We start from the raw sequence: 67,747 nt of genomic DNA, 5'->3' as shown, positions 1-67,747 counted from the left end.
ACAGATTGGCGCGCTCCAGCGACGGCGGGAAAACCGCGCGCGAAAAGGCGGCAGCCCGCGCGCCATTTTTGCGGCGCCGCGTCCCGCGCGCCCATAAAAGGCAGCGCGCTGCCGCTTCCTCGCCTCAACCTCTGCCTCTCGCGCCGCGTTCTCTCTCCCTCTGTCTCTCGCGCCGCCGCCCCATCGCGCTCTCTCTGCCTCTCGCGCCGCCGCCACGCCACCGTTCTGCGTCGGGCTACCGCGGCGTCCGCCTGCGCCCCAACGGCGGGTTCTACGCCGAGATACGCTCCGGCGATCTCCGGCTGAGCCTCGGAACCTACGACACGGCGCACGAGGCCGCCCGCGCGTTCGACGCGACGACGTGGCGCCTAGGCAGGCCGCGCCTCCAAACGAATTTCCCGGACGTCCACACGCTTCAGCAGGCGTTAGACCTGGCCCCGCCGCCTCGTCTAAACTCCGCACAAGACCGTGCGGAGCACACTGCGCTGCAGCGCCGCCTCCTCGTCGCCCAGGAGGACGAGCGGGTCATGGCGGAGTGGCGCCGACGCCACCCGGAGGACGTCGCCTACGAGCAGGAATATTGGGAACGGCGCCGCAAGGAGGATACGCGCCGGCGCCGCGAGGAGCGGTTGGACAGGCGTCGTCGGAAGGCATTGGCGTGTGCGCAGGCCGACCTCGTCAATGCAGGCGGGAGGTCCTTCTTCACTGAAGAAGATGAGCGTTGGTTTGACATCTGGCTGTCAACCTCTGACGACACCAACGACGATGATGATGGTGCAGATGACTGGAGCGACTAGGAGTTTTTTTGTTTTCGAACTATCTAGCACCGAACTATCTATCTATGTTTTCGAACTACCTATCTAGTTGCAATATATGTAAAATAACTTTATATCGTTTTTATTTAATGGAATCTACTTTAAAAAATGTTATGCACGCGCTGCATTTTTGGGCACTGCTGGAGCGGCGCGCGCGCGCTGCATTATAGCGCGGCTGTTGGAGCCAGCGCCTATCCCTGCGCTAAACCAGCCGGCGCGCGCGCTGTAAATACATTTTTTGAGCGCGGCGCGAAGGGCGGCTGTTGGAGATGCTCTAAGGCTCCATGTTTGGAAAACTTGAAAACTGCAGAGCATTTCATTTTTGATATTTTTCTATGCACATGTAGTTTATGATGTAGCCTTCAATATTAATTACCTCATGTGTTGGCAGCACAAATCCGGTGTCTTTACTGTGAGTACAAGGGGACTAGAATTGTGCATCCAGGCGGGATAGACTTCCATGGGCGTGAGTCAAAGACCCCTGTAATGGTGACTATGTTCCTCCATGGAAGGCACCATACTACAGCAACTCGCAAATCATCAACAGTAGGCGCTACTTGGCAGAGCACGTTTATGGCGGGCAGAAAGAAGATTGCCTCTACGATGACTTGGGTGAGCACAAGAGTGTGGAGCTGGGGTCCATGAGTATCCGACAAATATTTCTTGAAATCTAGAGTTCTGTTAAATCTGCACAAGAGTGAGTATGATGTGTAGTTCTGTGACTATGCAGGGCAAGTTAAGTTTATGTTGTCTTGGAGGTAAGGATAGTGCTCGTGAAATCTAACAAGTGGTTGTTGTACTATTAGAGTATCCTATGATTTCTGTTAGTAATGGTATTTGAAAGATGTTTGTTACTGATGCTATTCGAATGTGGGAACTGCAGTTTAAACTGAAGTATGTAACTGCTTCGGTTAGCAATCACTTGGTGTGCTGCGTCTTTTTTGGTGCTCCCCAGATATGCACTGTTGAGCCTGGTGCACTTTGGTTGTATTATTTGATTTGCGGTGTGTTTTATCCTTTCATGATCTAGTTTCTGTTATTGCTCTAGCTATTTTTATTCTTGCATAGTAATATAAAAACCGGATTGAATTCTCCAATTGCGATAATCCAACTTTGGTGTACAACTACTGGGGATATCGGATGGTACTTGCAGAATAATTGGTCATGACTTTACAAAGTCAATCCTTTTCCACATTGTCAGAATGATAGATTAAGTAAAGATGAGCAAGCGAGGGAAATATAGAGAAATGGAATTTTTTTTATGTGTGTGCGTTCATGGGTGTGTGTATACGTGTGTATATGAGCGTTTGTGTTTGTACTGTGTTTAAAAGATAATTAAGTAAAAATTAGGTATAGAAAAATGACATATTCCCTCCGTTCCAAAATAAGTGTCTTAAACTTAGTACAACTTTGTATTAACTCTAGTATAAAGTTGAGACAGTTATTTTGGGACAGAGGGAGTACGTGTTGGTCATTTTTTTAAACAACATACATATGTGGTTCATTGAAAAGATGGTCCGTGTCTGCAAGGATGAATCCTGTCGTCGTATTCTACATCTACAGATAAAGAAAATAAGGATGATGCGTGTAGGGTCAGGAGACCATGTACAAAAGAGAAAAACAAAACGGAAAGCGGAACAAAGCGATCGCAAAACCAACCTGCGTGCAGCTCGATCGCAAAACTAAGATTGAAGGAGAAGAAAAGCGATGGTGGTGAGGAACAAGTTGGGCTCCATCTTCTCCCGCATCTCCCTACTCTGCAGGAATCGACGGTTCTTCTCCAAGTACGGCGGCCATGTGAGCACAGGGCCATCGCCACCGCCACCACAGATCAGCCGCCGCCGCAGGCCGGAGGCCACTCCGTGGCACAATGACCGGAAGCTCGCCCCAGTGATGGCCCTCGCCGTGATCGCGGGGTGTCTCACGTACGGGGAGACAGTGCCCTACAGTGGCCGCACCAACCTGGCGGTGCTCTCCCACAAAGAGGCGCGGCGGCGGGATGAAGCTGATTTCGCCAAGTTCAAGAGGGACAACGCCTCAAAGATCGTCGACCCGTGCAACCCCCTCACCGTCCACGTCCGCCGCATCGCCGACTTGATCATCCGTGCCGCGCACCATGGTCTCGCCATCAGGGAACTGCAGGCCTCCAAGCACGCACGGACGTCGAGGCAGCATCTCACCAACAACGGGCTACACTGGATGGAAGGGCTGGAGTGGGAGGTGGTCGTCCTCAGAGACTGGGACGACAATGCCATGTGCTTCCCGGGCGCAGGCAAGATCGTAGTTAACACCCAATTGCTCCGCAACTTCCGGACCGATGCCGAGATCGCCGTAACGCTCGCACATGAGGTAACTTGCTACATATACCTCTTGCTGTTCCTACAATTAATTTCAGAGGCAAACAAAGTGCTAGCCTGGTTTGGTTTGCCGATAAAGTGCTAGATCGGTATGGGTGAAAAAAGTATCCTGGGATGTCTAACTTTTTTTGGTTTAGAAATACATCATTTCATATTTTTCTTTTATCCATAGATGGTATTAACCCATAGACAATAATCTGTTTACAAACCAATGTTATATACTACTCTTTCCGTTCGTAAATATAAGTCTTTTTAAAGGTTTCATTAAAAAACTACATACGAATGTATGTAGACATACTTTAGAATATAGATTCATTCATTTCGCTTCATATGTGGTCTCCTAGTGAAATCTCTTAAAAGACTTATATTTAAGAATAGAGAAAGTAATAGCCAGTTTTTTCATGTTAAATGGATTTCTTTTTTCAAAACAACATCGGCCTACTCATTATGGTGATGCACACAACAACTCTTATAAATTATTAAGCGGGTTACAGAGCGAGGGCAAACAGGGTTGAAGCATTACAAGATATGCATCCGCAGCAACACCTTTAAAAAGAAGAAGCTCCCTTGCGCCACCGTCGTCGTGTCCAACCGAAGACAGTAAAAATAAGGATTTTCATCTTAATTGCCGAAACCAACCACGAAAGGCTTAGTAAGTCAGCAAAGAGACAATACCTTCAACAAGGTAACAACACAAGTTCGTCGCTGTCAAGCGTAGAAAATCAAGGCCAGAACTGAAGTTTTCACCCCGGACATAATGCAGTGTTTCAATCATCATCTTGAAAATGGATCTTCCACAAGTCACGCCAGCTTGTACTTCAGGGGATCGATCAGATCTTTTGTATGTTGTGCTGTTTTTGCATGCATGCTAATGTTCCAGGCATACATTAATTGTTGTCGTCCTTATTTTATATAGGTTGGGCACGTTATTGGAAGGCACTCGTCCGGGATATTCTACTGGTTATATCCAATCTTGGAAGAGATGCCCCTTATGTTCCTCCTAGTATTGCCCTTCACGTTGCCCTTCAAAAGAAGGTTAATTATCCTTGATCTCAATGACATTTTCGTAAGGAAATCATTCCTGTCCTAATTCGAAATTTAAAGTGTGTGATGTACATACAATTTTATGTTGTGAAATTCACAGGAGCACTTAGGCACGTACTCAGCTAGTCATACAATTGCTTCCCGATCTAGAAAGTAGAAACTCGGTTGCCTCTCTACATGTGTTTAGTCCTTAATAATATGTTTAAGAGGGATCCATTCATGCGGCTTTTTGATAGAGACTGCATGCTACACCAATCCACGATCCATTCCTTTTTCCTTTCACTTCCAAATTTGAAACTAATATATTTTCTAACTGAAAGGTCATTTTATTCATTTGCATATTCATGCTCCTTGCAATGGATACCTTGCAACAATACAACTCTTGAATATGTTTTGACAAGTCTTAGTTTATTTACCTTGTTTTAAATATTGAAACTTGATAATCGCAATAAATATTTTGCCAAGTTTTACCAAAATCTCCCAAGTTGCATATAACTCGGTTCGGATAAGAATATGAAGTTTTTGTTAAGGGTTTAGGGTTTAGGGATTAGGGATTAATGTTTAGGTTTTAGGGCTTGTAAGTGTTAGTATGTGGAACATGGTGTATTTATCCTTCATTTTTAGCAAGTTTTTATTGTTGAAACAGTGTGAAGTTTAAAAACCTTTCAAAAATATATTCAATAGTGGCCTTGTTTCAGATCTCATCATAAGGAATATGAAGCTGCAAATGAAACATGAATTTAATGTTTCGTTCAAAATATGTAAGAAATTGAAATTCTAAGGTCAAAAAATTAACATGGGAGTTGACGAGTTGTGGGGGGTGGAGCATGCAGTCCCAGTGAAAAGTTGCATGCAAGGATGTAATTAAACGCTGAACATGTGCATGGACCAAAGAAGTTTGCAAATCATGAAGAAATCATGAGGTCCGCAACGTTGCCCTGGAACTGCGTGTCATGACATATGTGTGCCACAAGTTCTCTCCCCGCTCACTGCTCATGGTATGTGTTACGTACTTATATATGCATGTTTTGTGTAGGCATGAGTTAGAAGCCGATCACATTGGAATGTTGCTGCTTGCTGCTGCTGGAGTTGATCCGACCATAGCCGTTGTGGTCAGGAAGAAAAAAGCAGAGCTGAGAGAAGAAGACTCAACACTGACGAAATTCCTTTCTTACTTCAGTACTCACCCTTCTAGTAAGAAAAGATGGATGTATCTCTCGCAGCCCAGGGTGATGGACGAGGCGTTGGATTTATATAGACAAGTAGTCACTCATGCAGAAGGTTGATTAACTAATCATTACATCTTAACGATATATAGACTGATTGTAAGTGGATAGAGACTGATCATATACAGCTTTTAACTTTTCGATCATGCATCTGTTTCTTTTTTCAGAGAATATACAGGGATAGTGAAAAAATATTAATTTTAAGTCACGGGTTTGTATGGTGCCTGGTTTTCTGAAAACTTCATCTACGCTGCAAACTCCCTGAACCACTAACACAAAAGAAAGGTCGAGACAATGGTCCTCAAACAAGATTTTCTGAAAGCCTTCGTTCGATATCTTCTCCTAATCATGCGCCATCGCAGTTTTCCACCGCACACTTTTTCATGGATAGAAATATGTCTTAACCTATGTAACATTCTTCAGTGTATGTCCGCACGGAGGACGCAGCAATAGAATGGCGGCTAGGAAGCTGAGAAAGTCGATCGCCATTTGGGAGGAAACTGCAGAAGAATTAGGTGGATGGCTTATATATTTTTGTGTAGAATAGGCTGTTACCCGGGAACTGTGGATCCTCTAGCCACCTTATCGGTGCATTTAGAAAACAAATCAAGCTTCCTGGAAACCTCTACGTGCAAACCACCAAAACAGACCCTACAACGTAGTACTTATGTTTATGTTCTGGGCTATATCTCTCTCTAGGCTAATTATCTACCACGTCGAACGGGACGCGATCGCGATCGGATCTTGCCCCGGACGTCGAACAACAAATTTTGGTTTTCTTGAATTTCTCATATATCTGCGTAGGCATTTGTTGCCTTGGATGTTTCCTATCACTGATGAGCCACATGCCCTTGTGTGCGACATTTTTGCCTTAGGATCGGTAGTGGTGGGTTTTTTCGGGTCTCTTTCCCCTAAAGAAAATCAAGCCCTGGTAAACCTCCAAGCGAGTGAATTGCAAAAAACCACCACATTTCGGGCATGTGTTGCAGAAAACCACGAAGCCACTAATCATTTGCAAAAAACATCATGTATTCAGTAAATTTCTTGCAGTATGCACTGATTGGTCAATTTAGCCCGTTTGATCGTTTTCTGACAAATGGGACCCGGTTGTAAGGAGCTGACTCAACAAACAATTAACACATACAAACTTTCCATTGAGGGGATCAGTCCGGCTCACCTCTGCTTACTATATCTTCCAATGGTCTCTTTTCTTTCAGCTAACGCACCCTAAAGAAGGACAGTGAGGCGATGGCGAACAATCTCAGCAAGATCAAGCAGCTTCATGATGTCCATAGACGTGCCCATTTGTGGATAGGGTGGTGATTTTGCTATTCTGTATCTTCCTTTTTAGCGCTCCATAGGAGCCGCGAGATGTACCCTTGCTTTTACCTTTCTTTATAATTTGTAAACATACATAACCTTGTTCCCTGTTAACGTTGGTGGATTTATTAATTTATAAATCAGGGCGCCCCTTGTAGTCCTCTAAAAAAAAGACTCAAGGCTGCGTACCAATTTGTGCTCGCAAGCAATAAGCTACGCAGGCAAAGAACACGACAGGAATTCCTACTGCCAACAACAATTCTGTAAGAAAATCATGCTTATTTGCACCCATGACTCCATAGTATACAATTCTGACAATTGTTGGAAAATTAGAGCACTAACAATGTATAAATATGTACCGGTAGCTCGAATAGTGCTCGACATCGATCAACTATATAAATATGTATCGGTGGTGATTTTGCGGCTTGGAATTGAAAGACAACTTATTTGAGTATATAAAACAGTTTCAGTTGTTAGCGATCTGTATATGGAGAAAAAACTATTAGCTGGACACCACGGTGTGATGTACAAATCCTTAATTAACTGCACAAGCAGAAAGTAAAAGTAAAAAACACAAAATTACGCATTGGCAGGAATGATAATTTTTTTATCCTTGGCCAATACCAGCTACTTGTTTGTAGAGATCTAATGCCTCTTCTATGACCTCAGGTTGCAACAAAAGCTCTAGTCTTTTCCTATCGGAAGGATGAATACATAAGTAAGATTCTAGGTTCTTCCATTTTGTGGTCAAATCTCCTTCCATCTTGGCAGACATGTAGCAATCCAAAAGGGCTGTACGCGGGTCGTATCCGGCTGCAGCGAGTAGTAGCATTCCAATGTGATCCGCCTCTGTCTCGTGCCTACACAGCATATGCGTACATATATAGGTAACACAAACACATCTACATCTTCATATTAAATATTTGCAACAATAAGAGGGTGTTTGGTTAGGCCATAATTTCACAAAAAGACGCTTTGTTTAGTTATATGTATTAATCTAATATGAAAATTTTGCAGCAACAAGAGCGTGCTTGCTTAGGTCATTGATTGACTAAGAAAAATACATTATTTAGGTAAGCAATTTATCGAACCGACGGTTGGATCGCGTGTGCGTACCTTCGTAAGGTGGGCAACATGATCATGGACAAACAGGGCATTTGTTTGATGATCTTTAACCACCAATTGCTGTAAATTATCGATGATGTGGCCCTTTGGATAACATGCCCAACCTATAGAGAGGGTAATCGATTAATGCTAAGGTTATGTCAACTTGTTGTTAATTAATTAATTGCAATAAATATGCTGCATCTACTCAAAAATACTTCTACTATATGTTTCCTTTATCGAAGGATCAGTAAATGTAAATTCAGTTAATAAGTGCGCGATGGAACCTCATGTGCAATGGAAACGGCAATCTCAGCATCAGTCTTGCAATACTCTAGCGTATAAGTGCTGACAATGATTTTGCCTGCGCCAGGAAAGGATTTTGCAGTTGCTGGAAGATCCTTGATGACCATCACCTCCCAATTGAGCCCGTCCATCCAATTTAACCCCCCATGGTGCATCGACGTCCGTGCCATGGCCTGCTGCTTGAGGGCGAAGGCAACATGGGCGGCGGTGATGACGGCATGGGCAATGCGACGAACCCGGATGGTGTCGGGGTGGTCTGGCTCGAGGATGTGGGATGCATTCTTGTTCTTGAACTCTTCGAACCTGGCCTCATCGATCTCGCGCGCCTCGTTTGGGGAGAAGACGACCAAACGGGCGCGGCCGGTGAACGGCACGGTCTCACGGTACCTGAGGTTCACTGCGATCGTCGCACTGCCAATGAATAGGGTTATCGCTCCAGCGACCTTCATTGGGTTGTGGTACCACGGGGAGGGAACCCTGGCGACGGCGACGGCGGCGGCAGAGGCCGTGGATGCGTTCCTGCTGGGTTTAATGTGCCGAGACAAGAAACGTCCGCGGACCTTTTCCGTGAGGTGCTGTAGGGATGTGGCGCAGTGTTGGTGGTAGCACCAGTAGACGGCGGGTGACGGCGGGTGACGGCAACTCCGGCAGTGTAAGAGGAGGCGGGAGAGGACGACGAAGGACTTGTTCCTCGACATCCTCTTCTTCTTTGGGACTCTTAAGTCGTATGATGCTATCGTAACCTAATCCACATGCATCTTCTGTAGGGAACGTTAGATGCGTCGTAACCTAACGCATGCGACTCTTAAGTCGCTCTGTTTTACGGCCAATTGCATGGCGAGTTAGATGGGCTTTAATTCTCAGTTAGGGCTAACGTTGATCGAGCTTGATGGGCTATCATTAGCTGGGCTGCACGTCCCAGATTCCCTTTCTACCTGGCGATTCGAAGTCAGGCAACCCCTTCCCTTCGTCTCCCTCTAGATCCACAGGCTTTTCTCTTATTTTTTCCCTTCAATTTGTTTCAGGAAACCCTAGTTTGATTTCCCTCATAAATTTCTTGACAGTTGATAGAGGAGTTTCATCATAGTACCTCTCCCAAGTTTTTCTTTTTCCATGCAGGATTGGCTCACTAATTCCCTGCGATGTTAGGTGAGAGTACCTCTCCCAAGCCAGTTACTCCAATCTCATCAGGATTTCATTTATAATGCCATGAAACTAGCACAGAGCAGTTTGGAAGCTCCACATCTGCTTATAATTCATCTTGAAAAGATTCAGAGACTGCTCTACTAGTTGAGCCCATCATCTCTTCAAAACTATGACAAATATTGCTCTTGAGAGCCAGTCAACACTATACATCATGGAAAAGAATACAGAAATTTAAGAATAAGCAAGCAATTAAAATTCAAAAACTGCAAGTTACCTATATAATATACACCATATCGGAGCAAAGAGGGAAACCCTCGAGCCAAGAAATATATGAGCCAAGAAATATATTGATTGAAACTAACTCTTGGAGCTTTAGCCAAGAAATATATGCTTGGAGCAGAACATTGATCTTTGTGTTGGGCTACTCCAAGCTCTCACTAGTAGAAAACAGGTCTTTGGTCCAGGCGTGAAATCTCATTAATCCCGGTTCACTCACGAACCGAGACCCATGGGGGCATCGGTCTCGGTTCGTGATGCCAGGGCGCCGGCCGGGCCTCGTGGACCATTGGTCCCGGTTCATCTGACCCCTTTCGTCCCGGTTGCAGACACGAACCAGGACCAATGGGCCTCGCTTCCGGCCCACAACCATTGGTCGATAAGGCCATCGATGTCTTTATTTACACTCTTCTTTATGCCTCAATCCTCAAAGAGCTTGTCCTCTTCTTCAGGAGGAGGGAGCCAAACACCTCGTGGCTAACCGCGTGACCATTCTACTTCACCTTCCCTCATCTGCTTACATTTCCTCACCCACTTATGTCATGATAAAAGATTCGGAAGGTGTGAGGGGTATTTCTGGTAGTAGAAGGAGGGCACCATGAGGTGTTACAGATTTAACAAATGCACGTGGGTATGCATTTGTGCTCAGTTTTAACACATGTACTACGTGGTACAACTCCATCGAACCGAGTCCCACACGGCATTGTCAACCAAAATCAATCAAATGTGCTGCATCGAATGGCCTATTTGTGTTCTTTTATTCTTTTTTGGGTGCTGCCATTACTCCATGAGTTCGTACACTTGAAAATTTCCTGGTGTACTTTGGCGGGACCAACAGAGGTATATATAAGTGAAGAAGATGACTAGAAAGATGAAACTGGATGGAAAAGCTAACTCCATAGTCTAGTGGATTTTTTAGTTTCCTAACTGCATCTGTTGGACCATAGCATAATGTTTTCGTAACAACACTTGACCACTGTAGGCAGAGCCTCAAGTTGGTCGAGAAAAATCATTTGATTGGGTTGCTTCCAAATATTTCACATCTTAATAATAGTTACAAATGAACGACGGTTGTCTCTTTTATCTTCTCCCCACATCACATACATGCATAGAATCAAGATTCGACATGGTAAATTTATGCATACTGCAACAACATTTTGCTGCACACATATTTTTTCTTGGTTTTGGACTTCTGGTACAAAATGTAATTCTATGAAATAATCTTGAATAGTGGGGTTGTAGACAAACTAGGTCTTTGCATTACTCTTCATCAGAAGTGATGTTTATGCAGCAGCCTTCGTCTCATTATTATAAGACCCACCCATACTAAGTAAACAATCAACCAGTTGTAGTTATACCCTTGTTCATGTAATCACCCCGCGGAAAGAAATGAATCAAGAACTAGGCATGTCAATTCAAGGGCCTATGTCAATCTAGTTTGATCGTGTTCATGGGTGTTTTCCCTTAGAATCAACTTGTGGCATTTGGGGTGGTGATGGCGATAGCTCTAAGCTGCTACATTTGGTGCTTTCACTTAGCTTTCCTGATGTTTAAAATATCTGGCTAACATAAAGCCGAGCCAGCATTTTGTTTGGATCACTAAGTGTGTGGCCTCGTCTTCTAGCATCATTCATGCAGCAGGCTACGCTTCAGGATGGATTCCATGACATGCGCTCAACTCCTAATCATCCGCTCAACGATAATTTGTCGTAATGCAAATGCAAGAAACATCAGATTTATGCGCCCCTACGGATGCCCTCCATGGAAGGTTACACGCCACAAGTCACTCCTCATTTCCCCGTGCCTCCCATGTCTAGAGAAAGATGGATGGTATCGCAGGAGGATGTCTCAGTTGGGACTAGCATGCTGCATAGGAGGTGTTATAAAACATATATGCTGACAATATATATAGGAGGAGAGATGGAGTGGAAGAAGTTCTGCAATAATATATATGCTGACATCATGTCCTCTCACACATGCATGTATTACAACTCCATCCACCCATGTCCCTCCCACAAGACGCTTAGTTATCTCTCCAGTATGATCCTTGTTATGTTTTTCCTTTTTGTCTCAGAACAGAAATATCACATGGATAATAGCCATATCAAGGAGTAGTTGAATATATAATTAACCTTATTACTGACAAGTTAGACACAATATAAAGTGCAATCTCTGATACAGATTTCTTGTCGCGGATTTAGTATAAACTAGTTGACAAGGATACCAGATTCGCAACAACAAAAAAAGAAAACAAGCAGTGACTGGCCAACCAACCACCCGCAGAAAGAATGTGACAAATTTAATATTTAGGACGGTTATGGCATTTTTTAAGAAATAAAAACATTACAAGATATTTCTTCAAATGTTTAGTGAATAAGACGAATAAGACGAACAAATTTCAAATGTTTGTGGAGGAGGTTTGTAATTGCAAATCGTTGTAGCTTGGAAGTACTCCAAGTAAATTTTTTTTTGAGGGTGTGCCTAGGACTCAGATTGAGACTTTGTGAAGTCTAAATGGACTGACATCACGTGTAGCAGATTTGGCCCGTTTTGTGTTCCGGCAAACCATATTTGGCACTGCAAGGGCCGGTTATGGTGCAATTTTCGTAATCTCCAAAAATGGTGCGGGATGGTGGTCGAACCACTGAACTTTTTTAAATTCAGTGATTGTTTTTCAAATACGGTGAACTTTTTTAAATATTTGATGATTTTTTAAATTTGATGAACTTTTTTACAATTTGATGAACGTTTATGGGGAATCATTTAATTTTCTTTCAAATTCGATGAACGTTTTGAAAATAAAATGATTTCTATTTTCAAAATCTCTGAACATTTTTTCAAAATCGATGAACGTTTTTTCTAAATCGGTATTTTTTTCAAATTCAGTAAACCTTTTTCAAATTCAGCGAACCTTTTTAAAAAATGATGAACTTTTTTCAAACTCGATGAACGAGTTTTCAGAATCATTGAACTAATTTTAAAAATGATGAACTTTTTTGAAGTTCAATGAAATTTGTTTCAAATTGGATGAACTTCTTTTCAAAATTGGATGAACTTTTCTTAAAGAATTGTGGAACATTTTTCAAAATTGATGAACTGTCTTGAAATTGGTGAAACTTTTTTGAATTTTTGACGAATATTTCTAATATTTTGTGAACTAGTTTTCTAAAAAATATCAAAATAGTTGAACTTTTATTGAATAGGGATAAGTTTTTTTGCATGTTTATGAACTCTTTTCCGAAATATGTGATATTTCCTTTTTTTAAAGAAAATCATGTGTGAGTGGCTATGCTAGTTTTTAAAGGTTTAGCGCTGCAGTATGTCGGCTGCACCGGGACGCCCTTGTGGTCAGCTGAAGGCATGTGATGTTGCGTAGATTCTTCACCGAAGTGGAATGTTTTGATTCTTTTAGCGATTTTTTTGCGGTGCCCATTCGTGGGCCTGCCCATTTTGTGTTGTAGCCGGTGCCGATTCTCCTTATCGGTGCCACATGCGCAGACTAGGGACACCCTTGTGTTCCTTCTTAGTAGGGTTCTAATTCCTCTGTTATGGGCTTGAGTTCTGGCCTTTTTTTCGCCTGTTTGTTTTCTTCCTTAAGTTGTTTGTTTGTGCATTTTATTTTGCGCCACAGGCGCCAGTTAACATGCATCTTTGTTAACTGGCGCCTGTGGCGTTCGAACTGGAACGACCCATCTAGGCGTTTGTGACGCTTTTTCCGTAAATTGTATGAACTTATTTGAATATCGATGATCTTTTTTCTAAATTTCATCGAATACTTTTTAAGATTTATCAACTTTTTTTCAGTACAATGAAATTTCTAGAAAATACATGAACTTTATTTAATTATTACGAAATTTGTAAAAAAATATTATACTTTTTAAAAATTTAATGAACTTTTCCTAAATCAGATGAATTTTTTTTCATTTTCAATTAACATTGTTTCAAATTGATTAACGTTTTTCAAAATTGATGAACCTTTTTTAAGGATATGTTTTTTTAAAAAAATGGATGAAACTTTTTTGTTTAAATATGTAAACCTTTTTTTAATTTCATATTGTTTTCTAACAAAGTAAATCAAAAAAGAAAAAAACTGAACAGGACTCTAGTGGGCCGGCCCATTCTAGGAGCGCCGGTACATGTGCATAAGGGTTCCCGTTTGTTTGTTAGTCCTTTTTTTAAGAGAAAATAAAAAACTACACGCAGAACAAAGATAACGAAAAAGCCATTCCCTTGCTTCTTCTTCCTTTGGTCTAAAGGATCTTCATTCAACTTGTTGCATGCACACGTCAGCTGTTTTGTGCGTTTCTGTTTGGTTATAGTTGGGTTCAGTTGGTGAAATCCCACAGACATAACTCTGTTGGTGCGTGTTGTCAATACAATTGAGAAGAGTGTGCTCTGTAAGATCCTCTTAGAAAATCAATTAGCTCGGTTCTTCAGTTATAACCAAAACTGAGTTGCTGTGCTCGGGAACAAGGCGGCTACTTCAAAACATTTAATGAGCACAAGCTACTTCATCTTTGATTAGACGCATCAAAAATTGTCAAGAAAATGGGGAATCCTCCATTTCGGAGCAACCGGAAATTGGGCTACTCTCGAGCAAAAATACACAACATGGGTAGAACAAAATTAATATTTATATTATAATATTCCCACTGTTTTTGTCATAACAAGAAAAATTAAATGTGCTACTAGTTAGCATCATTGTCCCCCTTTTTGGAGCCTTGCATGGGGAGGGAGTCAAATGTGCACAACCTGCACTTGCACGCCGTTCCAACACAATTGGCCTTCCATACACACTCATCATTTGGACTGACAAACGTTCTTGTACTTTTGATTGCATCCATTCTCACAAGAACTGGCCGAACAGGTACCAGAATGTCCAATAGTTGCTTCTGTGCAATGTTGTGTTTTTCCATCTACAAAGCATCACCATGAAAACGAAACACACATCATGAGCATATATAGTCAACTGGTGAAACAATGTTGTTTGTGAACAAGTTGAAAGGTACCTGATACTACTATGATGAAGGCGAGAGTCACGAGTAGTGCTAGAGTGAACCTCATCTTAGCATAAATTTTATGCTGACTAAATAATTTCGCTGCTGGTTGATTGTTTTACCTGTGTAGGACTACCAAATGTAAGGGCAAACCTTTTTATAAAGGATTTGATATCAATGCTCATTACCATATTCTAAAAATAGCACTGAAGTAGAAGACTAATTGCAATTAATTGCAACAGTTATGATATCAATACACATTAGCATGAACTAAAAATAGCACTAAGGTAGGAGATTGGATAAGTCACGCCACTTTGGTGGCAATTAATTGCAATGATCAGAGATACACACACATAGTCACTTTCCGTTAACCATGGACGATCAACCAGCTCCCAACCTCATTGTTCACGTCGAAGGTGTAGCGCAGCTCCCAGCTGTCCTTAGGCCTTGTTCGGTTGCACTGGATTTGAGGGGGGTTAAAGGGGATTGTGAGGGATTACATCCCCTGTAAGTTAAATTTCTCCCCAATCCCCTTCAAACCTCTCCAATCCCTTAGGGCTTGTTTGGTTAATCCACTGTTCAAGTGGATTGAGGTGGATTGAAGGGGAATGGGACGGAATTTGTAGTAGATGGGATTTAATCCTCTTCAATCCATGCCAATCCCTCTCATTTTTGGTGGAACCGAACAAAGCCTTAGGCGGAAATGACCCAGAAATTGAGCCTCTGCTGGCCCGCATCTCGCACGGCGATGTACAGCTCGAAGGGTTGCACATACACCGTCGGCAACAGGCAGCAGCACGCCAGCTTTACCAATTGTGGAGGCGTAACATGCGGCGTGCCTTGCGGGTCACATCGATGACTAGCATCCTATTGAGACTCTGGTAGTGTCCCTGCCGCTCCATCACAAACTATATCTTGTCAATGTTGAGCACTGTCAACGGCCTAAAGAAGTCTGACACAACGTGGTTCAGGAACGCATGCAGATGCGGTCGCGACCTGTTACCACCCCTTACGCCCAAGTAGCTTTGTGGCCACTCTACGCCCCACTGGTAAGAGAGGGAGAAGATCTTGTATAGGTGGGAGGATGGAATGAACCCCAGGGCGTACTTGATGGGGTAGTGGATGTTGGGCGGAGCCGGGATCTTTAGCGTCCCGCCAGTGACAGGATTGCAAGAGAAGACCGGCCAATCCGCTAATAAATCAGTATATAATGTCTCACTAATTATATGCTACAGTAAAATATAGCACGTTAATAGCATATTTTAAAGACCACCCTATGTTGTTATCCTAGTTTGAAAAACCGGCGGTCGGACTGAAAAAAAAAGCGAAACCGACAGCCTCGTCGGGCTTTTAATCTATTAACACTGTTATGCAATCGGATCAAAGAAAACCGGTTGAACCGACCTTTTTTGGAAAACCAGTGGAAAACCGGGTCATTAAACTGGGAAAAACCAGAAAAATATTTTAATAGAAATTGAGGGAAGTGGGATTCGATCCCAAGTCGTGTGAGCAATACACAAGGCCTGCCTACGGCCCTATAACAAACTCAACTATGCTACTTTGTTGTCTACTACATGAAAATAATTTTATTTAACCATTGTTTTACACTATATTAGCACATATATTACTCAATCATTATTATTTTTTTGCTTAAAAAACGACAATCGAACCGGTGAACCGGCGGTCCGATTGGTAAAAACCTGAACCGACAACCTTTCTGGTTTGATTTCCGGTTCGGTTTTTATACTATGGTTGTTATAGCACACAATTTTGTTCATTGATATTTTGGTGATCTATTTGTGTGCTATTGGAGTTTTTGAAGGAGCTTGATACCTACCTCTGGCGATGCACTGAATCTCAGCAAGGGCATGAAGAAGACTCTGGCTTTGACGACGACCTGGTTAACGGAGATTCTGGAGCTGGCGACTCTTTAAATCCAACCTAGAATATATAGACACGTGTATCTACTATAATTGGTTTATATGTATGATGATCGGCAATGGAACTCTTTTTACAACCTCTATCTTGGTGGCATGTATCTATCAATTGTCAATTTATGATTGAAACATGGTATCACTAGTAGAAAACATGCCTTTGGATCAAAGCATTAGTCCCGGTTGGATTTGAACTGAAACTAATGCTGCCAGTAGTCCCGGTTCATGAGGCTAGGCTTTTGTTCCGGTTTATTAGGAACCTCTAGTCCCGGTTAGTGTTATCAACCGGGACTAAAGGGGGTGGTGGCAGGCTGGTGTCAGGCTGGGGCCCTGCGAGCCCCTTTAGTCCCGGTTTGTAACAAAAACCAGGACTAGAGATGGATCTCTTGTCCCGGTTTGTAGCACCAACCGGGACTAAATATATCTCTCTATATAGATGCTTCTTCCAGCCCGAGCTCATTGCTAGATTAGCTCGTTCAATGCTTTATAATTATAGTGATTTGTGGGTTTTAGTTTAAGAATAATTAGGTGACAGTTTATTTGATTCATACGCAATTTGAGATCAAATTAACTTCTTAGTTTGCATATGTGTAGGTGTGGTTTACTTAGTGCCTTCCCGTCCCCGTCCTAACCACCATCGATCCCTGCACCGTCTTGTCGCCGGCACCACCTTGGTGATCCTCTTGTTCTTATACTTTTTTATACAAAAAAAATCTTATTAGTTTGTATGATTTAGATAGTTTTCTTACCCGTATGCTTGTTTGTTATATATAATGCCATGGTCTTGATATCCGTCCCCGTCGGCCCTTGTCCGGTTTATGATTCGGATGTGGTATATTCTCTTTTATAACTTTTTGTTTCATTTCTCGTTTATATGACAATTATGCCCTTCAAGTTGACATTGATATTTTTATCCAGGAGGTATGTGAAGGAGAAATTGCAACCGACCCTCTTGTCGAGAAGTTAAATTTAGTTAAAAAAGAAAATGAGTATTTGAAAGAAAAATTGAAGAAGAGAAGATGAAATTGGAGTTGTATGTTGTGGATGTCGTCGATGATCACAAGATCAAGATGGATGCAATGCGCTTGAAGATTAAAAAGATTAAAAAACATGGACACCCCACCAACAACTAGATGTGGAATCAGTCCACCTACCTGACCATCCTCCTTAGCTCTATTAATTAGAACAACCAGCATATCATCGACCACATTGAAAAGGATGGGAGACATTGTGTCTCCCTGTCTCAATCCTTTTTGCGTCTGGAAATAATGACCTATATCGTCATTAACAAGTCTTCAATCCTTTTTGCTATCTTGCATGTTGGCTTAAGACTCTATTGATTTTTGGCTTGAAGACCAGGAAGTTGTTCAGAACCCGGGAAAGATATTGTCTTTTAGCTATTGTGATCTACCCTATTACATGAAGACTTGTTTGTTGTCCCTACGTGTCTTCCGAGATGATACTTGGATCAACAAAAATACATCGATATAGTGGTGGGTCGTAGAAGGATTTGTTAGCAATAAACATGGGATGGTGTCATTTGATCAGGGAGAGATCTATTTGAACGATCTCATGAATAGGAGCATGAACATATGGATAGAGCTAACCCACAGAGTCAATGTACGCCGATGTCCTCATATGTCATGAATAGGAGCATGACATGGTGCTTGATCTCATCCATAGCTTATCGAGTAAAGTAAATTTTATCACCGTACATGATTTGGAGCATCACAAGAAATGTTTGACAAGCAACAATGCTCGATGATTCTCCCTCCATAAAATAATTATCGACAACACCCCCAATAATGGAACACGTGCGGTCGCTTAATTCTAGCATGTGTCGTGGTAGTAGGATGCCCTCACTTTTGAGGTTTAAAGCAGTACGTGTACTTTTTCTAAAGGAATGTGATTTTTTGGCTGGAGGCTGTCGCCTTGAGCATGTCCGAAATTAGTTGGTTCAATTGAGGTACCTTGGATTGTTTGGCACACCTATTGTTGAGCTCCCAAGAGAAATAGGAGATCTTATATACTTACAGTCGCTAGATGTATGGGGTAAGTGGTATAGAAGAGTTGTCCCCGTTTATTGGTGAGCTAACGAAGTTGATGTGCCTGAGTGCTTGTAATGGTGCAAGAATGATGTCAGATGTAGGGAATATAACATCTCTACAAGAGGTGCGGCTATTCTGAGTGGATAAGATTCCAAACTTCTTCAAAGATTTGCGGAAGCTGTTAGAATAAATCCAAGGCCATCAGTTGATCATCCGAGGATCAAGCAATCACACGAGCACGACGCCGAGATTTGCTAACGAGGTTCACCGATATGGCTACATTTTCATGCCTGACTACGGATGCTCCTCCCCGTGACACCGTTACAATACCGCACCCCAGCCACCCTCTTCCTTTGTGTACAACTCAATTAGTTCATGTTAGTTCATGTACTAACAACTTGTAGTTCATGTTAGTTCGTTTCTAAATTTACTATGCTATCCATTTTATATACAACTCAATTAGTTTGCAGTATTTGTTTATACTAGACAACTTACAACCCTTAGTTAGTGGTGTGAATAGTTTTCCTTTGGGCCGCCTTTTGGCCTTCTAGAGATTCAATAAGCGGTATTGTATGCACACAATGCAAGGCATGGGTGAAATAGTACTGAAGTTCTAAAAGGAAAAGTAGCGAAATCATATAATGAAAAAAATAAAGTAACATGTAAAAATACAAGGAAACACACATGTAAGAGTTTCATATATGTTTCAATAAGATTTCATAATTTGAATTTGATTTGTTATCACAAAAGTGTTCAAAATTGATCTTTTTAAAGATTTAAATACCATGAATACTGATATTAAGACGGCTTGTCAATCGGATATTTGATTCAAAAGACATAATCAGTGAAATTTATATAATCAAACTGAAAAACGTGAGTTGGTGAGATGTAACTCTCCCGTGGGCTGGCTCAAAAGATTGCACACTACCTTTAATTTTGAATACGAAAGATACCCAGTATCCACTTTCCTGTGCGGTCTCTTTGCTAGCTGTCCCACACGTCAGAAAGAATATGTGCAAGAATCAGACAAAGCATAGTACATAATAACACGTATCCTATCTTTTATGGGTCGCAGCTATGTGTGAAGTATCTCTATCATTAACCCTAGTACCATGCCCTAACGTACTCCAAGTACCGGTAGTACTCTACCATTTAATTGCAGCTCATATATATGTAAAAGGAGCTACATATATACATCTTCGCCTCGTCATTCAACATCGATCTTCCTCACGTGGTCCGTCTTTTTTCCTGTCAGTACTCTCCCAACTTTCCAGTTAATTAATATCCGCTACTAAAACTCGATGATCAACTAGCTAGAAATATTTTCTCTTCGAGTGAGAACCATTTGGAACCTGTAGATAGGGTTGGGAGGCAAAGGGAAAGAAAAGGTCAACCATGATTATGAACTGTGTAGATAGGCCATCGCATGAGGCCACCAAGAAACACAAGCAACTTGTTGTCCTCGTACTCCGCGGGCAAGCAGCAAGTGCGCCATGGAATCCTTTGCCACCTTGCAGCAGTGCCCCGTGTGGCTCTCATTGATGGATTACGCATCTAGTGATCCCGCCATGATGCGTCACACCAGCATGGCATGATTGTAGAAGTTAATCATGTCGTTTCTTTAGGATTAGGAAAGAAAGCCAAACCGAGTCCTAGTAGTATTAGGATTTCTAGTCCTAGTCTATTTTCATAGTCCTTTGTGGACGTGTATAAAAGACACCCTAGGGATGTTGATTGTAATACCAGAAAAACGAAAAACAATACAAAGCAAAGGGTCGACACGGGCCTTTAGCCATCAAATCCACCGATCAGTTTTATTCGTGTCGCTAGTTACGCAAGTTCCGTCAAGTAGCCGGCCGAAGCAAGAATCGCGTAGGCACGCCTGTATAGCTGCATACGCACGTTCAAAAGCCAACAATTGGTATCTAGAGCCTCGACGATCTACGATCTACGATGACGGACAACGACGTTGAGTCGGTCAAGTCCGGCAAGGGCGGTGCCAAGGCGAACAAGAACGGCGACAAGGTAAAGAAGGGCATCAAGTCAGCAACCAGTGCTGGAGGAACGAGCGGCGCCAACGTCCAGGCGCATCGCAACATCCCCATCCAGTACCCGATGCTCACCGACGCCAACTACGGAGTGTGGGCGGTGAAGATGAAGATTATTCTCCGAACCCTTCGAGTGTGGTAGGCAATCACGGACGACGACGTCGATAACGAGTCCGACGAAGGTGCCATGGCCGCCATAGCCCAGTCCGTGCCGGATTCCGTGCTAATGACATTGGCGGAGTTCGAGACGGCAAGAGAGGCGTGAAACGCACTCCAGGAGATGAGGATCGGAGAAGATCGTGTCACCAAGGCACGGGCACAAGTGCTGAAGCGCCAATTTCACAAGTTGCAGATGGAGGAAACTGAATCAGTGAACGACTATGCCATGCGTCTTACTACTTTGGTGGGAGAGATCCGCGCGCTTGGTGCAAAGCTCGAAGAGACCGAGATTGTGGAGAAATTTTTCAGTTCAGTGACTGACAAATTCACGTACATCATCGGCACGCTCGAGCAGCTTTACGACATCGACGACATGACCATAACGGAGGCGATCGGACGCCTGCGGACGTGGGAAGAGAATGCTCGTGGCTGTCGAAAAGGCAAAGGAGGAGGTAGTGACCAACTCATGTAGTCGCGCGCAGATTGGGAGGCCCCAAGTAGCAAAGGAAGGCGTGACGGTGGCGAAGGCTCAAGCAACACGAAGGGCGATGGACAAACCGGAAAAGGCAAAGGAAAAGGCAAACCACAAGGTCGTGGTAAGGCGGGCCAATCTAAAGAGCAGAAACCACGGAATTTGGACTTGTCCGAGGTCAAGTGCTATATCTGCAATAAGATGGGTCACTTTGCGAAGGATTGTCCAAAGCCTAACAAGCGGGAGATCAAGGCAAATTTGGCAAAGCAGGAAGACGAAGGTCCAGGTCTTCTGATGGCCGAAGTTTGTGATCTCGCTGAAACGGTGGTTGTGAAACCAAGCCGAAAGGTGCTACTTCATGAGGAAAAAATGACACCAAGGTTATCCGGTGATCAGAACGTGTCGTGGTATCTCGACACGGGTGCCAGTAACCACATGACGGGGTGCAAGGAGAAATTCCTCGAGCTAGAATACGATGTTGAAGGCTCGGTCAAGTTCGGTGATGGTTCAGCTGTGGAGATTTGCGGGCAAGGATCTGTCCTCTTTGAGGGTCTCATAGGCGAACATCGCATACTCACCGGAGTGTACTACATCCCACGGCTGCGCAACAACATCATCTCTATTGGGAAGCTTGACAAGAATGGATGCAAGGTGAATATAGAGAGCGGAGTGATGACGATCTTCGACAACCTCCGAAACGTGCTAGCTCGTGTTAATCGCACACGGAATAGGCTCTATATCCTCAACCGGAGTGTTGGCTTGCCAAGAGTGATGATGATTCGTGGTTATGGCATGCTAGACTTGGACACGTTAACTTCTACGCCTTGAAGAAGATGTCAAAGATGGAGATGGTATCCGGGATGCCAGTTATCGACCATGTTGATCGAGTATGTGACGGGTGCTTGGTTGGAAAACAGCACCGCAGGCCATTCCCTGCTCAGTCTACCTATCGTGCAAGTGATGCACTCGAGCTGCTCCATGGTGATCTATGTGGCCCTATCACCCCGGCAACTCACGCTGGAAAGAAGTATTTCTTCCTTGTGGTAGAGGACTACTCGAGATATATGTGGGTCATTCTCCTACGATCTAAAGATGAGGCGTTTGAAGCGTTCAAGAAGTTGAAGGCTGCAACAGAGATGGAACACAAGCTGAAGGTTCGCGCTCTACGGACAGATCGCGACGGAAAGTTTACGTCGAATGAGTTCAACAACTACTGCGAGAAGATTGGCATAAAGAGGTTCCTCACGGCACCTTACACGCCGCAGCAGAATGGGGTCGTTGAAAGGCGCAATCGAACCGTCGTTGACATGGCAAGGAGTTTACTCAAGAGCAAGAACCTGCCGGGGATTTTTTGGGGAGAAGCTGTCTCGACGGCGGTCTATCTCCTCAACCGGGCTCCAACAAAGACGGTGATCGGCAAGACTCCGTATGAAGCAATTTACGGACGTAAGCCGAATGTGTCTCATCTACGGACATTCGGGTGCGTGGCACATGTGAAGACGGCGGAGCCGCACCTCTCAAAGCTTGCCGATCGTAGCACCAAGATGGTGTTCATCGGATACGAGAGCAGTTCTGGCACCAAGGCATACCGTTTCTACGATCCACAAACCAAGCGTCTACGGATTTCACGCGACGTCGTGTTTGAAGAAAACCGAGCGTGGAATTGGAGCGCCGCAGCCGACGATGCTCAATACAGTAACATATTTGCAGTTGAATTTCCAACTGATGATGATGCAGGGGAGGATGTCCAGGTGGTTGGCAAGACGCCCAACCAAGGTGACCACAATGGTAGTGATCATCATGGTGCCGACACCGACGACGACGCGCATAGGTCGCAAGGAGATAGCGACAACGCCGCGCACGACACAGGCGGAGATCTCGACGACAACATCGACAACGAGGCGCATAGTGACGACGACAATCAAGATGATGGTCACGGTCACGACGACTACGCCGACGACACGGATGTCGATGACACACCAGGGTCTCAGCCGTCTTCCTCAAGTGCATCAACACCGACACAATTTGTGTCGCCTCCTTCGCAAGCCACAACGGACTCCTCAGGGCCTCGTCGCTACAAGACCCTCAAGAAAGTTTACAAGCTCAAGAAGGCACTTTACGGGTAGAAGCAAGCGTCAAGAGCTTGGAACTCAAAGTTAGACCGAAGTCTGGTCTCGCTCGGGTTCAAGAGATGTCCCCTCGAGCACGCAGTCTATACAAAGAACTCCAAAGGCTCAAACCTGCTAGTTGGAGTTTATGTCGACGATCTGATTATCACCGAAGATAGCATACAAGAAATTGAACGTTTCAAGGCGCAAATGAAGAACAAGTTTAGCATGAGTGATCTGGGATTACTCAGCTATTACTTGGGCATCGAAGTGAAGCAAAGCTCCGGGGAGATTTCCCTATGTCAATCGGCTTACGCGGTCAAGTTATTGGACAAGTGTGGCATGTCAGATTGCTACGCGACACAAGTTCCAATGGACCAACGTCACAAGTTGAGCAAGCGTAGCTCAAATTCGCCGGTGGACACCACAATGTATCGAAGCGTTGTGGGTAGCCTAAGATACTTGGTGCATACCCGACCTGACTTGGCTTATTCAGTCGGGATCGTGAGTCGTTTCATGGAGAATCCGACAACCGAACACATGAGCGCGGTCAATCAAATTCTACGCTATGTGAAAGGCACAATTAATCTTGGCTGCACGTACAGAAAGGGAAAGGAAGGATTGATCCTTCGTGGATATTCAGATAGTGACATGGCAGGTGATGTTGATGACCGAAAGAGCACAACGGGCATGGTTTTCTACCTTGGGCCGAATCCGATTAGCTGGAATTCTCAGAAGCAAAAGGTGGTGGCACTGTCTTCATGCGAGGCAGAATACATAGCAGCAAGCACGGCGGCTTGTCAAGCAGTGTGGCTGAGAAGACTCCTAGCTATTCTTGCAAAGCGGGAGGTGCAGAAGGTGTAACTGAAGATCGATAACCAAGCTACAATCTCGTTGTGCAAAAATCCGGTTCATCACGAAAGGAGCAAGCACATAGATACCCGGTTCCACCATATCCGGGAGTGCATTGAAGAAGGGTTGATCGAGGTTCAACATGTGAACACGAAAGACCAACTTGCCGATATTTTCACCAAGTCCCTCGGTCGACAGAAGTTCATCGAGATGAGGAGGAAAGTCGGAGTGCAAAAAGTGAAGTCAAGCAACAAGATTAAGGAGGTGAATGTAGAAGTTAATCATGTTGTTTCTTTAGGATTAGGAAAGAAAGCCAAACCGAGTCCTAGTAGTATTAGGATTCCTAGTCCTAGTCTATTTTCATAGTCTTTTGTGGACGTGTATAAAAGACACCCTAGGGATGTTGATTGTAACACCAGAAAAACGAAAAGCAATACAAAGCAAAGGCTCGACACGGGCCTTTAGCCATCAAATCCATCGATCAGTTTTATTCGTGTCGCTAGTAAAGCAAGTTCCGTCAAGTAGCCGGCCGAAGTAAGAATCGCGTAGGCACGTCTGTACAGCTGCATACGCACGTTTAAAAACCAACAATGATATTGTAGCTGATGATTGCTTCCATGTCGGGCTGCTTCCTCACGAACCCATAGCAGATCAGTGTGGTGCACGTGTAGCTGCAAGGCTGTCAAACAGTCGTGCCCCAAGGGAGGAGAGCATGCTACAGTAGTGGCTCTCATTGATGGATTACGCATCTAGTGATCTAGAAAGGAGAAGGAATTTCTGTTGCTATTCACACCTCAGCCCGACGACCTCACTAAAGTAATCAATGAGATTAGGAAAGGGAGTGGAACAGTGAACACACTTTGCCCACTGTTGTTTACTGTTGGCTAGCCATGTGCACGGCCGGCCGTCCGGCCGGAAGAAGCAGGAAATTTGCTTAACGCAGATGAATCCATGAGGATTTCAGATCAGGAACAATCGGATTTCAAGGAAGGAGAGAAGCAAGGAATTAAATACTTCTCTGTATTTTCAGAGTTGTTTGGAACCACTACATTAAAACAAAAGAAAATTTGCTCTCACTTAACGGTATGTCCATTGTCAATGTTTGCATTATATGTCTATCTGTCACTTTTTTTTTCTGGACAGTTGGATTATGGTGTTGGTCTATATACATCATGTATTGTTGGAATACTATAGCAACTTTATTGGCATGCAACAATTACAAGAAAATTGATGTACTTTGGATTGGAAATATGCCATGGAACTCCCTTGTGGAGGAAAATTATTTTTGTCATGGGACACTCTGTGCAACTTTGATGAGAAGGAGATTTATTGTTATATCTTTGGAATATACTGTTTATGACATACTATTTTGAAAAGGACGAGTGGAAATATTGCTCAATGGTTAAATTAGTGCATTATGGATTTTCACACAATGGTCTATCTTTCTTGTTCTCCATTGGAAGCTGGCAAACCAATTTGTTTATTTGGAAAAGACAACTCCATATGGAGGAAAACCGAGAGTGGGAACACATGCTTGGAATCATGTTATCTATATCATCCAGGAGTTGGCGACATATCTTGGAACGGGATCATGAGGCTTATTGATTCTGTAATTTTAAATTTTAGTGGGAGGACACCTTTTTTGTGAAGGTGGAAGGTAAAAAAAAGGCTTTACATTGTTGTTTACTTGGATATACTTATGGTATTTCTTTTACTCACACTAGAGGTCTGGTTATTTATTTTATCTCAGTCTTCTATGATTACACTTTTCATATTGTTACATTTATCTTTTATTATACAAGTCCGAAGGTTTTGTTGTGCTGGTCACATGTTACACTGATGTGGAAAATCAGTTGATTAAAAAATGTCATACATTTAACAACTGATTGGTGGGGAAAAGTACACTTCAGGAATATATCAATTGAACATGTAAACAACATGGAATTATTCATCTATGTAATATACCACACACTCCACAATTGAGTGGAGGAACTGAATGTCCTTTATATTCCTTTTTAAGGAGCTTTGCATACTGCCATTTTTTGTTATCATTCTTCATCTAGCACAGCCACTATATGTCTTTTAGTCTGGAAGGACATATTCTATCTTGGCAGGAAATTATAAGATACTACAAAGCACACGCCAGGAATTTTTATTGTTATTCTAGTGGATCAACGGATTATTATTTGTAATATGAAAAAGGAAAACTAGCGGAAAGTAGGAACACCATTATTTTTATGATCAAGGGTGGAATTGATAACAATCATACTGGAATATAATCTTGACCCCAAGGAAACTACAAGTGATACTCCCAACACTGACATGCTTAGGATAACTGGGAGGAATTAACTTGGAATATCATCTATGGATAATTGTTATGTTTTTTTGGGGGAAAATCACTCTATATTTGAGAGGAAGTCTCTTAAAAAGGCTCAAAAAATTTCATCAGTGTCAACTACGGATGGTGGCAATGCGGGAAGAAAAAACCTCAATGAGGAATTATATAGTTTGGGAACTTATTGTCATACCAAGAAACCACAAGCCCATTGTTTGTAAGTGTTTTTTGTTCATTTGTGAGGAAATTTGATTCACTCAGATATTATAATGTCACTCTTGTCATTCAATTATTCACACAAAGGGAAATATACTTTGTGGAAAATCTCTCTTCTGGAATTTTGGGAAAGACAAACTAAAAATATAGTTTGCAAATCGAATACATTATTTTATGGTCTTATAACAAGCTTCACGTCAAAGGAATATCAGGACATGTGGTTTTATAAATGAAGCAAGGAGGTTATCTATAAATGTAAGTGTAAAATATTTTGCATTATTATTGTATATGTTAACATTGTCTTGTTGTTTACAATGATAAAATCACACTGATGGAAGTGAAAGCTTGGTCATGTTTGCAACTTTCATATGAAAGGAACATTTGACGCTTCCGATGTTTTGGGAGTGGAACCACGTAGGACAAGTCTTTTGAAATGTTTCTATGGAAAAAAACTTCTTAACGTATTTGAACTCCTGAGGAAAACAACATAATACATGGTGTTGAAATTTACTGTATCTTCATTATACAATCGTACCTTAGCTTTCAGAATTTATGTTGCATTCAAGTAGTGGAAGGAAAGACCAGAAGCTAAGTGAATGTCACACATCATATTAGACTGCGGAAAGTGCATCACATCATGTCACTTGTTAAACACATTGTAGAAACTATTATCATATCTACGATATATGACAAATAAGTCCAGGTACGCATATTCAATTTTATTTTTTGTGGTACTAATATGGTGCAGGTCCACTCACTAAAGTCAGGAATTTATTTCAAACATCATTGCTTATGGAACTTCATTTACTGACTGGATTTGATATTTATGTGTTTTGAAAAACTTTATTCAACTTGGTTATCTTCTATTTCACTTGATGTGGAATTATTCATATTATTTTTATATGTGACTAGAAATAATTGATGTGGAATTTTCACTTGAGGAAACAAAATACTCAAGGCCCTTGTAAAGGTGGAACTGAACTCGAGGAAATAATACTCGAGACGTCGAGGACAACTATGCTGGAATAATTAAGCATAAACTATGGTCTCTAGTGATCTTAGGTGTCACAACAAGGAAACATATTGAAGGGAAGTATCACCCTATATATATTTTCGTGAGTTTTCAACATACTGTTAATATGATTGCCGATCCCTTGACTAAGCCTCTTAGTCACGAGGTATTTGGCAAGCATGTTAAGGCTATGGATTTACGAATATTTGAATGATCGTTTTGGAAAAGTGGGAGATGTTGGAATTATGTGTCCTGAAACTATATTCAAATTTATAGGAATTGCTAATATTCAGAATACCTCATTATGGAATTATATATGTATTTATGCATGGAATTACTTTACATGTTTATCATGGAATTATAACTTGTTGGAACATACTTAAGTTATATGCTTAAAGAAGCTGGTTCATTATTAGTGGAATGCAATATATATAATATTTATATTGGAAAGACTATCCGGGTACAGTGATAATTGGTAGGAGCTAGATCGTATAGTTAGATTATGGTCTTAATTTTGATTTACATAATTTGAGTAATTTACACTCTATTATGTCGTGTTGCTGACAAGCGTGTGCTCCGGAGATATAAACGGGTAGAATCCGTTAACAGACAAATATGATAGTGGTTGTTAATTTGATCTGGAGTCTATCCCGTAAAATTAATTAAAAAGACTAGGAATCCTATCTGTAAAAGAGGTGGACTCTTTGAAAAGACAGTATAAAAAGGTCCCTATTCCCTAGCTTCAGATATGCGAATTGTTAGCGGCACCACGGATAAGCGCAAAGGAATAGGGGATAGACCACAAAGCCTATATTTCTTACAACTCAGAGGTTTCCATAAACTGTGATTTGGTTTCTACCCCGACACCAATAATATGGCTAGAGGATCCACAAATTCCGGTCCTAAAGTCCCATTATAGAAACCAATATAAAAGCCCCCTGACTTTGCAGTTTCGTTGGCCTCAATTTCCTCCTATATGGTTCCAAATACTCCGATGACCTCACCTCCTTAGCCTCCATTCTCTGTTGCATCCTTCGTGTGGACACATTGTATAATGTTGCGACATAAGGCCATTTCTAACCGATCCCTTATCCGTCCGTAACGTAGTAAATTTGAGTTTTTCCTCTTCTAAGTCGCACCTAGTAGATCCCATCTAACCATTAGTGGAGTAAAAAAATTACTCCATCCCTTATTCCACTCCTTATATTTACTCCGCACTACATCTAAGTCAAAATCCCCTCTCCTCTCTTTCTCTTCTCCCTCTTGCTCGTCCGCCCGCGCGTCCCCCGCCCCAATATGCCGCCCCTCTGCTCCTAATTTCATACGTGGTGGTGGGAGTCCCCCGCCGCTTATCCACAGCGCGAATCCACGCCACGACGCTGATAACCCACAAGTATAGGGGATCGCAACAGTTTTCGAGGATAGAGTATTCAACCCAAATTTATTGATTCGACTCAAGGGGAGCCAAAGAATTTAGTCAAGTATTAGCAGCCGAGTTGTCAATTTAACCACACCTGAAATACTTAATATCTGCAACAAAGTATTTTATAACAAAGTAGTATGGAAGTAACGGTAACGGTGACAAACGTGACAGTAGCAGTTTTGTAGTGATTGTAACAATAGCAACGGAAAAGTAACTTAGCAAAGATCAATATGTGGAAGTCTCGTAGGCAATGGATCAGTGATGGATAATTATGTCGGATGACATTCATCATGCAACATTCATAACTTAGGGTGATACAGAACTAGATTCAATTCATCAATGTAATGTACGCATGTATTCCATATATAGTCATATGTGCTTACGGAAAAGAACTTGCATTACATCTTTGCTCCTACCCTCCCGTGGCAGCGGGGTCCTAATAGAAACTAAGGGATATTAAGGCCTCCTTTTAATAAAGAACCGGACCAAAGCATTAGCACTTAGTGAATACATGAACTCCTCAAACTACGGTAATCACCGAAAGGAATCCCAGTTATTGTCACCCTGGAGGATGCGGATCATAACTCGTAATAGGTGTCTACAACTTGGAAGATATGATCAAGAACAAACCGATGATGTTGCTCTCCGTGTTCATAGTTGTCCAGACTGAACAGGAAGAGCATGCAAAACTGACTGGCATCTTTCTAATTTGTACTGCCCTTAGCAATTTAATGAGCTCCTCATCGGAGTCTTGCATTGTATGCATCGTAACTTATACCCAGATGTGAGTTCGTTGTTCTCTATCCGGGACCTTCTGGTTCTGGTACACCTTCTCCACTTTTGCCCACTGCATGTTTCTTGCCTCCTCCAAGATGTTCTCAGTATTGACCCTGAGACCGACCTACCGCAGAAAAACTTGTATACTCCAAGTGAACCACCACGTGGAAGGTCGTCGTCGTTATCTCCTGGAGCTGAATAAAAAAAAAAGTAATAGGAGTGGTATCTGTCCATCAGTCCTGTACAAAAAAAGTACAAAATGGCTCGAGTTTTACCTAACTGTGTTTTTAGTTTGAATGGTGTAAATGTTCAAAAAGTGAAAACATACGTAACTTTGACAGGGATGAATGTTCAAGAAAGAGCAGGAACGAGTTGCCTTGAGAAAACAATAGAAAAAAAACAGCGGAGTTTCAGTTAGGGGTAAATGTTGAAGTTTCTACTAAATTGAGGCATATATAAGCGATCCACAAATATTGGATAACAACAAACCATATAATCAAGAAAGTGTCTTCCTACAAGGAAAAAAATCGTAATCATTGGAATCATGTAATTCAAAGAGGCCTACAGTAACGATAAAAATATACTATCAGTTGATTACAAAAATACCATGTGGGTCTAAATAACAAATTTCTAGTTTAACCAGAGAAGGGGTCCATACGAGTGTTACGCATGGACATGTCAATGAGTTTCAAAACAGAACTTCAAAGAATTATGTAGGTACGTACCGCCTAAATGACACATCATGATTTACGCATGTCTCGCTGCCCCTCTTCTCTAGTGATACGAGCTATCTTGCGCGCACCACCATCATCCAGCTGAAATAGTTAACTTCAATATATAGATATTGATACTATGAAAACCTAGGTTGATTAAGTAAGCACACACACACACACATACCTCTTCGTCGGTGGTCGAAACCTCTCCACCATCACGTAGTACACGCTTGAGTGATTGAATAATTAACCTCGGTAGCTCTTGCTGGTTGTTCTTGTATTTGTGCCTTCGTATTTCAAGGGCGGGACTGTTGGGGTGGATCCTGGCGGCATGCCTCAGTTTTGCCTCCGTTTCCTTCACCTCATCACCATGATAATTCTTACAATTTAGCAAATAGGTGACTTTCTCAAGCAAAGGCATGCTCCGCGATGCCAAGCCAACATCTTCAATTCCAATGCTGGTACCACATACCAATTTATGAAGCATAGGCAACGCTCCTACCCCACACTTGATCTCTATGTTGGTTCTCAAATATCTCAAGTTTTGGAACTCATCGCTTTCTAGAATAGTGTAAGGAGCGCAGTTGTCAACACTTGAGATGTTAAGGCAGCGAAGCGATGGCATACTCCCAAGGATCTGGAGATCCTGTTGTTCCACCACCTGAGCTGTGAAAAACAGGTATGATAGGTGGGGAACACACGAGGAAGCCATCCAAGGCAGCCGTCTTGGTAAAACCATGCCAGATAGTGTCAGCTCACGAAGCTCATAAGGTGCTGGCATCCAATCCTCCCAGTCGCCACCCTGTATATCCACTGAGTCACAATATATCTCCAGAGTTTTGATCCTGCGGAGGCTGCATAAAGACTTCACAAGAGCCCTGTGAGATCTCTCATCCATTTTGTCAAAATGGATCTCGAGCACCCTCAACTCTGTTAGCTTCCCCAAATCTTTGAAGAAGTTTGGAATCTTATCCACCGAGAATAGCCGCAGCTCTTGTAGAGCTGTTAGCTTCCGTACATCTGCCATCATTCTTGTACCCTTAGAAGCACGCAGGCACATCAACTTCGTTAACTCACCGATAGACGGGGACAACTCTTCTATACCACTTTCCCGCACATCTAGCGACTGTAAGTACATAAGCTCTCCTATTTCTCTTGGGATCTCATCGATAGGTGTGCCAAACAAACCAAGGTACCTCAGGTGAACCAGCTTGCCGACATGCTCAAGGTGACAACCTCCATCCAGAAAATCACATTCCTCTAGAACAAGTACACGTAGTACTTTAAACCTCAAAAGTGAGGGCATCCTACTACCACGACACATGCTAGCATTAAACGACCGTATATGTTCCACTTCAATACTGGGGGTGTTGCTGATAATTATTTTATGGAGAGCTAATCTTCGAGCATTGTTGCTTGTCAAACATTTCTTGTGATGCTCCAAATCATGTATTGTGACAAAATTTTCTTTACTCGATAAGCTACGGATGAGATCAAGCACCATGTCATGGACACGACAGCGGCCTACATTGACTCTATGGCTTGGCTCTATCCACATGATCATACTCCTGTTTATGAGATCGTTCAAATAGCTCTCTCCCTCCTCAAATGACCCTATCCCATGTTTATTGCTAACAAATCCTTCTGCAACCCACCGCCATATCAATGTATTTTTGTTGATCCAGTTATCTTCAGGGAAGACACTTAGGTACAACAAACAAGTCTTCAGGTAATAGGGAAGATCATAATAGCTAAAAGACAATATCTTTCTTGTGTTCTGAACAACTTCTTGTTCTTCAAGCCCAAAACCAATAGAGTCATACACCTTAGACCAATCCTCCTTTTCTTTACCAGCAAGCAAGCTAGCTATTGTAATAATGGATAATGGCACACCGCCACATTTTCTTAAAATTTTATTACACACTTGAACAGATTGGTTGTCAAGATTGGTACCTTCCTCACCAAATATTCTGGAAGAGAACAATTTTTTGGAGTTATCATCACTGAGCGGTTTCATGTTGTAAATACCTCCAACTTTTTTGGCAACTTCACAAATACGGGTAGTTGTCATTACTCTACTCCCATGATTATTGTCCGGAAAAGCATATTTAATTATTTCCCATGATTGTACATCCCATATATCATCGATAACAATCAAGTACCTATTTGCATGGGAAGGCAAGATCCTTGAATTAGTAAAACCATATGTAGAATTCTATCCACTAAAACAGGAGGAGCATGCTAACCTCAAGTTCCGAAAAGGAACAACAAACACATAGAAAGAAGTCGTGACTAGAAAGGAGCACTTAAGATGTTAGTTTGGGAAAACAAAAACACATGTAAACCTGACAAGTAATAACAAACGAAGGATTTATTACTCCCTCCGATCCATATTACTTGTCTCTCAAATGGATGCATCTAGCAACGGAATAAATCTAGCTACATTTGTTTGAGTGACAAGTAATATGGATCCGAGGATGTGGCAATTTTGTACTAATTTGTAAGAATAAAATTGACATCACTTTCTCATGTTTGTAAGTTGTATGAGCTATAAGGTCTGCTTTGGGTAGTTTAGTTTCAAAATAGACTATACTAACTGCGATCTTAAATCTAGAATGAAACATGCTATCATTTTCAGATGGCTAGTCTAGATGTTTTTATCATTATACAAATTGAGCGAGCTGACTCCACAATGTCAAACATGTGATAAAGTAATGGATGACATATGAGAGTGCAGTTGGCGGTAAGTAAAGTAAAATATGGTGACTCGCCTACTGTTAGGTATAGGACACATGAAGATGTATTGACTAGCATAAGGTGGAGTAGTGAGTACCTCTTATTAGTAAGGAGTTTTCGCAGGTGGTTGATGAGCTGTCGTACATCCATCATTGATGAAATAGTACACATTTGTACGCCAAGTTCATGAATGATGTCTCCAAGAACTTTTTTCATGTCAGGATTCTGACCCACTAGGACGAAAACACCACAGTCGAATTTCTTGTTAAGCTTGTCATATACCGCTTTGACAAGAGTTGTCTTGCCCAACCCTCCAAATCCAACAATGGAAAAGGTCTTGAGCTTTGATCTCTCGGGCATATGACTGTTCTCGGACAAGCTCTTCATTATGTCGTCAATTGGCTTGTCAATGCCAACAAGATCAGACACCTTGTTATACATTGCTGATAGACGAGGGTCGACTCTGGTTCTGGCGACATTAGCAGCAACATCATGGAGCTTGTACCGATCATACCTCTCCTTCACCTTCCTGACGCGGCTCCCAATGTCTTGGATGTCATTGGCTATTTTGTGGCGGATCTTGAAATCGGTGATCTTGTTGCGCATATTGTTGATGAAGGCCACAAAGATGGTGTGGGGCTTGGCTGGCTCACGCCCCTGGAAGTGCACCATGAAAGAGTCGAGGCTGTCCTCGATGACATAAGATAGCTCTCTAACCTCGTTGGCCCAAAGCTTGACCAGCGGATCAAGCTGGTCCAACGGGACATCAGACACCTTGACGAGGGCAGTTTGCATGCATTCAAGCTCGGCCTTGAGGTCCTTGATCCCCTGCTTCACACTCTTCTTCAGGAGAAACTCCTCTCGGAGCAGCTCGCCCAGCTTGGGGAGGAGGGCACTCATCGCCCCTGTAGCAAACTCCATGATGACACCGGTGAAGTGGATCCTACTAAGTTGACACCGGCCTGCTGGTCTCTGTGTATCTTCACTTTTCTTGATTTTGCACCAATGCCTAATTTTCTGGGAAGCTCTTGCTTGCTTAGCTAGATGCGCCTAGGTTGCTTTGGGCTGAATGTATTTATAGACCACACTCGTTTGCAGGTTGCAACTGTTGTGCAAAGCGCTTCAGTAGATCCGTGCAAAATAATAATCAGGTGCAATGGTGTGTGTACGTGCATATGGGTCAGATCATCGGTGGTCAAGGGCCCAAGGAAACCTGCAGGAAAATCATCCGCAGCCAGGATACTAAAAACAAGATCATCAGCGAAGAAATGGCCACATCAGGAGCTGTGTGGTTGAGTGAACCGGACATTAGAATACTAGCAGACGCAGAGCTGTCGCAGCAAAAAGAAATGGAGGAGAGCATCTGTTGGTTGGTTCAGACGAGTTTGGTCAAGGGTCATGGACGTGGCAATAGTCGTTGCGACAAGGTAGTTGGTATTAGTAATCCCTGGACAACTACGGAGTAGAAAAGGCAGCCAAACACGCGTTTGTTTTAGAGTGAGCAGGCAGAAGGATGATAATTGTAGAGGGACGTTTTTGTTTTAGTTGTATGAACTGGGGACTTTAGAAGATCAGTGATGATGCTCATGGGAATTATATTGAAATCTCCCGAGGAAAAGATAAGTCCGGCCGGGGCATATAGAATACACAAGGTACGTACTTTTGTTGAACTACCCTCCTCTGTCAGCATTGGCTAGCAACAAGCTAGATTGCCAAGAGGAAAAAAAATCCCCTGCAAACCACCAAAATAAATATTAAAACATATCCGAATGACCTCCTAGTTTGACAACATGAACACTAAAGAACATCCCTCTTGAACCATAGGAGGAACACATCTGTACTAGTCGCTGCTTTCTAGTACTTTGTAAAAGCGAGGAATATGAAGCTTATTTTATGTTTATTTGAGCAATTGTCTGGGTTGAAAATTAATTTTACAAGAGCGAATTGTTCTTCTTTGGAAGACCAAATGAGGAACAAGACGCTTATAGACAACTTTTCAGATTTGAGATGGAATCGCTACCATTTAGTTACCTAGGGATCCCAATACACCATAAACGATTGTCGAATAAGGAATGGAAGTGTATAGAAGATAGATTCAAAAAAAGACTATGTTGCTGGAAGGGCAAGATTTTGTCTTATGGGGGCAGGCTTGTTCTGATCAATTTGGTTCTGACTAGACTGCCGATGTTTCTTCTATCCTTCTTTAAAGTACCGGTAGGTGTACGGAAAAGACTAGACTTCTACTGATCTCTGGCAGTGGGAGGAGGCTAAGAACAAATACAGATTGATAGTTTTTATGACCTCATAAGTCATAACTAGATGAATGAGAAAATAATTTTCTACTGTTTTATCATTGGTTATCGTGCGTGCAATTTTACTACTTTTCTTGGTCTGAAAGCCTTATCATCATTTTCTTCTTGAAGGCGGCAATGGCAAGAGCATATTGTGCAGAGGAAGAGGATGAGAAGAAACTGGTGGTTCTCATCCAATCTTTGTGGAACTCTCTTTATGTGCGATTGTGCATTTGTTGGAACCTTTTTCTGTGCACTTGCACTTGCAGAAGTATTCTGTTGTGCACATGTAAAATTATTTTGATGTGTCTTTATTAGGCGTTGAACCTTAATGTGTGGAGTCAGTGGATGATGTATTGTATTTGATGTGATATGCTACTGAAATGAAATATACATTTTATTTACAATCTTTTATTCTGTTGTACTTATTTTTAATGGGCCTATCCTGAGATATGCGTGCTTCTAGCAAAAAAAAATGCTTCAACCCAAACAAATCAGACATTTTCAATAGTAAAATAGGTAATGGGTCAGGCCCATGTAGCTAGATTGGTGGACAGGGATCTGAAAATTATGATGATTCCATTTGGTCACTAGCAATACCACGTCAGCTTGGCCACGTCAGATCCTACGTGGCTCACACAAATGGGTAATGACCAAATCAAAATTTTGGTCGATAGAGACCTGCGACCAAAATTTTAGAAAGGTCATGTTTGTTCATTCTTGACGGCCAACTATTGACGTTGTAAATTTGGTCAAAAAAAGTCAATAAACAACAACAATGACGAATCAGTGACCAATATAGGGAGTCATAATTGACCTTATTTCTTGTAGTGCTAATTAACATATTAGTTAATTAATCAATTAATGCAGACTACAAATATCATCATTTTGTTGGTGTTAATGCATAAAACAGTAGTGAGTTTCTCACTTTTGCTTGCTAAATTTGTGTTAATTCATCATATATTGATTATCAAATGCAATAAAAGTAATTTGTGCTTGCAAATTTTTTGTTAATTCTCACTTTTGCTTGCTAAGTTTTGCCGGAATGTCCGAGTGGCCTATGTTTTGCCAAAATGTTGATTCATTTTTGTTTCGGCATATTTCAGGCGCTCCATATGTCCACTCTTTAGCAAAGGTCATGCCGAAAATTTTCATGAATTTCGACATGACTAGTGCTAGAAACTAGGACATATGGAGTGCTTGGTAATTGCCGGAAAGGGAAATGAATCAACATTCCGACCAAATATAGGTCCCTTTTTATTATTCATGCTTCTGTTTATATATAGATGTTCAATTCTTTTGACATAGTGTCAGAGTTGTTGTTTACGCATTTACAAACATGTTCCATGGATTATAAGTTAAATTACCACATTAAAATAGGAAATGTCTGATGATGAATATTCGGAGTGTGAATAATGCGGAGACTATCGGGGTATGTGCGACACGCCTCACCTGCGAGACGACAAGTTCTTCAGCATGAAGCTTGATGAGACCTTCAAAGTTTGTATGGTACGCAACAATGACAAGTGTTTTTTCGTAATTAAGCATGCATGACTTCTGTTTCTTTGCTTCAATGTGTAATTTTTATTTTATACAATTTGACTAGTTCCTCCCTTGCCATGCAAGAAGATATGTGTTGGAGAGGCTCGGTTTCGAAGACCACGAGAGTATGGAGACGAGGAGCGCTGACCTGAGGTCTATACATGGTCACACATTTGTGATCAAAGTATTTAATTCAATTTTAACACAGAAATTGGGTTCCCAAACTGGGAAGATCGTTGCAAGGCATATGGATTTCAGGAGGGTATGGAAATAACCTTCGATCTTCATCCTGAAGATAATATGCGAGGCAACATCGACATTTTGGTGGTTGTCGATATGCTTCCTGTTTTACCTCCATGTGAGTTCCTCAACCATATTTGTCAAGTAATTTGCATTCTATATTTAAAAATAGTTGGTGTTTATCCATATACTAAATTTGTTAAATTATAATTTACATCTTATTTCGTTTCTTCGAGTGAATTACGGAAATTAATTGACACGACACACTACACGTATGGATCACATCTAACTTGGGAGGAGAAGGATGTTCTTCTCTACTTTCTTGTTTGTGTCCTGGTTTCTAGGGATAACTTCCCGTATAATTTGGGAATTGACCAAAATTATACATTTTACATTCCACTAGTGCATAGGTTGAGGCCGGATGACATTCGCCGAAATATCTTGGTAAGAGGTTTCTAATTAAGTACGCTCTGCTATTGCATAGATGATGTTGATTACATTGCTAACTAGGTTATTATTATGTTCTTCAACAACAACTGCCAAATGATGTGGTGCTTCTGTTGATGCACCCAGAAGGTCATATGAAAATTAAAAGCCCGCTGAGGACTGAGTTCGATGCTCCATACTTGAGTAACCGAAATCAAAAACGCTCGAAATTGAAGCATGGAGAGAAATAAAGAAGGATCGCAAGCCACAAGTTGGAGACCGTTGGATCTCTGTGCTTCATCATGGAGACATAGGTGTTATTCTGTTTTATGAGAGACAAGTTTTTCTGGTTATATTAATTTGGCATGATCGATTAGGATGCATGCATATGATGACTATTATGATGTTTTTTTTTGTTTTACGGGATTTTAACTTGGTATATGATTAAGATGATGATGAGTTGTTAGATGAGTACGTAAGATGATGATGGGTTATATGACATGATACTTTATGTGTACGCTATGATGAGAATAATGCATGTTTATTATGATACGATGAAACTATTGTTTAGAGCATGCACAAATACGTAGAGGGGGCATAAATACAACGGGAATTAAAAATTGAAAGCAGAAATATTAGCAGTAGCGCTGGAATATTAGCAGTAGCGCTGGAATATTAGCAGTAGCGCTTTCTTTATTCCAACGCTACTGATAACGTAGACACTAGTAGCGCTTTCTAACCAGCGCTACTACTAACAGGTCCAACACTACTGATAAGGGTAAAACTACTGTAGCGCATTAGCAGTAGCGCTGGCCCAACGCTAGTGGTAAGGGTAAAACTAGCGCTACTGGTAGCCTTTTTTCTACTAGTGTCATTAATTTGCAGACCCAAAGACCAATGGTGTCTAGGAATTGAAAATTTATAAGTGAAGAACAAGTGTCTGCTCAGCAAGTGACTATACAAGCTTTCTACTGAGACTGAAAGGATGTGGGTATAAATTTTTAGGAAAAAAATACTTACATTCTAAAACATTGGCCCAGGTCACTGCTAGACCTAACGACTCACCTTTTTGTAAGGGGTTAATGAAGATGAAGGTAACCTTCTTTCACCTGGTGAAGTTTATAGTAGGTAACGTACCACAACCAGATTCTAGAAGGACACATGGCTCGGGGATACGCCTCTGGCCTTACAATATCCATCCCTATACACTACTGTACAACATAAGGAAGATTATGTTGCCACAGTATTACATACGGTACCTCTTAATATCCAATTCCGGCGATCTATACTGGGAGGACGTTGGGATTCATGGTTGCACTTGGTCAGACGACTGATGGATGTTCAACTATCTGATCCGTCTGATAAGATTCACTGGAAACTGTCTACCAATGGTATTTTCTCAGTGACGTCAATTGACTCTGGCCTATTTCGAGATCACTACACATTTGGTAGATTGAAGTACCACTTAGAATTAAAATATTCATATGATTTGTAGACAAGGGAGTTGTATTAACCAAGGATAATAAGATAGGTAGGCTGCTCTAGATGTTGCTATTGTGATCAAAATGAAACAATTAGACACCTCTTTCTCCATTGTCCTCTAGCAAAATTATTATGGCGCACGGTTCATATTACTTTCAACATCACTCCACCAACGAATATTAATATGCTATTTGGGACGTGGCTCAATGGAGTCGACGAAATTATAGCGAATCATATTCGGATTGAAATATGTGCATTATTTTGGGCCATATAGAACACTATAAATGACATGATTTTTAATGGCAAGATCTTCAATAACTTTTTGCAGTTTATATACAGGGCCACGTCTTGGATCCGTACGTGGTCGTTACTCAATCATGCGGACTACAGGGATCTTATGATTATTGGGTGCAACCGATGAAAGACGGTCGCACGGGCTATCTTCGATCGATTTGGATGGTTGACTAATAATAGGCTAGGTGTGTAGGCATCGTAGCCTGATTTTGGTCTTGCTGGATGCGGCATTTTTTTTATTTCAATTATGTGTTTTTGTCTAGCTCAGATTATGAGCCCTTCGTGGACATACGAATTTATTTCTATTCTTGATAAATAATACTAGTTGTCAACCCGTGCACATGCACGGCAGCACGGGCTAGCCCCTCTTCGTTACACTTAAGGACAGTCAAGCTTATGTTATAATAATTAAATATATTACATTTGAAAAGTTATTGTGAATGTAAATACACCAAGAAAATTACAAACATATGTACTTGCCAAGTTACAAACTTAAAGTGTTCATGCACCCTTGCCTACTATGATGCTTTCGCCAAGGTAACTATTTCTATTGACTTACTCGCCACATTACAGATTTATGAGCTACAAAATTTGGAGGAACCAAACTTTTTGTTTCAAAATTGTTTTTGTATCACAACAATTTACATGAAAGGAAAGATAGTGAGAGGTGAGAATGTATGGATTCGTTAATCCTCGCTCAAGAACATGCAATTGAAGTATTGTAACGAATATCTGAATTGAAGTTTTATATATCTCAGCAAGTACAAATTTCAAAGGTTGTGTTATTAATACTCCTTATTAATACATCATAGAATAATTTGAGCAAATTTGATTGTAGCAGGTCTGAACATGCAAGGTTAGCATCATCCACCATAGCATCGGAGACCGTACCTTTGTTAGTGTGTAAGTTTCTCATTTTGCAGCACACACACATTGTTTCTATATTCTCTTGTTATTTCTCTTAATAGTTAGGATAGCATCATAACTAAGTTGATGAATTGTTAGGTTTTTGGTAGGTGATGTCTTGTTAGATTTAACCTGGAATAAAAAAAACTGTAAGTTATCGATCTGTTGGCTTTACTTCAAAATCAAATGGAAGCATAGTACATCATTTTCCAAGGAAATAGACTAAGTGCATGCATCCTCATTTTTCAATCAGAGAGTTCTGCTCGGTATTCAGTGCATATAAAAACTTAGTGCTACAATTGACATTTCTCAAGATTATGCTTTCTCATACAGCAAATCGACACCTCATCTCCATAGGAGCTGTGATTTTTTTTACTTTGATCTCTTTCCCCGCTTCGCAAATCAACTTATGTTTGAACCCATCTCCACAGGAGATGTAAAGGCACACAATTTGCTGATGACATCCAAATCGACATAAACTCTGTTTCACATATATATGACAACGACTACTATGTATGCACTTGATACTAACTTTCCGATAAAATAGATATACACATATATCAACACTTACATCCTTTTAACATGAAATACACAAATATCAAATATTGGACAGTTGTTGATTTTAATATGACAACCGACAAAAAAAATCCACATCAATTTTATTGACCTTCTCACCCCGTAGTGTGAAATTAAATTATCTCTTCCTGTATACTCCAAGAGTTCTAGCTATTAGCAACCAACGTATTTGTACACATTTAATTTCTTTTGATATACTTGCTCAATCTGAATCTTAGTATCAAGTTTTACATATATTTCACTTTCCTTTGGTGGGGAATAGAAGATAAATGTGGCAGTGTAAGATCTATACATTAGCAGAAAGCATAATCTGGAGAGATATTAGATAAATATGGCACCAATGAATACTAACCTGGCTGACGTCCTAGCTCCCTCATCTATACACAAATATGAAATATGTACAGAATAGTAGATAAATGTTGCACCAATGAATACTAACCTGGCTGACGTCCTAGCTCCTTGATCAAGTTTCACCACTGTACATATTTATGCATGCATCCATGACGTACGTACATGATGTATATGATATGGCATGGATCTGAGCTGGTAGTTCGCTCCATCAACTTCTTGCATTCCACGCATACTGAGCTACGTGCGATTGGGTTACTCCCGTTTCTCCAGCATCTCTTGTGAGAGATGTAGCCACGGAAACCGTGGCTTGGGCGTTAGACGACATGTGCCTCCCAAGAAAATTGTATATAGTTATTAAGATGTACTCCCTCCGTCTCAAAATAACTGTCTTAAGCTTAGTACAATTTTATACTAGAGCTAATACAAAGTTAAGACAGTTATTTTGGGACTGAGGGAGTACTAATTATAAGGACGTAGTTGTGCCCCTGTCCGATCTCCATAACTAATCCAGAAATTGTACGTCAGAAGATTGAGGGTTTGATCCAAATCATGATTAGGATAAAATTCAAGCACAACCTAATCAGAAGAGAGATGCTGAACAATTTAATCCGGATCCAATTAAAATATTGTATGACATAACGACAACAACAGAATTAATGCAAAATAGTTTAAGTCACGAACCTGATGTAGGTCAGGAAAAGAAATTTGAGACAGCCTCCTGACCACACCAGATCTATGGCTGCGGTTGTTTTTTGGATCCATGGCCCTGTTTGCTTTGCATTAGTTTCGTTTCTGTATGTTATGAAGGAGGGAGATTAGAGAGAGGAAATGACGATGGAACAGTTCCATGGGGATAAGAGGAAAATAGTGGAGAGGAAAGGACGGTGGGCAAGAGATTTGATTTTCCAAGGGGGGGGGGGGGGGGGGGGGGGGGAGAGACATATAAATGTAATACTTTCTATCGCGGGGAGAGAAAAAAGGAAGAGATGGTAGAATACTTTTCATAAAGGGATTAGAATACGTTTTTTTTTTTGGCATCTATTTTGAGACGGAGGAAGTAGTTAGTTAACCAAGTTGATCGAAATTATGCCTCAAATACAACTTCAGCAAAGACAAAGACATATGAATGGTTCTTACTTAGCACATCACGGTATCCTTGGTAAACTGGAATCACAAAAATATAAACTAAAACATCCTGGACTCACTTTCTAGCTTGCATGAACACCGAAACATCCATAAAACAAAATGTAGATAACTCTTGGAGAATGGAAGACAAACACATCTGTAGTAGTCCGAAAGGATCCAAGAACCTAAATTTCGCAAGAGTACTAAATCAAGATTCAGGCTGTTCGTTTGACCAGGTACGAGAGTGATTATATCACTAGTAGGGCTCTAGAGATCAGCAGGGTGACGGAGCGAGCGGTTTGGCATCAGGGAGAGTTTGACACGTACGACCTCCTCCTCGGGAATGCAGGTGCAGGGTCGGTAGGCCTGGCGTGTAGACGCCGCCAAGGCGAGACAAACTCGGTTGGCTGGCCATGTGGCGCCGTCGATATTGCCAGCCAAGGATTTTCTTTTGGGTCGATATTGCCAGCCAAGGGTTTTGTTTTGGATTGATATCTGCTATTCGGGGATGCAGAATCCCAAGTGTTGTAGCTCCCTGCAAGTACGCCAGGAAGAGGTTCAGATGAGGAATGCAGAAAAAGCAGAGTAGGGCATCGACATTCAAAAGCGGAATGGACCTCTTACTGAAGTACATGCATCAGCAGGCAACAAAACTAAACTTCCACTAGGAAAACCATTCATATTTGCAGAACACAACATCAATATATGAAATGTATATCACTTGTCACCAGCTAGAGTAGTACTCCCTCCGTTCCTAAATATAAGATGTATTACTTTTTTATAAAGTCAAACTTCTGAAACTTGACCAAATTTATTGACAAAAATAACAATATCTAGAATACGAAACCATTAGCACTAGATTCACCCTAAAATATATTCTTAGATTATATATATTTGGTATTCTTAATATTTATATATTTTGCTATAATGTTGGTCAAACATAGACAGCGGTTGACTTTTTTAAAACTAATACACCTTATATTTAGGAACAGAGGGAGTACTTCACATGGTTCATCGTTGTTGTTGTATACTTTCTGCGTTCCCTAAATATAAAACTTTTTAAAGATTTTACTATAGACTAGATACAGATGTACATAGACATATTTTGAAGTGTAGATTCACTCATTTTGTTTTGTATGTAGTCCATGATAAAATCTCTGAAAGGTCTTATATTTAGGAACGGAGAGAGTATATCATTACCAGCCATGCATGTAGAGGTAATACTGGCGAAACAAAAGTTGAGTAGTTACACTTATGTCGTGGAATTGTAAATGTTACACTTAATTTCGATCATAAAATTGATGAACATGGCACATTACACTTGAACAAATGCATGGTTGGTTCCTCCTCATTTTCTGGGCTTGGGATCGGCTACGCAATTGTAACTGCTGCCCTTAAACAGCATAGGCGGAGTTCAACCCCGATCCGCAGCCCACACAAACATAGACCAAAATAGAGAAAATTTGAAACAGTGTGAACGTCAGCAGCACCAACAGACCAGCCAAAAGTAAAAACAAAATAATTTTTAACACACACTTTTTTTTTGGTTACTTATCAAGGAACCAAGGGAAAATACAATACATGGTACCAATTTTTTTGTTCATTTTAGCTTTTTTCTTTTCCTTTATCATATTTTTATAATGATTCATGTGTTGATTCAAAGAATTAACCACTAATCCTACAAAACAAAAAAAATCTTATTTTCTTCTCTAATGCTAAAAGATATAACCTTTCTTTCCTCCTTTAACCTTTGCCTTGGTGGACGAGTTAAGCCCAACAACACTTCTTTTTTCTGGGAACAATATTTCCTTTCAACTCAAAAGCGATAGTACAAAGTCATCAAGATCATCCTGGGATCTGCCGTCTTTGTCTTCATCATACTGTAATTCAAAAGAACAAACGACATAGGGATACTTAGACAGATATACACTTGATAGGACATGCTTGATATGGGAATGATCCAAGGTGTGTTAGTGGTATGAAGAGCAATTTGTATCTAACATAAACAATGGGGAGTGATGGCCAAGAAAAATTAACACCAGTGCAATTAAGCAGGCAGTTTCCATCAACTCTGAGTAATCAGTAATAAGTAATGAATACTAAACTGTATCACATTGTAGGGACTTCCAATTTAAAATGAGTATACGTATAACGACTTACATAATTAAACTTATGTAAGATAAACTCAAATCCATTAATTTATCACATTGCAAATGGAACTGCTAATTTTGCTAACTATGAGCAAGCAATTACCCCAGAATTTGGAAATGAACAGTTCGACGAAGATAACAATATTACCAGTTTCTTGCTCTGAGCATTCCTAGCATCCCTTTTAATTTGACTGAGATGCCTAGGAAGAGCCACTGTTGGCGCAGTGGCTGACCTGCCAGGGAAGAAGTACTTGAAAAACTGAAGCAAGTCTGGGTGGTCTTGGAACAGGATTATACATGTATCGTAGGCATCTTGGGTGGACTGGTCATGCATGCGGTAGGTGCTGAGGATAGCCAAGAATGACATGTAGACGTGGTCTTCCTGTTGGAATCGACTCTGTACCAACATACATGAAAATTAGTGTAATATCAATATATTATCCAAGTGTTTGTGTATATATGCACACATGTATGTGAAAATTGAGAGCTGGAGATTGTAGTTGAACTGAAACCTTTATCTTATTGACGAAACTTATTGCCTCCACGAATTCGATGGTGTTGTTCTGTGGCCTGATCTTATAATCCATTGGCATCATGAAATTGAAGCCAAAGAGGAGTTCTGGATATCCATTAAAGAGGGTCTTCACACGGATAATCACATTTTCACTATCGATCCTAAATAAAGCCAGAACATATTTACATGATATTGTGATAAATGAATGTACCATTGCTCGAAAATGACATCAACAAAGAGGAGAGAACACATGAGTAACATACAATAAAACTAACCTGTTGTGCCTGAAACTAAGCATGATCTCGAGGAACTCTTCATACTTAGCTTGCTCCTCTCGGAACGTGTCTTTGACTGTAAGGAGGTAAGCGAAGACATTGTTCGTGTTAGACTTGGTGTAGCTGTATCTTTGTATTTTCAGGGTGGGGCAGTTTTGGTGGATCTTGCTCGCGCGTTGAAGCGCATCCTCCGCTTTTTCCACATCCTCATAGCTGCAATCCCCACAGTTAAGAAGATAGGTGATGGTCTCGAGGAAAGGCATGTTCACCTTCCCGCTGACATCGTCTCCAACGCCACATCCAATGTCATGAACTGGCACCCCGGGCAAAACTCCATCCTCGGCACTACTGCATATCTCGCAGCCAAGAAGATAGGTGATGCAGTCGAGCAAAGGCATGTTCCACACTAAGCCAACGCCCGTACCCACGCTGGCACTGCATACCAATTCATGAAGCATTGGCAGCGCTCCCTCCCCACACATGATCTCTATATTTGTGTTGAGATGTCTCAGGTTCCGGAAGTCGTTACTACAAATAGTATAAGACAGGCAGATGTCCTCAATCCAGATGTACAGGTAGCCTAGCGATGGCAGCATTCCAAGGATTTGCAGATCCCGTGCTTCCACCACCTTTGCTGTGAACATTAGGTAGGAGAGGTGCGGAACACACGAGGACTCCATCCATGAGGGACGCCCACGTAAAATTATGCCACACAACTTCAGCTGACGGAGCTCGGAAGAGGGCACCCACTCATCCAAGCAGTCAAGCTGAACGATACCCTTGGTGTGAGACCAGATCTCCAGAGTCTGGATTTTGGCCAAGTTCTGCAGAGACTCCACTAGAGCTTCCTGCACACACGCGCCCATTTCATCAAAATGGACAACGAGCACCCTCATCTCCGTAAGCTTCCCTAGCTCTGTTGCGAAGCTTAAGGATTTGTCCAATGAGTGTAGTTCAAGCTCTTCCAGGAACAACAACCTTCCTATCCCAGCCATCATTCTTGTTCCCTCGGAAGCACGGAGGCACATAAGTTTACTTAGCTCACCAACTGAAGCTGGAAGCTCTTGTACGCCACTACCTCTTACGTCCAGCGTCTGTACGAACTTGAGATCATGTCCTATTTCTTTTGGGAGCTCGGATATATGTGTCTCCACCAGACCTATGTACCTCAGCTGAACCAACTTCCCAAGATGCTCAAGACCATAATCCTGACCGATAATATCACAGTGATCCAGAGCTAGCACACGTAATACTCTAAATCTCGAAACGGATGGCATCCTACTTCCACAACACAAGCTGGCATGAAATGACCTCACTTGTCCAATTTCCATGCTAATAGGGTTGTGGTCTTCACTTATTTTGTGGAGAGCTAATCTGTGTACACTATTGTTCCCGCTCATTGAACAAATGTTGTGGTGCTCCCTGTCCTGTAATGTGGCAAAGTTCAACTCGCTTGACAAGGAGCGGATGAGATCGAGCACCATATCATGGACACGGCAACCAATAAGGGTGTTTCCTGCAGAGGGCTCTATCAACCGGATCATGCTTCTGTTGGTTAGCTCATCAAAGAATCTTTCTCCTAGCTGAAATAACCCTATACCTTGTGTGACAGGGACAAACCCTTCAGCAATCCACCTCCATATCAGCGATTTTTTTTCAATCCAGCTATCTTCTGGATATACGCTTATATACAATAAGCAGGTCTTCAGGGCAAAAGGTAGATCATAATAGCTAAAAGACAATATCTTTCTTGTGTTCTGAACAACTTTGTTGTCTCCATGTCCAAAACCAATGGAGTCATACACCATAGACCATTCATCCATTGACTTGCCAGCAAGCATGCTAGCCATTGTAATGATAGACAATGGCACGCCACCACATTTCTTTATAATTTTATTGGATACTTCAGTAGATCGATCATCAAGACTTATGCCTTCATCACCAAATATTCTGGTATAAAATAAGATTTTGGAGTCATCAAGAGAAAGTGGCTTTATGTTGTAGACACCACCAATTCTCTTGGCAACATCACAAATACGAGTCGTTGTAATTATTCTACTTTCTGGGTTACCATCAACCAAAGCAAACTTAATCATCTCCCATGTTGGTATATCCCATATGTCATCAATAACAACCAAGTACCTAATTGCAGAAAAGGCAAGAGGCTTGAATTAGCAAGCTAGTCTACTTAGATCATATGGCATGCATTAAAACAAGAAGCATGACGAACATCAAGACCCTAGAAGGAATCAAGTTCAAAAAAATTGAATCAATGTTTTGGGACTTCCACCGGCCTAACTCACCAACACACCACCGCAAAAGAGGCTATACTGTTAGAACCGTAGCCCTCCCTCACTCTCGGCTAGAGGTAGAAGAAGACACAAGACACAAGAAATTCCGGGCCGGCGCACGAACGCCGCCGTGGGCGCACGAACGCCCGAATCTTGTTGATCTTTGCAATGTCTACATTGCGGCAATTCCCGTCTTACAAGCTCTGATCACGACTGGTTTATATCGCTGGGCGACACAACACCCACGTCCACTAAGCTGGCCACTAACACACGCACGCACTCATGCCAACCACACACACACGACCTGGCCGGGCTCTCCACGCACATGACGCGCACAACCGCGCGCAACGCGGGCCTGCCCAACAGCTCGCAACGACCAGCACTGAGCTCCAACGGCTTGGTGTGGTTTATGGCTAACATTTCTCCCCCTAAACCACGACCTGCCGTCGGCGGAGTTGTTGTGGCTTCCATCGTCGTCTTCATGACCGTCGCGCCTCGCCGCTGCGGCCTCCGCCGCGCAGCACCCTCAGTGCGCCATGATCGGCATGCCCTCAGCTCACGCCCATGCCGCGCACTGACGTAGGCAACGCGGCCGCCCGAGCAGCTCGATCTTCTTCCTCCTCGGCGACCGTCGCCGCGCTCCACACGCCCCAGCTCGTGCCCACGTCGCGCTCCAACGCAATCAACACGCCTGGCCGGCGTGCCCAGGACGCGGTCTTGTCGCCTCGCTCCTCCGCTGCATTCGCCACGCCCCGCACTCCCCGGCCGGCGCACCCGTCGCGCTCCGACGCGAACGACGCGGCCGTCTCCAGTGCGGCTACGCGATCACCTCGTCGGCGATCGACCCCGTGCTCCACACGCCCCCAGCTCGCGGCCTTGATCACGCACCAACGCGATCAACGCGTCCGATCCAATGTGCCCAGGAGCTCGGTCTTCTCCTCGCCGAGCCAAGCTGCGCCACCACAGCCTCTGCGCCACCACGCAGGTCCGCCGCGGCCACCGCGCACCTCCATAGGCCGACACACGGCCCGGAGCTCCATCGTGCAGCCGCCGACGAACGCCGTCATCGTCAGCACGCCTCCGGCACGCAAACCACGCCAAGACGAACTGGCTCATGATACCAATTGTTGGAACCGCAGCCCTCCCTCACTCTCGGCTAGAGGTAGAAGAAGACACAAGACACAAGAAATTCCGGGCCGGCGCACGAACGCCGCCGTGGGCGCACGAACGCCCGAATCTTGTTGATCTTTGCAATGTCTACATTGCGGCAATTCCCGTCTTACAAGCTCTGATCACGACTGGTTTATATCGCTGGGCGACACAACACCCACGTCCACTAAGCTGGCCACTAACACACGCACGCACTCATGCCAACCACACACACACGACCTGGCCGGGCTCTCCACGCACATGACGCGCACAACCGCGTGCAACACGGGCCTGCCCAACAGCTCGCAACGACCAACACTGAGCTCCAACGGTTTGGTGTGGTTTACGGCTAACATATACCCGATCGACCCCTCGAAATGGAAATCCCAATCAAGCAACTTTGTGTGCCTCTAAGATGAAATATTACTACCCATTACTCGTTCTGGACCATACGGCAAACAATTCATTTTAGTTGGATTAAATTACTTTGCTTTATATAAATATACATGAATGCACAAAAAATATATCCAAATCTGAATGTATAATATGTGAAAAAATATGTCTGCTCATTGTAATTAAACAAAGGTTTTATTTTCTGTTGACATAACTAACTTAACTCTCAGTTACATGCAGAGGCGAATACGGAGGCGACTACAGAGGCAACGATGGGGACGACTGGAGGGGCGCCAGGAAGGGCGCCCCCTTCGCGCGGCTCGCCCGCGCCTCCCCTACTCTCCACGCTCCGACCAGGGGGAAGGTTCTGGGTTCTCTCCGACGACGGAGAGGAAGGGGAGGACAGGGTGGAAACATCACCAGTGGCATCTCCGACATCCTCGGATGGTCTGGAATTCACAGCGAATCTCTCTCACAACATCTTGAAGGAGTCAACGTTCCGCCGCGCAACGGGAGATTTCCATGGATCACCAAGGCGGCGGAGGAAACCATCGACGGTAGTTAAACCATGGCAGGGACCTTTACCTAAGGTATGTCACAAGTCTATTTCGATTTCAGATTGCATTCATCCATCTGCATGGGAGGTTGTCCAGAAGAAGAAGAACAAACGGAGGTTGCCGGTGGAGGCCGCTCCGGCACCGGTGATCTCGATCCCTGAGATTAGATCGCGCCGTTTGAAATTTTTACTGGGCCCATGTGGGCTGCAAAATGATGAATCAATCGTGAGACTTAACGTGGATGGGTATGAGGCCCATCTAGAGTCTCAAGTTGATTGCGTCCAGGTCATATCGGATCCCGTAACACATACGGCGCCGATTCTTCTCTCTCAGCTCGACTCGGTTAGGGTCTGCCGCCGTAATAAGCCTGGCTTTCCTCGCTTGGGACGCGGCAGGGCACCCTGGATCCCGTCGTTGCTTTGCTCTTCGATGTCGGGCAGAGGAGGGTCCCAGCAGCTGCAGAAACAAACGCTGGGACAGGGAAACTACGCTAGTCAGGGGCGTGGTGATGGTCCTCATGCTATCCGTGGTCGTGGGGGCGGGAGTAACGGCGGAGGGTGTGCTAATCTTCAGACGATCGGAAGGGGCTTTGTTGTCTGCCGGTGGGGAGATGATGGCTATAACGCCTATGGCAATGGGATTCATAGAGGTTCATCTTCGAGCAGCGGCGACCGCGGTGATGGCGCCAACTGGGGCTTCAACGGTCCCCCAGGGCCGTTTGTCGAGGGTGCGTCGGGACCTATCGGCAAGCACCGACAGCCTTACCATAACAATCGCGGGGGATGGGGAGGTGGTCGTCGGCCGCGAGGGCCGAACCTGCCTCGGGTTGATCCGCCCCTAGCCTCTGATGAAGCGAGTAAGGCGCATGACAGGAGCGTGACCGACGCCCCGGTGCTTCCTGCTGTGGCTATGGAGACGGTTTCTGCACTTGCTGCGGTGGACTTGCAAGCCGTGCCCGTGGCTACTACCCGAGTGACTACGACAGACACAACCGGGGACAAGCCAGAAGGGGAGAGAGTCACCAAGTGGGCATGTAAGAAAGAAAAAAATGACTTGTTATAGATGCGGAGAACAGGGACACTTTGTGGTTGAATGCACGACAGAGGTGTGTGACATTTGCTGCAAACCCAAGCATGAGAGTGGCGCGTGCCCAACGCTCTCTTTGCCTAAGCCGGTGGTAACCATGTACGGGGCTTGTTGCCCGGAGCTAATGTTTTTTGAATCACCTAAAGCGTCTACACAAGTTCCGGAGTGTACCAAGACGGGAGTCGTTAACGTGACTCGAGGTACGATGACCATTGAGCAGATTGTACAACGTTTGCGAGGGCTGGTTTCGGCATCTTTTTAATGGAATCCCATCAAGCTTGATGACCAAATGTTCAGGGTCGAGTTTCCTACTAAGGAATATCTTGCCAGGTTGCTTAAGTTTGGGATGAGCTGTGTCCCAAACAGCACTTGTGTCCTTGAGTTTGATGCTTGGACACAGAAAGATCCTGAAGGAATACCGCTATCACAGCTTTGGGTTCGATTTGTTGGTGCTCCTCATCGGGCTATAGATGATTTCTTGGTCACATGGAGCCTTGGGTCGTTGATTGGTAAGACGGAGAAGGTAGACATGCCATTTACCCGAGCACAGGGAATTGCTCGTATCTTTGTATCTGTCATTAGTGTCGAGCATATTCCTGACACTGTCAGATGGACGTATGATGGCAGGGGTTTTGATCTAGATATTGAGCTTGAGGAAAGTGAGCATTTTCACCAGCTAGGTAAGATGGCTGACATGAACACGGACGAGGGTCATGGTGATGAGGGTAACCTAGACAAGAGCACAGAGCCGAGAGAAAGCGCTGATAGAGGCTCTTTATCTGCTAACAAACTGCAAGATAGTGCAACATCAAGGCAGTCTCTTGGTTCCTCTTTTACACATCAGTTGAGATTTGGATCCTTTGGATCTACATCGGCGCCTTCCAAGCTATGGAGTGCAAGGGTTGACAGTGGCGATCCGGCGGAGCATGAGTTGCCGTCAGTATCACCGGTGGATTCTCTGTTATTGGGCAGGCCCAGGGTGGAGGCGCTCGTTCACAACAAGTCTGCCACGGTGTTAGAGACACCTAAGTGTTTAATACCACGTTCTTCACAACCAGGCATTACCATCGGCAGGTAAAGTGCCTCCTAGAGCACCGTTATCTGCTGCAGAAGATAGTGCCACGGTGGCATCGGCAGGAAAACGGATTCCCACAGGAACGTGTGCTGTTACTGGGGAAGGTGCCAGCGGTGCACTGTTATCTGCTGCAGGAGATGGTGCCACGGAGCCAGGGAAGCTGTTTCCCACAGCAAAGTTTGTTGTTGCTGCTGATGGTGCCAGAGGTATGGCGGCTATGCCCAGGGAGACTAGCATTCGTGGGGCTGTTCCTACTTCTCAGGATGGATCTGCCGAGAAAGATCAACCTCCCCTTGGCGCGACTTCTGGCGACGGTACTGTTACTCCAGGTACAGCGCATTTGCAGCCGGCTGTGCTGAGTAGCACCATGTCAGCTAGGTCTCAAGGCGACCAGCTACAGAAGCTGTCTGGGGTACAGGAGGTGTCTGGGGTTGGTATGGAGGCTGCTAATCGTGATACCGGTCTGGTGGGCCTGGAACCATGTGTGATGGGTAATCACAGGATGACGGGGCCGGACCTTGACGAGGTTATTGAGTTTGGGAGGTATACCAGATCCGGCAACGGAGACCAGGCGATCCAGTGTGCGTCTGCAATCCCGGCCTGATGTTGACGAGCTACAGATGAGCCGTGCTATGCGCGCAGCTAAGCTTCACGACATCGAGATCTCTTCAGGTATACCTATTGATACGACTTGTTCTATTTTGCACTTTTCTAAAGATGATATTATTAGAAATGCAAACAACATAGGGATTTCACTCGGTGGTAATGGGAAGGAGATATCCACATCAGTAAATGATTTACTAGACCTAGAGGCAGAGCGGGCAATTGAGATGGTCAGAAACATAGTAGCTGTTAAACCAATGAATGATCATGATATAAATGATTTAGGGTTGGGAGCTTTAGAATGTTTATGTCAGGATGTGCCATCTCCCATTATGCCTCAAGATCCAAATGAATTAATTGAGGAGGGGTATGAGGCCCCTTCACAAACGAATGCTACCATGCATCATTTGACTGGTTATGTGGACTAGTCGGATGTTCAGGATAGATCCAAGAGGACTTGGAAGAGAAAGATTTATCCTGTTTCAGCTGTGCGTCGTAGCGCTAGGTTCAAAATGATTAAGAAATTTTATGATGAACGATGAAAGAAATTTTCTGGAATAGCAGAGGTCTAGCAGACTTGGCTAAAAGAAGATTTATAGCTGAAATTACCATTGAGCAAAAATTAGATTTCATTGCATTAATGGAAACCGGGAGAGATAACTTTATGCCTCAATTCCTTAATACGATATCGGGAGGGGCTGATTTTTATTGGCACTGTCTACCACCAAGGGGAAGATCCGGTGGGATCTTGCTTGGGGTATGGTGTGATACTCTCGAGGTCCGACATGTGGTGTATGGGGACTTTGCTGTTAAGTTTAGAGTTCGATTCAAAGTGGATGATTTCCAATGGGCACTTGTAGCAGTCTATGGTGCTGCCCAGCCTGAGCTTAATAGAGACTTCTTGGCTGACCTTGTCCGAATATGTGGGGATGAGAGGTTGCCAATTTTAGTGGGAGGTGACTTCAATATCATCCGGAGGCGAGATGAGAAAAATAATGATAAATTTTATGGCAGATGGTCATTCATGTTTAATTCTATCATCGAAAGCCTTAACTTACGAGAGATTGAGCTATCAGGGAGAAAATTTACTTGGGCGAATTACTTGCCTAATCCAACTTTTGAGAAGTTGGACAGGGTTCTCACGAGCATGGAGTGGGAACAGAAATTCCCTAACGTCTCGGTTCGCGCATTACCAAGAGCGATCTCTGATCATACGCCTTTGTTTGTAGACTCAGGGGAAGCTACACACATTGGGAATAAGAATCTTTTTTCTTTTGAATTAGGATGGTTTGAAAGAGAGGGGTTTCTAGACATAATTGCCAGAGAATGGAATATGGTTACGGAAGGTGATACCAATGTTGAAAGGTGGCAAAATAAGATAAGGCACCTGCGACAATTCTTACGGGGTTGGGCCAAGCATGAGCGTGGGATTTATCAGAAAGAGAAACAAAGACTTCTCGAAATTATAAATTCGCTGGACATTAAGGCCGAACAATCGCATTTAGATGACAATGAGAGGTCATTTAAAGCGGAGGCTGAATTAAAGCTCAAACAACTACTCAGAGAAGAGGAGTTGAAGTGGGCACTTCGAGCGAAAGTCCGCCATGTCATACAAGGAGATGACAACACTCAATATTTCCATCTCATAGCTAATGGTAAACATAGAAAGAAAAGAATAGTCTAGTTGAAACAAGATCATGGTACAATAGTGGGGCACGAGAATCTGAAATTATATATCTCGGAATATTATAAAAGGTTGTTCGGGGCTCCAGAGGATAATTTTGTGTCCATGAATGAGCATATTGTTGGAGACATACCTCAGCTCGGGACGGACGAGAACGGGGTATTATCCAAGCCTTTCACGGAGAAAGAGGTGTTTGAAGCGATATCACAAATGAAAAATAATAAGGCACCAGGTCCGGATGGGTTTCTGGCTGAGTTTTATAAGAGATGTTCGCATATTATCAAACGCGATTTGTTACCAATGTTCCAAGACTTATACAACGGAAACCTCCAGCTATTCCATCTTAACTATGGGACAGTGACACTGTTGCCAAAGAAGGAAGGAGCGGTGCGCATTGAGCAGTTTAGACCTATTTGCCTTCTGAATGTCAGCTTCAAGATTTTCACCAAAGTAGGCACGAATAGGTTGACCAAGATTGCACATGAGATGGTGCAACGTAGTCAAACAACATTCATGCCAGGCAGGAATATCATGGAGGGCGTGGCAGTCCTTCATGAAACGCTGCATGAAATCCACTCGAAGAAACTAGATGGAGTAATCTTCAAAGTCGATTTCGAGAAGGCATATGATAAGGTCAAGTGGCCTTTCCTACAACAGGCATTACGTATGAAGGGTTTCGATGAAATATGGAGAAGACATACTGAATCCTTTGTACAAAAAGAAAGTGTTGGAATTAAAGTCAATGACGACATGGGTCATTTTTTCCAAACACTTAAAGGTCTCAGGCAGGGAGATCCAATATCACCTATCCTATTTAACATAGTTGCTGATATGTTGGCAATTCTAATAGGAATGGTTAAACAGGAAGGCCAAGTAGGGGGACTCGTGCCGCATCTGGTGGATGGTGGTGTGTCCATTCTATAATATGCTGATGATACTATCTTCTTCTTAGAACATGATATAGCAAAAGTGAGAAATATGAAACTAATACTATGCCTGTTTGAACAGCTGTCAGGACTAAAAATCAATTTTCATAAGAGTGAGTTGTTTTTGTTTTGGGAAAGCCAAAGACGAACAAAACGCTTATAAACAATTGTTCGGTTGTGAACTGGGAAGCCTACCGTTTAGATATTTAGGCATACCCATTCATCACCGGAAACTTTCTAACAGCGAGTGGAAGTGCATCGAAGATCGCTTTGAAAAAAAATTAAGCTGCTGGAAGGGCAAGCTTTTATCTTATGGGGGAAGATTGATACTCATAAATTCGGTATTGACGAGTATGCCTGTGTTCCTTTTATTCTTCTTTGAGATACCAGTAGGGGTACGCAAAAGATTGGATTTCTATCGATCAAGATTCTTTTGGCAGAGTGATGAGGACCGCAAGAAATATAGATTATCTAAATGGGATATTATTTGTAGGCCTAAAGACCAGTGAGGTCTGGGAATTGAAAATTTAGGGGTAAAGAATCGGTGTTTGCTGAGCAAGTGGCTATTTCGACTTTCTGTAGAGACAGAAGGTATGTGGGTGCAAATTTTATGTAATAAGTACCTACACTCTAAAACTTTGGCTCAAGTAAATGTCAGACCTACTGACTCACCATTTTGGAAAGGGCTGATGAAAGTAAGGTCAGAGTTTTTCCATGGAACTAAGTTCATTGTCGGTAATGGGGAGGGGACAAGATTCTGGGAGGATACCTGGTTGGGGGACAGACCTCTAGCTCTCCAGTATCCAGCCTTATACAACATAGTGCAACGTAAGGAGACATATGTTGCCACAATCTTACAATCTAGTCATTTAAATATCCAATTTCGTAGAGCTGTGATAGGGCACCGTTGGGATGACTGGCTCCAATTAGTGAGGAGATTCATGGATGTCCAATTATCACATGAATCGGATAGGGTACATTGGAAGCTTACGAATAATGGAGTTTATTCGGTAAAACCAATGTATCTCGATCTTATAGACACTACCATCATCCCCAAATCTATTAATATTTGGAAAGTCAAAGTTCCCTTAAGGATCAAAGTCTTCATGTGGTTTGTACACAAGAGGGTGATTATCACTAAGGATAATTTGGCTAAACGAAATTGGGGGGTAGCACTAAATGTAGCTTCTGTGATAATAATGAGAATATTACACACCTCTTTCTCCTATGTCCACTTGCCAGACTTATGTGGCACACAATTCATATAGCCTTTAACTTAAGGCCTCCAGATAGCATCGACACGTTATTTGGAACGTTGCTTCATGGAGTTCACAGGAAGATTGCAAAACAAATTCGTATAGGAGTTTGTCCACTTCTTTGGGCTATATGGAATTGCAGGAATGATGTGGTTTTAACAGATATATCAATATACAATTTCTGCAGGTACTTCACAGAGCGGCGGGCTTGATCCGTACGTGGTCATTACTCACCCCTGCGGACACCAGAGAGCCTTTGGTTACTGGGTCTACCCGATGAAAGATGGTAGCGCGGGATATCTTCAACCGGTTTGGATGGCAGTTCAGTAATAGGATAGATGGATAGGCATCTACCTCTATTTTGGCCGGTTGTGGCTCTTTTTCCTTTTTATCTCAGATTTATTGTACTATCGGAGACTATTTGAACCGTTTAATTTTTTTTACAATAAAGGGGCCGTATGCATCGTGCTGATGCAGAGGCCGGAGGTAACCCTCCTTTTTTAAAAATAAAAAAAAAACTGAATTTGTTTCTTAGGAAGGTAACTTAGGAAGGTATACCCGATTCATGGAGGAACAACTGAATTTGAAAATAGGCATTCCAGTAGAGAAGCAGCCGTAGGTCTGGTACATATTATATATTTGTTTCTGCTTTTTACTGATTTTCGTTCTAACTGAAATCTGCAATTTGAGCTTGATAAATTAAAATCAAAACACTATCCAAAAAGTATTATAGGTTCTCCTGTTTTTATCACAAATTTTATTACTACATTCGGAATTCCCTCTTCATATCATGATCATGATGTAGAATGCTTTCAACCAACAATTGTTCACCAGATCGAACAAAATCTTATAGAGCAGACGTAGGTAACACAAAGAAGGTATTATTGACTAGCACAAGAGGGAGAGTGGTACACGTACTTCTTGTCCAAAAGGAATTTTTGCAGCAGATTGATGAGTTGCCTTTCATCCATGGTCGATGCAGCGTTATACATTTGCATGTCAAATTCAAAGATGATATCCTTGAGAACCTTCTTTATGTCAGGATTTCGACCCACTGGCACAAAACCAGCACAATCGAATTTCTTGCTATGCTTGTCATAAACTGCTTTAGCAAGGGTAGTCTTGCCCAAACCTCCGGATCCAACAATGGAGATTGTTGTGGCCTTTTTCTCAGATGGATCATCGGCCATGGACAACTTCTTCCCTATATCATCGATTGCCTTGGCAATACCAACAAGGTCTGAGGCCTTGCGATAAAGAACTGAGAGACGAGGGTCAACTGTAGTTATTCCAGGATTAGGAATAACATCATCGATCTTGTACCTCTCATACCGTTCCTTCACCTTCATAATTTTGCACTCGATGTCTTTGATGTTGTTTGCTATTTCATGGCGAGCCTTGAACTTCGTGATCTTGTTGCGGGTCTTCTTGAAGAAACCCACAATGTTGGGTTTTGTTTGCTCAAGACCCTCGATGCGCACCATGGACGAGTCGAGGCTGTCCTCGATGGCGTACGATAGCTCCCTGACCTCGTTAGCCCAGATCTTGACCTGATGGTCAAGCTGGTCCAACGGTACGCTGGACAACTTCACGAGGGCTGCCTGCATGCTCTCGAGCTCTTTTTTGAGATCACCAATCCCCTTCTTCACGCTCTTCTTCAGGTTGTACTCTTCCAGGAGCAGCCCCCCCAGTTTGGGGAGGAGGGTGCCCATTGCTCCTGTTGCGAACTCCATGGCCATGGTGGGACTCTATCTCTCTCCGCCCTGCTAACTTTCTTCTTCTTCTATCTGTGTTGATGAGCCCTCTGGATCTCTTGCTTGATAGCTAGGCTGATGTTGCTAGACTATACTAGCTGCTAGCTACTTCGGTGTTTCTTTCTATGAATTAAGGCCAAAGTTCGGCACAGGGGAGTGGTAGGTACTGGCTAGGTTATGGCAGAGTACTTTCATTAGATTATTCGTGCAAAGCTGTACTACTAAAGTTCCCTATAGATCTGTGCAAAATTAAAAAATTATACTGTGAAAGTTTGCTTGTGGGGTTTCCAAAGAAGAGCTGCTACCGAGGATGTGACTTCAATATTAGCACATACTTTCTCTAGATCTGCGACAAATTGTATGTTAGCTAGCCAAATAGTTTACTTAGTATGCTTGCATATTAAGTTCTTAACACTCCTCATTGTTCATTATAAGGATTATCTCATGAATATTTTTGACGAGGAAGTAGGAACAAGAGAAGGCAGGAACAAGATAATGCTAACAAGCAGCTGGCCAGATATTGCAACAAGATCCGAACAACAAGCTATGCTCTGTAAGAAACTATCACATATGGTCCAGCATGTCAAAAGGTGTTCTGTAAACCTTAGGATTTACATCAAGTCTATTGAATTCATGCTCCAACCAACTCATCCGAAAGACTAAACTGATGAAGAAAGATGGGCAACATATTTCAACACTCCCCCTCACGTCTAGACAATTTTAGTCCTTAGAAGTGGGATTGATGTAGACCACGCAATCTTTTATTTTAATACCGCGTTGACAGGGTCTTGAACTCAAGACCTCCTGACTCGGATACCATATTGAATTCATGCTCCAGCCAACTCATCCAAAAGTTTGAACTATGGGAGAGTGTCGGACAGTATACTCCAACACTCCTCCTCACGTCTATGTTTTTTGGAGCTATATGACGTAGGCGGCGGAAGCGGAGGCATGCCGCAATTGTTTATTGTGTTTACTGAGTTTTGAACCATGAATCTCTTGGTTGTAAGTTTATGCACCTAACCAGTTCACAATTCCAGTCCGAACTATGGGAGAGGATTGGACATTATACTCGAACACTTCCCCTCACGTCTATGATTCTTTGGAGCTATATGACGTGGGCAGCGGAAGCAGGGGCAAGCCGCAATTATTTATATTCCATCAAAGTGATCTACTTATTTCGTGCAATTTACAAAAAGATAATAATCTATGACACAAGTTAGATTCGTGTCAAAGAAAAAGCATGTATATTCCATCAATGCCTCAGCCATGCCTGGTTCCGATTTTGTGGAGACCGTGAAAAAATAACCTAAAACAGAAAAATGAAGGAGATATATGCTGCCATAAATTTCATTGAAGATATTTCTTGAAAAAGAGGGAGTGCCCGGTCTCCACATCACGAATATAAGGTACCAAGAGTGAATAGCATTCCTGACTGGCAGTTTTGGGAGAGGAACTTAAATATTTTTACCGTAGGTGACAGGCCCAGCTTTTTTCCGTCTTGGCATAAGTCTAGTTATAGGCAAGTATTGTATAGTGTGAGTGTGCACAGCATAGGGTTTTGAGACTTATTAAGAAGGTTGGTCTAAGATAAATATTGTTAGCGTCAGTGTCATGTACTATAGTATATACTACCAAATAGCTACTGCTTTAAGACCAATGCTCGAGGTTAGTCCAGACATAAATTAGGAATTGTCGGTGTTCATGGCACATACTATATGTGTTTGATAGTACAAGACTGCGTTGGCCAGGCCTGGATCCACGGTATACGCCATGCCACGGCGTGCATGCTGTCTATATACATAAAGTCTTGGTAAGTTATGCCGACATAATATGATACTTCATCATGTTCACTAGCAGGCCAATATGCACAACTTTCCATGCCATAATATGATACTTCATCATGTTCAGTAAGTGGTGAAGAGAATCCACCAATCAAGTTGTCCTTTTAAAGAAAATCTGAACACGAGGTATCAAGCAGGGTTGTTGGCTTTTGAACGTGTGTATGTAGCCGTACATGCGTGTCTACGCGATTCTTGCTTCGACCGGTTACTTGACGGAACTTGCGTAACTAGCGACACGAATAAAACTGATCGATGGATTTGATGGCTAAAAGCCCGTGTCGAGCCTTTGCTTTGTATTACTTTTTGTTTTTTCTGGTGTTACAAGCAACACCCCTAGGGTGTCTTTTATACACATCCATAAGGGACTATGGAAATAGACTAGGACTAGAAATCCTAATACTACTAGGACTCGGTTTGCCTTTCTTTCCTAATCCTACGTGAGCAACATGATTAACTTCTACATTCACCTCCTTAATCTTGTTGCTTGACTTCACTTCTTGCACTCCAACTTTCTTCCTCATCTCGATGAACTTCTGTCGACCGAGGGACTTGGTGAAAATATCGGCAAGTTGGTCTTTCATGTTCACATGTTGAACCTCGATCAACTCTTCTTCAATGCACTCCCGGATATGGTGGAACCGGGTATCTATGTGCTTGCTCCTTTCGTGATGAACCGGATTTTTGCACAACGAAATTGCAGCTTGGTTGTCGATCTTCAATGACACCTTCTGCACCTCCCGTTTTGGAAGAATAGCTAGGAGTCTTCTCAACCAAACAGCTTGACAAGCCGCCGTGCTTGCCGCTATGTATTCTGCCTCGCATGAAGACAGTGCCACCACCTTTTGCTTCTGAGAATTCCAGCTAATTGGATTCGGGCCAAGGTAGAAAATCATGTCCGTTGTGCTCTTTCGGTCATCAACATCACCTGCCATGTCACTATTTGAATATCCACGAAGGATCAATCCTTCCTTTCCCTTTCTGTACGTGCAACCAAGATTAATGGTGCCTTTCACATGGCGCAAGATTTGATTGATCGCGCTCATGTGCTCGGTTGTCGGATTCTCCATGAAACGACTCACGATCCCGACTGAAGAAGCCAAGTCAGGTCGGGTATGCAGCAAATATCTTAGGCTGCCCACAACGCTTCGATACATTGTGGTGTCCACCGGCGGATTTGAGCTACGCTTGCTCAACTTGTGACGTCGGTTCATTGGAACTTGTGTCTCGTAGCAATCTGACATGCCACACTTTTCCAATAACTTGACCGCATAAGCCGATTGACATAGGGAAATCTCTCCCGAGCTTTGCTTCACTTCGATGCCCAAGTAATAGCTGAGTAATCCCAGATCGCTCATGCTAAAATTGTTCTTCATTTGCGCCTTGAAACGTTCAATTTCTTGTACGCTATCTCCGGTGACAATCAGATCGTCGACATAAACTCCAACTAGCAGGTTTGAGCCTTTGGAGTTCTTTGTATAGACTGCGTGCTCGAGGGGACATCTCTTGAACCCGAGCGAGACCAAACTTCAGTCTAACTTTGAGTCCAAGCTCTTGGCGCTTGCTTCAACCCATAAAGTGCTTTCTTGAGCTTGTAAACTTTCCCTTCTTCGTCTTTCTTCTCGTAGCCGAGGGGTTGTTCCACGTACACTTCTTCTGTGAGATCACCATTGAGAAAGCGGATTTAACATCCATATGATGAACCTTCCAATCCTCTTGAGCTGCCAAAGCTAGGAGCACTCTCACTGTCTCGAGTCGAGCAACTGGTGCAAACACCTCATCATAGTCAACTCCTTGACATTGTATGTAGCCCTTTGCAACGAGTCTTGCCTTGTACTTCACAATGGAACCTTCCGTGTCCTTCTTTAACTTGTAAACCCACTTCAAACCAATCGCCTTTTGGTTCGAAGGTCGGGTTACCAAAGTCCACGTGCCATTGCTCTCAATCGCCTTCATCTCCTCATCCATGGCGTGCGTCCAGCTAGGACTTTTGCTCGCCTCTACGAAGTTCGCCGGCTCCTCAACTCCGAACAGACATAGTCCGAAGTACTCGAGCGTAACTGGCTTTGTGTACCTGTAGACTTTCTTGAGGGTCTTAAAGCGATGAGGCACTGAGGAGTCCGTTGTGTCTTGCGAAGGAGGCGACACAAATTTTGTAGGTGTTGATGCACTTGAGGAAGACGGCTCAGACCCGGGCGTGTCATCGACATCCGCGTCGTCGGCATAGTCGTTGTGACCGTGACCATCATCTTGATTGTCGTCGTCACTATGCGCCTCGTTGTCGATGTTGTTGACGAGATCTCCGCCTGTGTCATGCGTGTCGTCGTCGCTATCTCCTTGCGACCTATGCGCATTGTCGTCGGTGTTGGCACCATGATGATCACTACCATTGTGGTTACCTTGGTTGGGCGTCTTAGCAACCACCTGGACATCCTCCCCTGCATCATCATCAGTTGGAAATTCAACCGTGAATATGTTACTGTTTGGAGCATCGTCGGCTGCGGCGCTTGATACGTCTCCAACGTATCTATAATTTTTGATGGTTTCATGCTATTATCTTGTCAAACTTTGGACATTTTGTATGCCTTTTATATATTTTTTGGGACTAACCTATTAACTCAGTGCCAAGTGTCAGTTCCTGTTTTTTCCATGTTTTTGACCCCTTTCAGAGGAGGATTTTGAACGGAGTCCAAACGGAATGAGACTGCCAAAAAGATTTTTTCCGAAACAGAAAAAGATTGGGAAGCCGGAGAATCAGGGCAGGGGGCCTGCAGGGACCCCACAAGCCCTCATGGCGCGGTGATATGTCCATTTTGCATCCCATCCAAAACCTAGCATCCAGAAAGGCTGTGTCTTACTGACTTGTTATGTTGTTCTGTTCGGTCATTCATTTGATCTGCTCTAGTTTTAGGTCCTTCAGTATGTTTCTGCTAGTGTAGCTGTTTTTGAATTTTGTATACTGGTTTATTTAGTTCCTTAGAAATTAGATCATATGCTGAGATTAATGACTACTACATGTCAACTTCTCAAGTTCTTTGTAAGCACACGCCAACAAACCCCATCAATAATGGGAGGTGCCGCTGCTCCCGATCCATTTGTAAAACAATTCTCCAGGCCTGGGTCAAAAACTTCTCCACATTGTTGTAGCTTATTTTCTTTGTGCGTTTTCCATAGGGTTACCCCCCTCTGTGTAAAACTCCCTGTAAAGAAACTATTGATCGTGTAAGCAATTTAGCGGAAATCGTTCAGGCGGGCAGTCGCCACCCGTAGACATTTAAAAAAAAGTTCAGCTTAGTAGGTGCGGTATTGAAATGCAGTCTGTGAAATACTAAATATATGGAGCCACCTAAACTACAAAAACCAGATGCTTACTAACGCGGTTCCATTAGTTAAATTATAGCTTCAGGGGTTAAGCCAAGTGTTTGTTTAGCCAGTATCCACGTCCTATCTGTATATATGTAAGCTTAGTCCACTGCTTGCATTTGCTTGCTTGATTGATCATGTCACTGCTTTGGTTTTGCGCCTTTGCAAAACTACCAGGAGATGGCTAGACATTTTCTTGAAGTAGTTATATATTTTTCCATGTGCTTGCTGAACTCTTTGCCTATGAAATGTGCAGGATACATAAAGCATATTCCAGGGCGTCCCCAAAGAAAATGGTTCCTTCAGTTCAAAGGTATTCAGAATTTTCATGCTTCCCTAATCGTTTCTAAGTTAAGTTTAGATGTTTTACACTTTTTTTAGCCGTGATCAAAGTTGTATCACTACCTGTTTTAGTTGTTTTCTCGTATAAACATGACAATCAAACATAATACTTCAAGAAGTTCGGTTTATATGATACAAGAGTGGCAAGGGGAGAAGCACAAAACTGTTCTTTGGCTAATATTTTAATTTTAATATCAGGTCCTTTATAAAATGCTTGGTTAAAAAGATTGCAGAAGAAGAAATTAGAGCTCTGCATATAGATAGCTACTGGGTCATTTATACAACAGAATGCTGACAATTATGTCATGTGAAAGAACTGCAGGAAACCATATAGGGGTAACAATGAAAGTTTACTGTGGTGTCTAGTTGAGTTGATCGGTCCCTTTGGCTCACGAGTCCAGAACAGTACAACTTAATATATGTAGTTCAAGTGGTGAAATCCATATAAGTTTTAAGATTATGTCCTGTTAATTGTTCCATTTGCTAGAGAGAGTGATAACTCAAAACTGCTATGGAGCTGATGTAAATTTAGTTGACCATAATGGCTCATAAGTTTATTCCTTACTACATATATAGGCCAGTTAATCTTAATTTAGTGCAAGCTACTATTTTTTATAGATTGGAGTGCTGATGAGTCACCCAAAAGGTGTTTGCATTCATGCAGTAACTTTCTAACCGATACCTACATTATACTGTATCTTTTGATTTTGAATGTGTGCACATGAATTTTAGATGGAAATTTATCGGCCTGGGTTGGGAAGATAATGGAGACTGCTACACATGTTCCTTCGTTCCTCCGGAGCAATAAAGAAGATATGGCAGCTGGGGCTTCAATTGTATCACCCACACTTAATATACACACATGAATATAGTTACAAGTCAAATCACATATTGTGCTCATTTCACAATGTAATGAAGGACCAGTTAACTGTTAGTCATTGTAACATGTTTGACTGAGATGAAGCTTCATTGCACCTTTCATTCTCTTTATGTGCTCATTTTAGTAATAGTTACTAGGTTCTAGGGCTGGAGTTGTAACTGGATGAAGCTTCATTGTAACTGGATTTGTAGTGGAGTTGAAGGCCGAACTATTTTATGTGGTGCATGTTTGTAAAGTTTCTGCAATGATGCTTATTGCTTAAATGACCGGGACTATTTAACATAATGTTTTTTCGTGGGAATTATCTACGATGCTTAGTGTATGAAAACCGTGCAAAAATAAGGCCTGGTCCTAGATAAAAATAGTAATGGGCTGAAATATCAAATATTGATCTAAATTGTTGGGCCTGGCCCATTTAGGTGTCTGATTTGGATTGGGCTAGTAAAATTGTGACCTTATTTTTCAGTCATTAGTGATCCGCCACATCATCACACTACAAGAAATATGCTCATACATGATGTTTTTTAAGACGTCGTTGATGAATTCGTCATAAATCTATGACGATTTCATCCGAGATTGTCGTAAACCGTTTGAGGGGATCAAATCTAAATATAAATTACGACGATGTGAGTCAAAAACGTCGTAACCATATAAGATGAGATCGTCATAACTTCTACGACGATTATAAAAATGTCGTAACATGTTCTAACTATGTTGACATGTCACTCGTGGGTCCATTATATCCCACCTCATGCATGTACTGAACTATTTTTTATACCACTATTCTGTTGGGCTATTATTTTCATCTTACTTTTATATTGGGTTGGTACTTTATCCTCCATGCTTGCTAATGGGTTGGTTTGTGGTATGTCATAATATTTTATATTATAAATAATATATTGTCTAATATTTTTTTAAATGAGTTGCTACATTTTTACAAGAAAGATTTGGTAGGTACTTTACAAAAAACCTATTTTCTCGCACTTCAAAAATAGAAAATGATTTTTTTGTGCAAACAAAATGTAAAATCTCTTTGACAACGTTGTTTGTCATACTAACATACACACATGTGGACAATATTGGGTCATTGTAACAAACTATAAGAGGATAAAATATAAGAGAATCAATCAAACAACAAAAAGTTTATATAAGCTTAATTCTGATTGGTGGAATCTGCTATAGTCTAAAGAATATGAAATTTGGCATGGTATTGGTTCATCATTTCTAGAATGTGTGAAAAAATATTTGAGAAAATTTACAAAATATTAACATGTTTATTTTATCAAAAGTAATAGGTAAATAAACATAATTTTATTTTCTGATTTCCTATTGGCTAAAACCTCCTTCCCGCGGATCGATGACGTGGCAGGGCAGTCAGTCCCACTTTAGCTGATCTGAACCGTTAAAGCCAACAAATCGAACGTCTCTCAATGAATCCAAACGCTGCGCGCAGAAAAAAAACCCGCAAACCCTATCCTCGTCCTACCAGACCGATCCACCCCTCCCCTCGTCTCGTCTCTCCAGATCCGGTCCACCCCGCCTCCGTCTCCCACCCACCGCCGCCACCCCACCACCTCTCATGGATGGACCAAGCCCCTCTGGCGAGCGACCCCAACACCGGTGGCGGCTGCCGGCGCCACCTCCCTCTCCTCCCTGGCCGGAGATCCACCTCCCGCTTCCACCTTCTCCCGACAAACCCCCAAGCCCAGGGGCGGCCGACCGCGATGGTGAGGGAGCAGCGCATCAACACCACGCCGTCCCCCCGTGCATGCTCCGCCTCTTCTGCTCCGCGCGCGGCTCACGCCAATGTTGTGCCACCTCCGGTCGAACCTGCCCCCCGCGCTGCTCCTTTGACCTCCCGTAAAAAAAGCCTCGAGGGCTCCAGATATATCCCACCTAACCCCCCCGTCCCACCCCGTCCCCTGCCGGTTTCTGCACAGTCCGAGAATTCAAGAACGTCCCGGCAGCGCCAACTCCCAACTCCCCGCAAGGCACAAGGCAGTGCACTCCGGAGCGCGGACAAATAGGGACGATCGAGCGGTGGAGGAGGAGAGGAGAGGAGAGGGGCCCGGATGAGGAGCTCCCCTGCCATGGACCCTGAGGCCGCGGTCGCCCAGGGCACCCCGCCGGAGAACACGGTATGCCCGCCGGAGTTACGTTTCTCGCGGTTCTTGACAACCTCGATCGCCTTGCCCCCCGTCGTCTTGGCTGAATGTGTGTTTTTCTTTTCTTTTTCTGATGATGTTTGTCGCGCGTTCTTGGCTCTGTGGCAGGAGGGGAGGCGGGGAGAGGGGAAGAAGAGGCTGCCGTGGCGGATGACCCTGAGCCTGGCGTACCAGAGCCTCGGGGTGGTGTACGGCGACCTGAGCACTACAGTACAACACCAACAGTCTTGGATGAATCGAGATCAAATTGAATGAATGAATGAATGAAATGCTAGTTGAGTACTACAGTACGTACTGTATTTCTGTGTGGGATGCGTTGGTAGGAAATGTCTGTCAATCAGTCATTCAGACAAATGCATGCTTGTTTTCCACTACTCTGTCGGTGTCAAATGCAGATATCTAGTAGCAGCTACTGCTCGGACAAGGAGTCCGATTGCTCCCAGGGAAACCGCGGCGAGGAGGCCAACGTCGGAGTCGTCTGCATCGTGAAAGCTCGGGCCGGCCGCGGACCGGCGAGCAACCCCCAGAACTTGTATGCAAAGGTGAGCTGAATGCATGTGCAGCCCCGCGCGTCAATTCAATGTGACTGTTTCAGTGGACTGGTTCAGACTTTTGTTTTGTCCAATGCAGAGAAGAAGGGAGAAGATCAACGACAAGCTTCGGGTTTTGCAGAAGCTGGTGCCCAACGGAACCAAAGTGAGTCCATCCTCTTTTGCCTACTCTATGTATGAAGCAAACTCCTTTTCAAAAAATAAAAATCTAGGAAGCAAATTGAGCTAGTTATTG

General features: G+C 42.9%; 3 protein-coding genes across 3 annotated transcripts in view; 1 reads left to right on the top strand and 2 right to left on the bottom strand.

The window, feature by feature from the left end:
- Positions 1-15,499: 15,499 nt before the first annotated feature.
- Positions 15,500-34,379, bottom strand: LOC123404856 (disease resistance protein RGA5-like). The gene is made up of 4 exons (XM_045098800.1): positions 33,522-34,379; positions 30,873-32,850; positions 29,977-30,099; positions 15,500-15,820 (listed from the first exon to the last, which is right to left on the bottom strand). Exons 1-4 carry the CDS (start codon positions 34,343-34,345, stop codon positions 15,500-15,502), a joined length of 3,246 nt encoding a protein of 1,081 aa, XP_044954735.1. The 5' UTR covers positions 34,346-34,379.
- A 23,118-nt stretch (positions 34,380-57,497) lies between these two features.
- Positions 57,498-58,491, bottom strand: LOC123404855 (disease resistance protein RGA5-like). Its single transcript, XM_045098799.1, has one exon. It carries the CDS (start codon positions 58,353-58,355, stop codon positions 57,498-57,500), a length of 858 nt encoding a protein of 285 aa, XP_044954734.1. The 5' UTR covers positions 58,356-58,491.
- An 8,836-nt stretch (positions 58,492-67,327) lies between these two features.
- Positions 67,328-67,747, top strand: part of LOC123404854 (transcription factor RSL2-like) — a 1,490-nt gene continuing 1,070 nt past the window's right edge. The window contains exons 1-2 of the mRNA XM_045098798.1: positions 67,328-67,503; positions 67,592-67,657. Of these exons, the coding sequence (XP_044954733.1) occupies positions 67,351-67,503; positions 67,592-67,657 (219 nt within the window). The 5' untranslated portion in view covers positions 67,328-67,350. The remainder of the gene's footprint in view (positions 67,504-67,591; positions 67,658-67,747) is intronic.

Source organism: Hordeum vulgare, chromosome 6H (assembly GCF_904849725.1).
Source record: "Hordeum vulgare subsp. vulgare chromosome 6H, MorexV3_pseudomolecules_assembly, whole genome shotgun sequence".
In the NCBI taxonomy this organism is placed as follows: Eukaryota; Viridiplantae; Streptophyta; class Magnoliopsida; order Poales; family Poaceae; genus Hordeum; species Hordeum vulgare.
This window is presented reverse-complemented; position numbering and strand designations above follow the sequence as displayed.

What these genes read in the sequence shown, in the direction of transcription:
- LOC123404855 (XM_045098799.1), bottom strand. Translation starts at nt 58,355, where the DNA reads ATGGCCATGGAGTTCGCAACAGGAGCAATGGGCACCCTCCTCCCCAAA.
- LOC123404856 (XM_045098800.1), bottom strand. Translation starts at nt 34,345, where the DNA reads ATGGAGTTTGCTACAGGGGCGATGAGTGCCCTCCTCCCCAAGCTGGGC. An exon ending in TTTCGACCACCGACGAAGAG is followed by an intron (nt 30,100 to 30,872) that starts GTATGTGTGTGT and finishes TTTCTGCGGTAG; the next exon opens with GTCGGTCTCAGGGTCAATAC. An exon ending in AACAACGAACTCACATCTGG is followed by an intron (nt 15,821 to 29,976) that starts GTATAAGTTACG and finishes ATTTTACTGTAG; the next exon opens with CATATAATTAGTGAGACATT.